The sequence below is a fragment of the Felis catus genome, chromosome C2, assembly GCF_018350175.1.
Source record: "Felis catus isolate Fca126 chromosome C2, F.catus_Fca126_mat1.0, whole genome shotgun sequence".
NCBI lineage: Eukaryota > Metazoa > Chordata > Mammalia > Carnivora > Felidae > Felis > Felis catus.
The window spans coordinates 110,466,776-110,538,864 of record NC_058376.1 but is presented as its reverse complement, the minus strand read 5'-3'; the positions used below and the strand labels follow the sequence as shown (position 1 = coordinate 110,538,864).

General features: G+C 36.4%; 2 pseudogenes; both read left to right on the top strand.

The window, feature by feature from the left end:
• The first annotated feature begins 30,800 nt into the window (after positions 1–30,800).
• LOC111556429 lies at positions 30,801–30,898 on the top strand (annotated as a pseudogene).
• A 13,274-nt stretch (positions 30,899–44,172) lies between these two features.
• On the top strand, positions 44,173–44,289 carry LOC111556500 (annotated as a pseudogene).
• The last annotated feature ends 27,800 nt before the right edge of the window (positions 44,290–72,089 follow it).

The window sequence follows — 72,089 nt, the reverse complement described above, 5'->3', positions numbered from 1 at the left end:
CTATTTCAAGGAGTTGAAATTTTATTCAGCTCATCTCAAAAAGCAAGAAATTCAATGTTTTATCTTGTGACACACCTTAGTTCAATATGTACAATACATCTGATGTAGATTGTCTTCCCACTCAAAATGAATTCTTTGGAAAAAGAGACTGCTAGACAATGAACCTGAGAATAGAATATATACAGGGGCACCTGAGTGGCTCAGTGGGTTAAGCAACTGACTTCATCTCAGGTCATGATCTCATGGTTTGTGAGTTTGAGCCCTGCATCTGGTTCTGTGCTCTCAGTACCTGCTTTGGATCCTCTGTCCCCTTTTCTCTATCCCTCCACTGCTCTCATTCACACACACTCTCTCTAAAATAACATAAAACAAACAAGAATAGAATATATACAGTCATTTTAATAAAAATAACATAACTAATATTCATTATAACTTCTTGAGCCATGGAACGCTTACTAATAGGTTGTTTAGTTTACAAGCAATTGAGGATTTCAAGTTGTCTCTTTGATATTGATCTCTAACTTAATTCTGCTTTACTCAGAACAAACTCACTGACGACAGTTTTCTGTAATTTTGAGGCTTTCTTTATGGTCTAGCATATGTTCAACTTTGGTAATCAGGAGACTACAGCTAAAACTATAGACATCAAAACATACTGTGTGGCTGTAGGATAGTCATCAAGAAACTGCTACTCCCACAAAGTCCTTTCAGCAAACAGCAAGCTAGGGAAATGGCATTGGAAGGCTCCTGAAGAAATACTCCTCATCTCCATGACCATGCAGACCAGGCACCGACAGCCAGGGCAACAGGAAGATGGCTTTCGTCTCATTTCCACCTTCCAAATTCTGCTCAAGAGCATTTAATTAGTGAAAAATACTTTGCACCCACAACTATAGATGCAAGAGAATCTTGGAAATAAAATAGACTTTTTAGTTTTCTAGCCTCTGTAGTGCAAAAAACAGTTCACATAGTCTCCACCCAGTACAATCTCCAAAGCTGATTTTTTTTTTCTCTGATTAGTGGAAAAATTCTGAAAAAAGGAGTACACAGATCCTGAAGTGATCCAAGAATAGAAGATATAATCATATCTGTTAATTTTCCTCTGCTTCCTGAGAAAATATTTTTCAAAAATATTTCCCTAAATACTATCAACAAGTTTTTAGTAACCTAATGGAATTTGACTAAAGTCATCAGTAATATAGATCAAGAACTTTAAAACAGGCATATATTTTGACCCATTAGTTCCACTGATAAAACCTGGAAAGAAAATAAATAAGTGTAAAGAATTCTTTATGTAGAAAATGTTTCAACTGCATTATTTTTAATAGTGAAAAAAATTAAACATTCAATTGTCTTAAATTGGGAAAATGGCTAGGTAAATTATAAGAAAAGCATATGGCAACATTATACAAATATTAAAATATTTATTATATAATTTTGAATAAAAAACAAAGTTACAAAATTTTATGCATAGAAGGATTTTAACTATATAAAAAATTCATGGAAGAAACATAAGAAGGAAACAAACCAAAATACTAGACAGTAGACTGTGGGTTGTTTAAAAAAAAATTCTTCTGCTTTTTTATACTTTTTCTACTTCCTAAATTTTCTACAAAAATCATGTTTATTCTGTAATTAAAATAAAATAAAATATAAAATAAAATAAAAGGAATTTTATTCTCCTTAATAAGAGAGCCTGATATTTGGAGGCAAAATGATTTTTTGAATAGTTGTAATTATGGGAATTAAAGTCAATTGGAAAGAACTGAGATCTGTTTCTACTGTCTATGCACACCTCTAAAGAGATATTTTTATAGACAGTTTAACAATTACAGGAGAAAGCAGAAAAACTACAGAGTGTACAATATCTGATTCAATTGATGCTTTGCTTGATTTTCTAGGAGTCTTATTTAACATTCTTTTGAAGTATGTAAACAATAGGAAAGGTCTAGCTATTCCTATTGAAAACAAGGAGAAACTTACCAAAAATTACCTAAATTTGTTTTGTTTGTTTTTAATTAAACATTTTATTTTGCGAAAATTATTAGTTTACATTCAGGGTAAAAAGTAATACAGAGCTATCCCATGCACTGTTATCCAATTTCCTCTCAAAGATAACATCTTACCAAATTATGATCAAAGATCATAAACAAGATGCTGACGTTTATGCACTTAAGAACGGTGTTCCTTTCTCTGATGTTTCTATCACTAGGATCCCTCATATTACCCTCCATAGCCATGCCCAATTCCTTCCCACCCTCACCATGGCTCTCTAATCTGGCAACCACTAATCTGTTCTCCATTTCTAAATCTTATTTCAGAAATCATATAAATGGAATCATACAGTATGTAACCTTTTGATATTTCTATTTTCCCTGAGCATGATTCTCCGGGGATTCATCTAGATGGTTACATATATCTATAGTTTATTCCTTTTATATTGCTGAGTAATATTCCACGATATGGATATGCCACAGTTTTTTAACCATTCATCCACTAAAGGACAATTAGGTTGTACCCAGGTTTTGACTATTATAAATAAAGCTGTTATAAACATTTGTGTATGGGCTTTTGTATGAACTTAAGTCTTAATTTCTCTGAAATAAATGCCTAGGAGTGTAATTGCTGTTTTATGGTATTTGCATGTTTAATTTTTTAAGAAACTGCCAAAGAGTTTTCCAGAGTAGATGTATCATTTTACGTTCCCATCATCAATGTGTGAGTGATCTAGTTTCTCTGCATCCTCAATAGCATTTGGTGAGTCACTATTTTTATTTCAGACATTCTGATCTGTATGTGATTTTACTTTTCACTTCCCAAATTGCTAATGAAGTCAGACAACTTTTCATGTGGTTTTTTCCACATGACTTTCTTCCATGAAATGTCTCTTCATATTTTTTGCTCATGCTCTAATTGAATTGTTTGCTTTTTTGCTGTTGAATTTTAAGATTTCTTTTTATATTCCAGATACTAGCCTTTTGTCAAATATGTGGTTTGCAAATATGTTCTCCAAGTTGGTAGCTTGTCTTTTCATTCTATTAACAGGGTCTTTCATTAAGCAATTTGAAAAATGTGTTGATGAAGCCCAATTTATCAATTTTTCCTTTAAGGGGTCATGTTTTCTTTGTAAAGTCTAAGAACTCTTTGTCTAGCTCTGACCCTGAAGATTTTTTTTCCCTTTTTTCTAAAAGTTTCATAGTTTTACATTTCACATTTAAGTCCATGATCCATTTTGAGTTATGTTTTGTAGAAAAAGTGATCTAAATTCAATTTAGATCAAGGTTTATTTTTTGGCTTATGTATGCCCAATTGCTCAAGTACTATCTGTTGAAAAAGCTGTCTCCTCCATTGAATTGTCTTTATACCTTTGTCAAAAATCATATGAACATTTGTGTGTGTGTGTCTATTTCTAGATTCTCTGCTCTGTTCTGTTGATCTATGTGTCTATACTTCTACCACCACCATACAGGCTTGATTACTGTAGCTATATAGTAGGAAACTTCAAATTGATTAGACTGATTCCTCTTACTTCATTTATGTTTTTCCAAACTGTTTTAGCTATTCTAGTTATTTTGCCTTTTCATATAAGTTTTATAATAACTTTGTTTATACATAGAAAAATATTTCTGAATTTTTATAGAAATTCTGTTAAACCTGTATCAATTTTATATTGTATGTCAACTAAAAATTGACACTTTGCTATTGAGTCTTCTAATCTGTGAATATGGTATGCCTCTCCATTTCTTTAATCTTCCTTGGTTTCTTTCACCAGCATTGTGTATTTCCATCACATTAAGTCTTACACGTTTTGTTAGATTTACGCCTAAATATTACCATTTTTTGTAAATGGTATTGTATTTTCAATTTCAGTGCCCATGGACTCATTGCTAGTAAATACAAATGTAACTGATTTTTATTTATGTATTATGTATCGTACATATTATTTAACTAACTTTTTAGTTCTGAGAGGTTTTTTATAGATTTTTTTGGAATTTTCTACATAGACAAATTATGTCATCTGCAAATAGGAATAATTTTTATTTCTTCATTTCTGATCTATATGCTTTTTATTTCATTTTATTGATTAATTATTCTGTCTAGAACCTCTAGTACTATTGAATAAGCATGGTCAGAGTGGACATTATTATTTTGTTTCTGGTCTTAGGGAGAAAGCATTGAGTCTTTTATCATTAAATATGAAGTTAATTGTAGGTTTTTTATAGATGTTTTTTATCAAGTTGAGTAACTTCCCCACCATTCCTATCTTTCTGAGTTTTTATCCTGAATGGATGTTGAATTCTGTTACATGCATTTTCTGCATTGATTGATATGATCATGTGATTTTTTTTCTTCTTTAGCATGTTAATATGATAGATTACATTAACTGATTTTTCAAATATTGACACAACCTTGCATGTCTGGAATTAACTCCACCCGGTCATGGTATATAATTCCTTTTTGTATATTGATATATTCTATTTGCTAACATTTTGTTAAGGATTTTTACATCTATAATTTTCCTTTTTTGTCCTGTCTTTTTTTGTCCTGTTCATCAGGTTTTCGTATCATGGTAACAATAGCTTCATATAATGATTTGAAAAGTGCTCCATCTTATTCTGTTTTTTGGACAAGACTGGGTAGAACTGATGTTAATTATTCATAAACCATTTGGTACAGTGTTCTCCAGAAACCAATTGGGCCTGGATATTTTGTTATGAGAAATTCTAAAATTATGAACTCAATTTCTCTATTAGTTATAGAATCATCCAAATTATCTATTTTATACTGAATGAGTTGTGGTAGTTTGTGTTTTTGAGGACTTGGTCCATTTTCATCTAAGTTGTCAAATCGATACACAGGTGCTTATTCTCTTATTATCCGGACATTCCATATTTCATTCCTAAATTGGTAAGTCGTATCTTCTCCCTTTCTGCTCCTTTACTTTCACCTCTCTTACTATTTCTACTTCCTGTACACACCACTAAAAAGATGCTGTTGTAGAAAATTTAACAATTAGTTTAAGAGGAAAACAGAACTATAGACTGTACAGCAGCTGGTCTGCTTAACTTCCTAGGAGTCTAGTTTAATATTCTTACTTTTAAAATATTTAAACAAAAGGAACTGGGCAGTTGCTCTTATTGAAAACAAGGACAGACTTATCAAAATTCCCTAAGATTTTGTTTTTGACTACCAAATTTAATTTTCTTTGGTCTCAGTCAGACATTCAGGGGATCCTGTGGAAAAGGACATAGAACACATGATGAGACTTTTGCTGTGACTCAACTTCTGTAATTTAAATTCTGTGGGGATGTTTAGTGTCTTAAGTTAATCCTAAATCATTGGAGAGGCCTATCTGGCCTTTCTTAAGAGCTTTGCAAGGCAACTTAGTTGTCCTAGGCCTCTAAGCAATTCACTCTCCTCCCTATAAACTGAAATTGGCAGACCAGATTGTTTCCCAGTATCTGATCTGTATTTTCAACTATACTAGATTTCCCACAAGCATATTACCTTTTCTCACAGAAATTCATAATGGGAAGGAGTCCTCCACCATACACACATACATTTATAATGCAAATTTTAAGGATGGCAAAGTATCTAAATATGGATGGGAAAAAATTAATAGATTGAGAAACACTGTGTCAAATTATAAATACTATTCTATCATTTGGACTTCAAGCAAATCCTTAAAATTCCCCAGTCTCCTGTTTGCTAGATTCAGACATACATTTATTTGTAGCCCTAAACCTTGGAGAGAGAAATTACCAAAAGAACATTTACCAAATATTGAGTCATATACAAGTAAATTGAAAGAAATATATGTCATTAATTAACCTTGATCTTCCTAGTAGTTGTGCAAGTTTTGGATAGTTGTACATGGCTAAGAATAGCCAAATTTATGTTTGTAGAATGTTTGTTGAATAAAATTATAGCATTTTAGAAATCTTGCCAGATTATCTCATTTGAAAAATGGGAAAACTAAAAATTGGAGTCATTTAATCACCTCAGTGATAGAGGTGGGGACAAGAAGACATTTGTCCTATACCTTTTCTAGTCCTCTTTTTACTTTTCCACCATTTTCCCTTCATTTAACAATCTGCAAATAACATCTTATATATTACTGAGAGCAATAATTTTATCATGTATGCGTGCATGACATGTATCCCTTTTCTTATGCCGGAATACTTACTGGAACATCAATATTTAAGGTAAGAGTATCAAATTAATAAAAATTTATAAATGCATATGAGCCAGTTAAATAGGATGGACCAAATAATCATTGTGAGTAGAGAGTTTGTACTTAAATAAAATCATGCTCTTTCAACATAGTTCCAAATGAAATTAGTAGAGGTTCTCTCCCTTCACCACTTAAAAGAGTAAATCCCATTTGGCCTCCTTTGTTTCAATTAGTTTGGCCATAAGAGTATGTATCTTTGTGGGTACAATTAAATGAGGCTCAGACACATATCCTGTCTGAAAGTTGAAAAAGAGGTTAGAAGTTGCTTTGTCTAACTTGACTAGTTACACAAATAATCTTTATTTAACTGACTTTAGTAAGGAATGACATATCTGACATAACAAACAGGGAAACCAAACTGATAATCTAGGGTCTTAGTAAGAGAGTCAGTAGGACTTGGATACAAGTGGAGTCAGGTTGGAGAGAAATCCAAGCAGATGGCAGATTTAAGAGATGATCTTTGGATAAGCCACTGCTAGAATCAGGTGTAGATAAAATCCGGAGGACAAGAAAGAAATCAGGTATAGTGAGTAAATGTTCTGGTTCACTAATCTAGAGAGACCTAGAACTGTGCCAATGTCCTCCAGTCAAAGACTCCAAGAGACAAGTTGAGTATATTACTTATTGCAGCAAGGGAGAATGAACACCATGAAAACAGTGGGAATCTCAGAAAGTGCTAGAAAGAATTTACTGTAGGATTTTGGCTTTATTTGCCTAACTCTGGGATATTCCAAGGCAGTGGGGATTCACTATTCATTGAGCTTTATCAAGAAGTAGAAACAATTTTACAATCAGGTATCTCTAATATTACATTGCTAATAAATTTTACCTCCCAGGAAGGCAAACTAAAGTGAGGCTAAAGTTATGATTAGTAAAAAAGCATCAACCACTCACTAGCCAGAAGAAGACGACATTTGGTCATTATTGTGGTTAGGACAGCATTAACATTTTGCCTGTGTTTCGACACAATTACAGAGTAATCTTGTTTTTTGTCTTCACCCATCATAGTCACAGAATGGCCTGCCTGATGTTGATGCCTTCTAGAATTGTTACATCCAACAAAAGAACAGCAAGACCTAGCTGTGAGCACTGGGTCAAGTCATAGCAACACCAAGGCCTAGCTAACAGTGCAAGGCCAGCTCCCAAAGACCAGGGGCTGCTTTTCTCTTTGCCATTTGGAAATGGTCCAGTAAACCAGGCAGCTCTGAAGGAAAGTAGGTCTAATAAAGAGAAATCACAGTCAAGTTTTTATTCCCTTTAAGTCTAGCTCATTATACTGAATTCAGCTTGATTTTAGAATTCAGATACTGTGAATAAGATTATAAAAAGTTTGCCATTTGGCTTACCCTGTTGATATGAGTGTGCCTTACCTAGTTGAAAGGGCTTTAGTACCATAAGTAAGCTATATGAGTGAGTGACTGAAAACTAGATCCATCACATGGCTAAAAAGAAGCTTCTGAAATTGGGCCACACATCATACTATACTGAGGCAAGTTTGGGCTTGTATGAAGAATACCAAGACGTTCTTCAAACCAATGCCAGCTCAGGGATATAGATAAAAACTTAGACACACAGAAGAATAAAGCAACACGTGGTGGTGGGGGGAAGTGAGGTTGAAAAGAAGAACCTACAAAATGCAGACTTAGAGGAAGTGTCTCCCTTAAATTAACTCTGGACCCATGGTTCCAGCCTCAGTTTTCATGGCCTGAGCCAGGGTTTTCCCAACTAATAAGTACATAACAGTCCTTTAGGACTTCCACATGCTTGTGATTCAATTTTTTTTTTATTTTTAGTTCATAGCAGTAGTTAAAAAAAAGGTATATACACACTTAATGGATTATATACTAAACGTAAACAATGAACAGAAATGGAAACGACCAACTTGTTACCTTGTGATAGAAATCTAATTCATAGTCTGAAGATCTCAGAATGAACAGAGATCTGTGTACATAAAATTTTGCCAATGTTGGAGAAGTGGATAAAGTACTCCAAAGATGGCTGATTGGACTAAAACAAACTCTGGTCTCTACCTTAGAGACCCCTCCTCCGGTTTCTTCTTCCTTTGCTGTGCGCATGAAAACCCCCAAAGATGTGGAGGCTGTCGGCTATAAATTACGCCCCCCCCCCCACTGGCCTTCCAGGTTCAGACATTTGGAGAGACAGTCTCTTCTGAGCCCACCAATGTTAAATAAATCTCCAATCCACCAAGATCTCCGAGTGCCGCTTGGTTTTTCCGCCAGCATTCCAGCCTGGTTCCAGCCTGGTTCTGTAACATACTTGGTTCCCTGACCCAACCGAGCTGGCCCATTGTTGCCACTGGTTTGGGAGAACAGCGATGCGGTGATGGAATGAGGGCTCACAAGGGAGAGTGCGCACCCTGCCTAAATTTCGGCAGTCTCTTTCTCTGTGCCCTTCAGACCGGCCCCACTCCACCGTTCCCGAGGAACTCAAGGAGACTTGGCAGGTGAGAACCTGGACCCAACGTTGGCCCAATCTAGTCAGGCCCACTCGCAAGAGTGGAAGGGGGACCTGATCACTCCCCAAGGCTTCAGAGGTCTCACAGGTAGGGATTCTATGGTAGGGAATATAATAACCTCTGGTGTGTATGTGAATGTGAATGTGTGACTCAGTCTAGCTTGCCTGCCGAGTTCGATTCTGTGGCTCCACAGGCAGGCCCTTTGGGGTCCCCAGGGGGCCACGGACTCTGACTGGGCCCATCTGCGATTCCATGATGGATGGCGCTCAGTCTGTGGCGATATCAGGATGTTTCTGATCATGGGTCGCAGGGCTGGGACCTGTGGGGCTGAGCACCGCCTGGGTTCCTTCAGGACACAGCCAGGCAGGCATCTGGCTTGTCCTCATTGGAGGGGGCGCCCTGTCCCTCTGTCTTTGTGACTCCACCTCACGGGAGCATTGTGGGGTCGGGACAGAGCCATGAGAGCCAGGCAAAGGTTTTAGCCACTTTATCCGGAGACTCCCCCAGGAAGTCAAAGAAGCAACCCATCGCTCCCCTTATGTTCCCCTCTTCATGACTCTTTAGGCTTCCTCCCCTCTTCCCTGAGCTTGAAACTCCTCCCCTGCAGAACTTGTTGCTGCCACCACCGCTGCCAAGGCAGCTGCCCATTTCTCCTCCCCTTCCAGGCCAGAAAACCCTCCCCCACAAGGCCCGGTGGGCAGGTAAGTAAAGAAGGTCACTTCCTGGCAGGTGCAGGAACCTCAGGATATCTTGGGGACCTCATGAGGAGGAATTCACCCAATTCTACAGGTATTGCAGGTCTGTCTGATGGCAAGTATTTGGCTTGGCTTCTGGCCTGGAGAGGCTACCAAAAGTTCAACCTGGAGATACCTTATAAAAGGTTCCAACAAAGCAACTTTAAAAGATCATCATGATCAATCGCTATTCTTGCTGAGCTTATGTAAATAATTAGGCCAGATTTGTGAAGACTGGATTTGTTCTACAAATGCATTTGTCTCAATCTGGCTATCCCTGGAAAGGGGGGGTTTTAGAAAGAATAACTATGTTTCAACAATGCACTGTTATGGATGTTAAATTCTAGTTATGATTGCCTTCAAACGTTTGTTGTTTGCCTAAACTAGACAACTTGAGATAAACTTCAGAAAATTGTCACAGTATTTCATATATAGGCAATCTTCTGTGCTTGTTATACTATGGGGATAATAATAAAACCTCGTGGACATATGATTAAACAACTGGAAAACAGGATGGATCTCTAAATATGCAAACCTACCTTCCCTAAACCTGATCTGACAGTTACCAGAAACCCACCCCTTTCGAAGACTTGGAGGTGGACTTTACAGACATACAACCAAACAGAGGATTCAGTTTCAGGTTATCACCCCATGGGTCCATCATTCCAGAGTTAATAAGGCCAACTCAGAGGACCCCTCAACCTGGTGAAGTGATTCAGATCCAGTCAACCCGCTTAAACTGACCCTCAAAATACACTGGCCCCTGAGATCTCCAGCCCTGCTCCAGCCACACCCCGGAAGCTGGCTGGCCTGCGCACAGCAGAAGCTTGAGAAATCAACACGTGGACCGAGTCCAGGGGTTTGGATGCAGCTCTGCCAGCCCTTGCCCCTTACTGGTGTCATAGCCCTGATCTTACTTCTTACTGTTGGGCTGATAGAGACTGCACCAACAAGCTGGACGTGGGACAAAAGATGCATGCTGGATCTCACATACCTCCTCTGGATGGGAGGACTATTAAGTATTGCCTGTATATTATGATAACCTCTCTCGCCCTCACAACTGCCGCTTACCCACTTTGCCCCCAGGATTGTTATATGACAATAAGGGGGTCAAGGGCATTCAGCGCCTTCACCTCTCTCCAGAAAGATTGCTACAAGGGAAAAATACCCACTCTCTGTCAGTCACCCGGTGCCCCAAGGACTAAGTACTGGACCATAGAGATAACCCAAAATGTCCGGAACCCATGTCACAACAAGGGCCTCTAGAGAGGGAAGCTTGCTACACTTACCTTCCTCAATGGGGGATCTAGGACGGGGAAGGGATGCAAGGCAGGGCCCTCGAAAAGATTACAAAGGATACCCAGGACAGGGTAATATAAGCCATAAAGGCGACCATTCCCCCGGCAGCCCACCAGGGTTTGAGGCTTTCAGCCTTCAATCAGATGCTTACCAATTCCCCACTTCAGCGTTGGACTAACACTACTCTCCAAGTCCTCCATAAAATAGATAATCACACCCAAATCTGCTGGATGTGCTTCTCCTCAGCCGGAGGGCTTACTTAGCCACTCCCATCCCTTTGACCTGGGAAGCTCCTGAAAATCTCAAAACCAACACTTCTGTCTTAATTGGACCCCTGGCCACTGGGATCCGTCTCACAAATGCCAACAATCTAATCTGTACAGTCCCTGAAGATATGAATGGTACCTCTCTATATGGAATAAATATAACCTTAAAGAGGAATACAACCCTGTGTTCAACCCCTGGGGTGTTCTATCTGTGTTCTAATCAGCCTACCGATGCTTAGAGGCCAACTGGACTCAGATATGTTATTCTGTCTTCCGAACCCCAGAGATATCCATATACACTGAAGATCAGCTTCTAAAAGCCTTTAGCCCCAAGTCCTGGACTAAACGGGCAATCCTGCTACCTGTTCTGATGGGAGCAGGAATTGCGACAGTAATAGGAACTGGAACAGGGGCGTAGGTTCACCTGTAGGACTATATCATAGACTATCTCAAGAGTTAAATGAAGACATGGAACAGGTGGCAGATTCTCTGGTAACCTGACAAAGCCAAATAAACTCTCTGGCAGCAGTGACCCTCCAAAATAGGCGAGCCCTCAACCCCCTCACTTCAGAAAAAGGAGAGACTTGCATCTTTCTGGGGGAGGAATGTTGCTATTTCATAAATCAGTCAGGAATAGTTACAACTAAGGTTAAGGAGCTCAAGGAAAGAATTCAACATAGACAATAGAAAAATATCAATCAATGGAAAGGATGGGATCTCACAGATTGGGCATCCTGGCTTCCTGCCCTGGTGGGACCCCTCCTCTCCAAAATTTTACTTTTATCCATTGGCCTCTGTATACTGAATGCCATGGTACGTTTTATTGAAAACACTGTTGCTTGCCAAACTACTGCACATGTCTTAGCCTTCTGAGAGTACCAACCTGTAAAACTGAAAGGTGATGCCTACTAAAAGTTTTTTTTTTAAAGGCATCAAAGCGGGGAGTGTTGGAGAAGTGGATAAAGTACTCCAAAGATGGCTGATTAGACTAAAACAAACTCTTGTCTCTATCTTAGCGATCCCTCCTCTGGTTTCTTCTTCCTTTTTTTGGTGTGCACACGAAAACCGCCATAGATATGGAGGCTGTCGGCTATAAATTACCCTCCCCACTGGCCTTCCAGGCTCAGACCTTTGGGGAAACAGTCTCCTCTGAGCCCGCCAATGTTAAATAAATCTCCAGTTCACCAAGATCTCCGAGTGCCGCTTGGTTTTTCTGCCAGCATTCCAGCCTGGTTCCGTGACACCAATACTTATATCTCCACTGTGTATTATACTGGGCTCAATCAATGACTAGGTAGGAATTAGTATTACGTGCCAATCCATGTCACCCAGTTGGGTGATATGGCATGACAGAGATATTTTAGACACAGTTTGAGTGTTGGATTTGGGGGGGTGTGTGTTATTTGTTCATAACTTTGATTTTTTATATTGTACTGAGTAGCTGTGTGTGTTGCCAAGGAGGTTGTGTGAGATGGGACTGTGACATCTATATTTATCACAGAGAGCCCTAGAGGTGGCAGAAACAAAGAATGAGCTCTTTGAATGCAAAAACAATACATAGAGCAGCTATCATAGCGCTTTGCACATTGTAATTACTCAAATATCAGTTCTTTCTCATTGTACTAATACTTTTTATGCTAAATTTGAGTCCATTTCCTACCGAAAACTGGATGCTCTCCATGGTCTTTTCCACTACTCAGGGGCCAGATCCTCATGAAAGCAGAGTCTGGGTTTTTGGAAAAACTGCCTCACACCATTTATGGCCTTTTGTGTATTCTCTAACACATCCAGAATACAACTATTGTGAAGGCAATAGGAGGAGGAATTTTACGTACAGATGTTTTAAAACAATTCTTATGGAACTCCTTGTGAAATATATTAGTTTTTCCTTTCCTTTAAGAGAATTTCCTTAGGTATAATTTACCTTCTTTGAATGACTCAGGGTCACCATGAGTGACACTGTTCTCTGCTCAAATTCAAGAACTTCCTCAGGTACCATATAGGGAGACAGATATGTTTGCTACAACATTATCTGATCCCAGACTGCTATGGTGGATGTTTGTTTACTCTGCATGCTCCTGAGCTTTCTAGGTTCAGACACACACATCTCCCATACTACTTACTGCCTATTTACCTGCTTCTAACTAGTTTTTGGGTTTTTTTTGTTTTTTTGCCTTTTCAACACTTTTTCATCAAATAAGGTTTCCTAAACTTGGTTAAATTTCAAAATCAGCCAAGGATCTTGTTAAAGGATACAGATTTCCAGGCTGCCCCCTTATGACTGTGATTCACCAGCTCTTGAGATGGAACCTGGTAATATGTATTTTTATCAAATTGCCTAACTAGTGGAAAAAACCCTGCACAACAAGATAATCTTGCTGTGTAAGCAAGTAGTCTTAACCATATAAGCAAGGTTCTTAAGTTTATTATTATTAAACATGAATAGAACCCAAGTGAAATTTTGCATTTTTCCCTGAAAAACATTTTAACTTTTTAAATTATCCTTTCAGGTATCCTGCATTTTCCTTCGGAAATAATTTTTAATATACAAAACCACAAAAAAGATAATATTAATAGATATTTGCGTATCCACCATCCGGTATTTAAACAGGTTAAAATTTGTCACATTTGTTTCAGAATTGTTAAAATAAATATTACTAGTAAATATATTTTTTTAATTTATTAACGTTTACTTATTTTTGAGAAAGAGAGACAGAGGGCAAGTGGGAGAAGGGCAGCAAGAGAGGGAGACACAGAATTCGAAGCACAGAGCCTGACGCAGGGCTCAAACTCACAGACCACGAGATCATGACCTGAGCCGAAGTTGGATGCTTAACCAACTGAGCTACCCAGGTGCCCCTAAATATTACTTTTACTTATTTACTCAGATTTAGTCCTTCAAAATCCTGTTCCCTGTTGTATTCTCAGACAGATATATATCTGTACGCAATTTTATTTGTAAACTCAACATTGTTTTCGAGATCTCTTAATCTGATCTATAGAAATCTAATTCATTTACTTCAACTGCAACATAGTATACAAATGTGTAAATATTTCACCATTTAACTTCCTATTCCCTGTTGTTGGAATCTTCTTGTTTCCAATATTTTGTTCATATATTCATATAATGCTGCCATGTACACCTTAGGTCCTTTCTCTTGTGCGTATGCCCAAGGGTCCCTAGCTTATACCTACAGGTGGCCATCTAGTTTGTACATTTTTCATCGTTTAGAAATTGCCCAAATACTCTCCAAAGTAATTACTTGCATATATATATTCTCACCAGAAATGTGAGTTACTTTCCTGCAAAAACTCAACTCACTGCAATAAAACATTCCAAACGATTTGAGAGGTATGAAATGCTATCTTGGTGTTTTAATTCGCATTTCTTTGATTATTGGTAAGAATGAACATCTTCTTAAATATTCCGTGGTTATTTGGGTTCTTGTTCAGGGAATTGGCTTTTCTAATTCTTTGCTCAATTTTAAAAAAGCTATTGGTTTTATTGCCTTTTCCTACTGATTACCTGTTGATTAGAATGTCTTTAAATATAATTTCTGGATACTGCCCACATTGTAGACATGGCAGGCAACGCACTTTGCTATTTTGCTCTTATAATTTTTATTACTATTTCTTCTAGTTTTCAGGGATATTACATATGGTTGAGACTGTCTGAAAACTTACAGCAGGTAAGTGTTCCTACAATTAGTTCTTTTCCCTGTTTATAAGCAAAACATTCAACTAGAGATGATTTAAAGCCTAAAGCAGATTTTCATCCTTTGTTATATGCAAAGTGGAACAAACATATTTTTTTAAAAGGCAATAAACTTACACTTGATCACCTTTAATTTGCATTTACTAAAGCAATCATCTTGGAAGTTCATGTAATAGTACCCTTCACATCTCTTCCTAAATTAGCTAATTTGGGAAAATTATTTTAGAGAGATTTCAAGTTAGGCTAAGTCTCTAAAACAAATGTATTCCTCTGTCAATGAAAATTAGAAAGAATTAAAGGGCACATTAACATACAAAATGTGAAGAAAAAAATGCTGAAAAGTCAAACCTTTGTGTTGATAATTCTATGGCAAAAGCAACTCTCTGGACTTAGCATATAGTGTGTGTTTTGCTAGCAGACAAAAGGTTAAATAAATTTAAATGGTTAGATTGAAGCTAGTCTCCCAAACTACTTTCAGCTTAATTTTTCTGCAAATCAAAAGAAAACAATGCTTGGCAGCTCTTTCTTTTAGTATGGATGTAGGTTTACATCTCTGGAAATGCTGATTTCTAAATATTTGTTATTTATTCATTGTTTTGCTCACCTTTTTTTCAATTTTTTTCTTTAATGTTTATTTTTGAGAGAGAGAGAGAGAGAGAGAGAGAGAGCAAGGGAGGGGCAGAGAGAGAGGGAGACACAATCTGAAGTAGGCTGCAGGCTCTGAGCTGACAGCACAGAGCCCAACGTGGAGCTGGAACCCACGAACCCTGAGATCATGACTTGAGCTGAAGTCGGACTTAACTGAGAGAGCCACCCAGGCGCCCCTGTTTTGTTCACCTGTAATATGCTGAAAATGCCAAAGCCTGCTCATTTTATATGATCTTTATTATTTGAAATGGGAAAACATTCAAAAATTTTCAAAGGAGGTTTTTAGAATTTGTACTCCTAGAATTTTAAAGACAGTGTTTTTAAATTTTTTAATGGAAACACTTGTTTTTAGAATCATATGTTGTTTTTTCCTCTCTGATCACATTTTACCGTATTTTTTAATACAATTGGTTATATATATATATATATATATATATATATATATATATATATATATTCCTTCCATTTTATCAGTACACACTGTCCATTGACCTAATTAATTAGAAGGACTGTTTTCTGAACTTTTGCCTCTTTATCTCATATGCTTCCTAGAAACTCAATTGGCATGCTAAGAGGATGGGGTATTGCCTGCAAAACCAAATGAGGCTTAAAACTTAGTAGAAGGGTCAACCTGAAGCAATATTGTAGGAGGAAAAGTCTGTCTCCAGCAACCTTTTCTCCCTTATCTCTTTTTCAAGCATTCCTGCCAAGGTCCCCCACACAAGGCCCCCACCTATTCACTCCACCCCTCCGCATATAAATAACGCGCGCACACACACACACACACACACACACACACGGAAACGACCTTATGACTTTACCATTCACCTCACCTCTTACCTCTTATGTTATATTAACCACTAAAATAGTGCAATATATGAAGCTCATTCCAAGTGAAATGTTACGTTTGATACAATATCCATTCCTGAAACAATTATGTTGTGATTAAGAAGCTGGGAACACCTTGCTTGGTTCCTTGCTCTAGCATCCATCTAGCCCTCTGTTAGGACTAAACTTTGATCTAACCCCCGCCCAGGCACAGAAAGTAAAATATCCTTGGGTGTCATTAGACATTTTCTGTACAGGCCAGATGGTAAATATTTTAGGCTTTACAAGCTATAAAATATTTGGTATAACTACTCAACTCTGTCATTACAGCCCCAAAGCAGACATAGACAACATGCAAATGAATTGGAATGGCTGTGTTCCAATAAAACTTTATTTAAAATAAAGACAATGGACCAGATATGACCCACAGCAACAGTTTGCCAACCCCTTCTCTGAACCTTTGGTCATATAATATCCAATTAGCTGTATTCATTCCTTCATTCACTTACACACTCCTTCACTCAATATATGAATATTTAGTACCTGTTATGTGCCAATTACTTGACAAGACTTATTACATATTAATAAAAAGATGACTGAGACACAATATTCCCTGTAAAAACAAAAGTATAAGGTGACAAAGTATGTGTCATTTTAGATTTGTTGTTGTCATGCAAGTAAGAGTAAACATTTCCCAAATTGGCTAAAGCGAAAGATAGCATTTTGGCTCATGAAAACTTAGGTGTTCAAGAGACACTTGATTCAGGAACCTAACCAGAATCTACTTCTTAGCTCTGCTTTTTTGAGTAGACTCCATCTTTTGGAATCTATTTGAAAATACCAAGAAGATTCAGGGTCATATCGGCATCACATTTAATGCCAAAAGAGATCAGATAGCTCCATGAGAGCATCAATTTCTAGGTGTAAGTCCTCTTGGCTCTCATAAGCTGATTTGGTGGCTGTGCCGCTCTTAAATCAATCACTGTGGCTAGGGGGATGCTGACTGATTTAGTTTAGGTCACTTTCTCCAACCCTGGAAACTATGGAAAGCTTCACCCAAAGCACATGGGCTGAGTGGAAAGATAGAATTCTCCTAAAGTGAAAGTGAGTCCCATTATCATAATGTACAGATAGAATGTGCCCCAAAAAACTACAGTTCACCACGAAGTAAAAATGCCTTATGGGCAAATAGCCATGAGAAGTTTTCTCTCATTTTTCTAGGATGGAGTATTGTCTTCTGTGTGACTAGGATACTGATTTGTACACTGTCCACCAATAATGAGATCTTGTCCCTTTATACCATTATCCATAACAGGATAGTTCACTTTTCCAGACTCTAAGTGAACAGGAGTTCACTTTTCCAGACTCTCTAAGAGTGGGACTGCTGCTCTTGACCCCTAGTCTCCATAATTAGGTTGCTATATCTGCTGCCGGACCTCCCTGACATCAGTTGCTTGCTGCCCAGGACCTACAAATGACCAAATCCCTTTACCCTATATTCTGTCTACCTACTGGGATGATTGGCTACCAGGCTGGATGGCCTAGAATGTCCAATCCAACTTTGCTATAAAACTGGCATAATTTCTGGCCATGCAAGGCCCTCTGTGGCTCTGCCCTACCTCCACAGTCCTAATAAGGGCAAGTTGCTAATGTATAATTTCAGACATCTCATAAAGGAGTATAGCTGGAGAGGAAAAAGGTAATTTTGGTAACCAAGAAATTATATCATGGATCCAACTCCCCATGTTATATATGCATAAATTCAATCTTAACCATGGAAATAAGACTAATAACAAAAGCAATACAATTTTAACAGTAGTAACATAATGTTAATCAAATGCTTTCTAGGTCCCAGCTTCAGTTACAAAGCATATGTATTAACTCTTAATCCTTACCACAACACTACCTGGTAGTGATGATGTTAATCTCAAATTATAGGTAAGAATCTTGGAGTAGAGAGTTTCAATACCTTGCTTATCCAGAACGGGATGCAGTCAGGATTTGAGCCCAGGCATCCTGGGTTCCACCACTATGTTAAAATTTGCTACTCTGATATATTGTAGGCCGCTATTCCCAGTCTGTTGCGGCACCAAAGCCTTAGAGCTTTGGCAACATGTATATTTTAAGAAACTCAGTATCACCAGCTTCAGAGTAAGAAGTAAGCCCCCTTTTATTCAAAGATAAGGGCCATTTCTAACTATTCTAAATTCTAACATAACATTTTAATAAAATGTGTTACATCACATCGGGACATTTCAATTCTCTCTTGTGTCTTTCTGGGTATTTACTAAATAAGAACAACTATTCATCTACCTTAAAAAGGACTTCTAACTGAAAACTAGAATGTGATATCTATATGAAATAAAATAATTTCATTAAAAAATTTCCATAGAAAGGCTGTTTTCAAAATCTGTATTTATAAACCCAGTGCCTAACAAAGGAGTATAGTGACTCTACAGTGGCTAAAATTCCAACTGGGATTTCCAAATCTAATTTTTCTTCTTATCCATATGGATTTTTTTTCAAAGGTGTAGTGGTTGTTCCTGGGGCTTTACAGTTGAAAGTAATTTGTGGCATGGCTTTTAAAAGTGTGTATGCATGCACACACATGTGCAATATTTTCTGTGGTTTGGAAATATGAGAAATTTTTGCTTTTTTTTTAAAATTAAAATAACAACTTAGCAGGACTGAAATATCCTTAATTCCCCTCTTTGGATCATAAAACAAGACTATTGAGTAATAATTTTACCAAGGCACACTTGGAAATTATTGCTAATAAATGAACTCATGTTGTTTTTAGTATTACTTTAATACAACATGCATGTCTTTTCACTATGAATTTAAATTCTAGAATCACTTGGTTGTATTTTACAGCTCTTTCACTCTTCAAAGGGGCATCCATATGCATATCAAATGACCATGGAACAGGAATGAGCCCACCATTCATCTCTAAATGTATGTAATTTCAGAGGATTCATTGGAGTATGAAAGAATTAGTAGTAGTATTGGCAAATGAGAGAAGCATTTCAGTTTTAGGACTGAATTGCTTTTTATGTGTATTGCTTTCTGTGTTTGTAATAAAAGAGATGATCGTAAAAAAAAAGTGAAACAATGCAAAAGAGAAAACTATTTTTTAAAAATCGATGATAATTTCCAGAAATGTTGGAAAAATAAGCAGATGTATCTTTTATTCGATTTCTGGTTGGGTGTATTATCAACAGCTCTCCTTCCCTCTTAATGCAGATTAATTGAGAATTACCCTATCTCATATGTTACGTTCAAAATATATATTGACATGAAATGGCTTAATAAGCTTTTTATTCGTAATACTGGTGAGCATTTCTTAAGTGTTTAGTATGTGTCAGACACTATTCAAAGTGACTAACAATGATTGTCTCATTTAATGCACACAATCCTCTCAAGAAGTTACTATTATTATGTCTGGTATATGGATATGGAATTTGAGACACACACTAAGTAATCTGCCCTATGGCACATAGGTAGTTAGTGGTGAAGATAAGCTGAGAACCCCAGCATTTGGATTCCAGAGACCTACATTTAGCTACACATTGTTTTGCACCCATCAGAAAGAGTTCTGCTGAAAAATTGAAATATTCTTGTTATAGGAGAATGTTTAAAAATTGACCATTTCAGGGGTGCCTGGGTGGCTCAGTCAGTTAAGCATCTGGCTCTTGATTTCAGCTCAGGTCATGATCTCACAGTTTGTGAGTTCGAGCCCCCCATCAGGCTCTGTGCTGACAGCGCAGGGCCTGCTTAGGATTCTCTGTCCCCCCCGCCCCTCTCTCTCTCTGCACCTCCCTGCTTTCTCTCTCTTTCTCTCAAAAATAATAAACATTAAAAAAAAAAAGAAAGAAGAAAATGTTGACCATTTGGGGTTCATACATCTACTTTATTCCTCTGCACTGGATACCACTGCATCAAATAGTAGTATCTACCAAGCATTAATCTTTTTCTAGTCCTTTCCTATGATGGCAATCGTTCCTTTTCTTATATGTGTCTCCTAGGATTTGTCCCTGCCCAATTAAAGATGACAGCAGTATAATGCCTTCTTGAAATGTATAGCTTGTATTAATAAATACACTCGTGGAACACTCCATCTATAATCATTATTGTTGTGCTGGAGAGGTCCCAGACATGTGACTCAGATCCCAGACAGAGATGAATAGACCAGGGGTAGTCAAATAATAGGTGAAACCATAGGTCACAAGCCGTCCTGGCAAAAAAAAAAAAAAAAAAAAAAAAAAAAAGCTCTGCCCAAATAGGTATAAAGGAAACTAAATGGACCAAATAAATTTCATTTCATGCATTTAAATTAGAGACACAGGTATATTTAATTTAAAAAAAATGGGAAAGCTATTGAATTAGCACCATATACAGCTTCTTAGGCAATGTTTTCAAAACTTTTTTTTTATACTAGTAGGCCTAAAATAATTTTGCCAAACTTTGTGTTCTATATTCCATTTTAAGTTGTAATGTACAGTTTTTATCATAAAGGTAAACAGCTGCAAAAGTTTTCTTCGTATTTGTAAATATTGGGATTTTAAAACAAAAATGGTGTGTCCTCTAAATGAAGTAGGATCCTTAGACCTAAGCGAGAAGGACCCACATATGAAAAGACAGCATATAAATTCATTTAAAAAAACCCAGCATCCTCTGTTGCTCAGGATCTGGCAGTGAACACTCACACAGAATGACACGTAACTCTAAACATCTGTTCTCAGTGTTAACACTGTTCAAGCCGCAGAGAAATGCTTTTGCACATCTCGTGGCCTAGCTACTCCACACAAACAGAGACTGCCTCTCAATGTCACGAAGGTTTGTAGAGTGTCCTGTCACTGATGTCTGAGTCAGACACTGTTTTGGAGAGCGGGGCGGATTTGCGTAGACAAAGTGCTTAAGTAAGAGAAGGCCACATTAATTAACTCATCAAATCCCCATGCCAGATGGCATGAATGCAACGTATTCTTGCAATAACAAAGTAATATTTCCCATAGGGTCAAATGCCCATTTTCTCGCCTCTCGTTAATTTCTGATTAAAGTGGTATTCACAAGCGTTGCACACAGTAACTGAGGGTTATTTACCAACAATAAGCAATTTATATTACTTTTGTATTTGTACATTATGTATCTAGATATGTTTATCTAGACCATTTTTGTTTTGCACTGCCAATTAGATGGAAATCAAATAGAATACAAATAATATTTTTATAAATGTATATAAATTGAAATTAGTTTTTATTACCATGACTATGAGGTTTTACATGTCAGAGACCCTCCTTTGTACTATATTTTATTACTATTATTATTAATATATAAATGAGAAAAACATATTAAAGTTCTGCTAAAAATTTAAATACAAAAACATATATCTTAATGATCTAGCTGAGACGTTTTGATTAGTTCATGTATCCATGGATACATACCATGTATCCTATTATTACTAAAATAAAGTTTCAGCATCACTTCTATTCTACATGTTCATTTTTTAGAGATGGAAGTACTGACAAAGCTTCTTCACATAAATCAGTAGAAGGAATGGAAAAAGATTTCAGTTCTCTATCAACAATGTCTGCTCTCAATTTTGTTGAAAAGAAAGAATTCTAATTTAATAACTTCTCTCCACTGATACTGCCCTGACCCAGGCACTATGCCTTCTTGCCTGGATTATCGTAACAGGATCTTAACTGGTGGGGTCTCTGCTTCCAACCTTGCTTCCTGTTGATTTACCCCACGTTATTCTCATCTACACCACGCTATACCACACTGTATTACACCAGCTGTAGCGAGTCTGTTAAAAGCAAAGTCAAATCATATCACTCCCTTGCTTAAAATCTCTGTTGGCTCTCCATGTCACTCAGAATAAAAGCCAGAAAGCTCACCACGACCTTTAAAGTTCTGCATGATCAGGTCTCCTTTTTCCTCTCTGACCTCAAATCCTAGGTCTTTGCCATTCCTCCCTGGACCATACATCATGTGTTCCACCTCCCACCACCCCTTGTCTCTGAGAGCACTGGTCTTTGCCTGGAAAAGCTCTCCTTCAACATTGCCAGTTACCTTCCCTCTTACGAGACCCTTCTCCTTCTATGTGAAACTCAGCTTTCAATACTTCCCACTCTCCAGCCCTGTCCCTCCCACAATTCATTTCCCTACTTCATTTCTTCTCTAACACCTCTCGTCGTCTAACATGCTAGATATTTTACGTTTAAACCTGTTTACAATTATCCTACCCACCAAAAGGTAAGTCTTGTGGAGGCAGAGATTATGGAAACTGTCATTAAAGACTGCCTCTCAGTGTCTGAAAGGCAGTATGTGCTCAGTAAATACTTTTTGAATGATTGCCTTGGTTTTCTGTACTGCGTAGCAAAACATCACAAACACAGCAGCTTAAAACCACAGGCATTTATTCTCTCATGGTTTCCTCGGGTCAAGAGCCCAACCTGGCCTAACTAAGGTCTCTGCTCAGGGTCTCACAACGCTGCTGTAATCTCATTCGATTTCAGCTGGGCCACATTGTTCTCTGAACTCCGTGATTCTCTTTCAAGGTGGTTTTTGGCAGGATTCAGTGTCTGGCAGCCTTAAAACTAGGCTGCTGGCTGTCAGCCAGGGGCCACTCTTAGTTCCTTGTTTCATGTTGCTTTTGCAAGCCTGCCCAGAAGAATCTCTCCCTCTGGTCTGTTAAGATAGTCTTATGCACTGGGATGTAATCTTGGGAGTGGCTATCCCAAAACACCCACCAGTTCTACTCCCTGCCCAGGAGGGAGGATTGTACAGAATGTTGTACATCAGGGGGTGGGAATCTTGGGGACCATCTGGAATTCTGCTTACAAAAATGGCTGAATAAAAAAGAGGAAAGATAAGCTTCATATTATGGTGACTTGATTTTAAAAGACTTAAAGATACCATTCTTTTAAGTTTTCTAATTAATTGGGATATGGAGGCTTTTACATTCTGGAAAAAGCTTCCGTGTGGGTGGGAGTAAAGGCAGGGGAAGGACAATTGTAAGAGTAAAAGGAGAACTGACATAACATCTTCACATTATTCAGGCAGATCTGTTTCAAGGAAGTATATCCCTCGAAGCTGAATTCCCTTAAAACTATCTTTCCCCTGGAAATTCTTCAGGTATCCTCCAGACAGATGTATTCTGTGGTGTGAAGGCTACTGACACAATCTATCTGAGGACTGTCACTTATATCAAACACTGACAGTCATCTGACATCATGACTTGCCTCCAGCCATCTCTTTTAGCTGCTGCAACAAGATGTCTTTGCTGAAATCAAGGGCTTCCACACCACACCCCTCCCATGCCAAATTATCTGTCCCTTCAGATTCCTCCCTCGAGGAATTTCCTTGAAGGCATCTCAGTCTCCAAACTCTCATTTTGTCAGCCAGCATACTTCCTTAATTTTTTTGCTTTAGTTCTTGTAAAAGATCCAGCATTATCATTTTCATACATCTTGCCAGGCATTAAAGGTCAAAATACATGACAGAAATAAAGACCAAGAGTTAGAAACTACATATTGCAGAATCCACTCATCTCTGATAGCGAGGGTAGCAGGGTAGACAAAGCTCATTGGCCAACTGTGCAAAGTCCCATCTGCAGAACTAGTTTTCATTGGCTGAAAACACACGAGTGTAGTCAAATCATGGGGAAAGATAAATACATACAAATGGTCTCAAAAGCAATCAGTCTCTTGTGCTGGAATGTTTTCATTAGGATTTATACACACACGTGTGTATGTGTGTGTGTTTGAGGAATACTTTTATATTAGCTTTATAGCAAGTCGGGCTGCATGGGTGGTCTTAAAGTAAGTAGGTGGGAGCATAGTGGAGGTGAGAGTGACAAGTGACATAAAAAGATACACAGTGGGGAAACTGAGCAAATGAGGCTGAGTTGCACTGGTGGAGCAGTAAGGGGAGATCCTAAAGAAGAGAACTTGAAGCCGAGGAAGTATCACAGTGAGCTGATCAATAAAATTAATCTGGAGCCTGAAAAATCTTCCAATTCCTAAACACTCATCCCATCTTTAAGAGGTCTGGTTGCTCTATGTTTTGAAAAGATGTCCAGTTCTCTTATTGCTACATGAATTCTTAAATTCTCAGTTTTGAATCTAACTGGGTCAATTTCTGTTTCTTCTGACAAGGATATTGCTTTAGAAGTTTTTCTTTTTACAATAGCTTGGTATGTTTTGTTTGCACCACAATACATTAATTTGATTACTACGCATTTTAAATTACAAATGTCTTAATCTACTTCATAAAAAACAAGATTTCATTTTCTAAAATCTGTGGTTATGTGTATGAAAAAATGTGTGGATGGGCGCCTGGATGGCTCAGTCAGTTAAGCATCTGAATTCGGCTCAGGTCATGATCTCACGGTTTGTGAGTTCATGCCCCACGTCGGGCTCTGTGCTGACAGCCCAGAGCTTGGAGCCTGCTTCAGATTCTGTGTGTCCCTCTCTCTCTGCCACACCTCTACTCATGCTCTGCCTCTCTCTTTCATAAATAAATAAACATTAAAAAAAAATTTTTTAAGAAAAAGAAAAGAAAAAAAAGTGTGGAATATAATCCACAGTTAAATCTGGGATTATGAGATTTTTTTCATCTAAATCTTTTCTCTTTTTGTTTTGTATTTTATTTATTTATTTTTGAACATCCTGAAAGAATGGCCAACTCTGCCTCAAAAACAAATTTGTGTTGTTTCAAAATAAAAAGCTATTTTAAAAAGTTACTCATTGGGGCGCCTGGGTGGCTCAGTCGGTTAAGCAGCTGACTTCGGCTCAGGTCATGATCTCGCGGTCCGTGAGTTCGAGCCCCGCGTCGGGCTCTGTGCTGACAGCTCAGAGCCTGGAGCCTGTTTCGGATTCTGCGTCTCCCTCTCTCTGACCCTCTCCCATTCGTGCTCTGTCTCTCTCAAAATAAATAAACGTTAAAAAAAATTAAATAAATGTTAAAAAATATTATAAAATATTATAATAAATAAATGTTAAAATAACGTTAAAAATAAATAAATAAATAAACGTTAAAAAATAAATAAACGTTAAAAAATAAACGTTAAAAAATAAATAAATGTTAAAAAAATTAAAAAAAAATGTTACTCATTAAAAAATTCCAAAAGAACTTCTTATAAAAATATGCTTCATAGAGAAAGTATGCATTTCTAAGCAAAACATTCTGACAAAACAGAATTACCCCATTAGATGGTAGACCTCGAACCAAAGGGTATCATCTGTGTTGCTCTGTGTGCTCCCAGTATCTAGAAAGATACTTGGCATGAAGCAGGTGCTCAACCAATATCTGTTACAAGAACAATTCTCTTCACATAAAATAACCAAAATATTCACATACCTGTTTATTATCATCACCACTGTACATCTATTATTAATTTCTAAATAACTTGAAAAGGAAGACTAAATACAGAAAATCTTTTCGTTTATGCCCTCATTTTCCTTCTTCAAGTATACAATGCAACATGGGAAACAATCTCAAATAAATGAAATATAATTAAAAGGCTACCCATTGTTTACCCATAAAAAATCATGAGCAAGAGCACTGTAGACATTCCATTTATAATACTTAATTGCCATTTTGAAGTCCTGAGTATTAAGGATGCCTGCTACCTCCTATGTTGATTAGGTTTGTCAAACACATTCTATTCTATTCTACTTCATATTAGCCCTCCTTGGAAAAAGCTTTTTTGCCTAGCTTTACTTGGAAATGAATATGAACACTTCCCCACTAGATGAGGGGTTCTCGACTCTGACTGGATATTACAATCAGAGGGGAGTACACAATGCTGATGCCTGGATCCGCCCCAGACCAATGAAACCATAATCCTGGGGATGCAGGCTGGAAACTGTGGTGGTGACTGGTGTTGTTTTAATCTCTGCTATAATTTAGTGTGCAGCCAGGATGGAGAAGCTTTCAGATTGTGAGCTTCTTGAATTTAAGAACCATGCCATATTTCCTTTTTTTCCCAGTGCTTACTGATACTTATATAGGGCCTCTTAAAAGCCATAGTGCAGTTTAAGCTTTATTATAATAACTTCAGAAGTGTAGGGGTGCCTGGGTGGCTCAGTCGGTTGAGCGTCCGACTTCAGCTCAGGTCATGATCTCGCATCGCAGTTTGTGAGTTTGAGTCTCACCTTGGGCCCGCTGCTGTCAGCACAGATCCTGCCTTGTTTCCTCTGTCCCCTTCTCTCTGCCCCTGCCCCACTTGTGTTCTCTCTCTCTCTCAAAAATAAATAAACATTTGAAAAAATTTAAAAAGTAACTTCAGAAGTGTAAATGATACAACAAGCCTCATGTGAAAGTTTAATTACATTTCAATTTCATGTATACTTATTTATTTCTCAGACTTTTGACCAACAGACTTCATTTTAGTTTATTGATTTAGTCTTTCTGAATAAAGGTGGCAAAAACTGCCTGAAAATTAATTAATTAAACAAACCATTCATTTATTTTATTAATAAAATTATTCATTGGTTTTCATTAAAATTATGAATCCTAATTAATTAAAATTTAAAAATACTATTCAAAATATACATTATTTATAATGTAAAATTATATAAATATACTTATTCAAAATACAAAATCAAAAAAGTGTAGAAAAGTAATGAACTTTTTCAGGTTTTCTTATTTACAGGTTTGTAGTATTTATACATGCGCAAACATTAAAATTCAAAACTACACTAAAACTTAAGGAACACGCTGAATGGTAAGGGATCAATGATCACATAGTTGAATATGTATCTGAATGTTGAAATCCACTGTCTATTAAAGGACTTGGTCCAGTTCCCTTCTCATGTAAAGCTAGGAATGCTTTTGGTTCCATGTGAAAGCAAACAAAGGTTTAAGAAATGAAATGTATTTTCACCTAACAAGAGGTCTGGAGTTGGGCAGCTGCTGACATTTATTCAGTGGCTCAGCAACATGAAGGCAGCACCTCTGCTTTTCCGCAGGACTTCAGAAAGGCTTCCTTAGTACCGGGCTACACATTCACATTTCTGGCAGAAAAGGTGGAGTCAGGATACTGCCAAGGGTGTAACTAATATTTTTGTCAGCAGAAAATATATATACTCCTTTCCAAATCCCCCCAGGAGACTTCCAGTTATGTTTTAGTAGTTAAAGAAAGCTATGGCATGTAGCCACCCTCTAGTTATAAGGGTTACTAGGCTATTAAGCATTTAACTTCTCCATCTTCTGTTTTGTTGGCAGGCAATGGAAGAGCACTGGACATGGGTTAGCTAGCCAAAATTTTCTGTCATCTCTTATCTTGTTATGTGTTTCTCACCGTTCTCTACTCTATTAGCTGTGAAGTCAACTGCTTCTAAAGGCAATGGATCTAGGTAATATTCTTTTTTTCTAAAAGAGTAAAAAAAATGAAAGAACCAAAACTTTTAAGATACTCTTTCCCAATAGTAAATGTTGCAGTCACAAATTTGCTCTTTCAATTGAGGAAGAAAATGTTATTTTACTCTAATGATGAAACCAATATGGTAAAAAAAAAAAAAAATTAATGAAAGTAGCTGGGTATCTCTGCAAAGTGCCATCAGTGAGAAGCATACAATAGGAAAATGTTAAGTTCCAGTTGATGTCTTATAGAGACATTTCATTTTTCTTTAGATTAAACTACATAATAGGCTATTGTACTTTTTAAAGTTCTACTCTTTAAAGTCTCATAGAATGCTTTACTTTGACCTTGACCTCATTCTTTGGTGTCTTCTTTTTAAACTTTATATTTTACTGTTTCCTCCTGAATGGGATTTCAGACACAATCCTAAATTTTAGCTGTCAGACTTTTTCTTTTTTCTTTTTTTCTGGCAAGACTATGGTTCTTACCCTCATCCATTAATCATTGTTTGGAATTGGATTTTTTTTTTCTTTTAGTCCTGTTTCTAAAGAAAGACATTCCAGAATGTACCAGTTTTATAAATATATTTTCTAAAAAGCAGCAAAAAATAAAACAAAGTTTTAAACATATAGTGCATTTTCTTCTAGAAAAAAAAAGTAAAGTTTAGGCTACTGGCATAATTTTATATGTATGTATATATATACATACATATTTTTTTTAGAGCTTTACTTTCAAATTTATTTGCTGCTGTTAGAAATGTAATTAGCATTGTTTTCTCCAACTTGAACCCAGGGGAGGAAAATGAGCCCAGAGTCTCAGGCTACTTCCTCCAGTTTGCCTCCGTGGTAAAAGGAGAACCAAGACTGAAGCAAGAGCTAACAAGTTCTACCAACTTTCCATTCATAGGTTGAAGGCTGGTTGCAAAAAATCCATCATGCCCCTCGTGAGTCCTCGGTGGTAGGAAGCCCTGACATTTCTCATCTGTCATCTTTCTCTTTCAAGATCTTCCAAAGGTGTCAGAGCTCTGTCCATAGCACAGAGACACCAGGCAATGAGTGCTTAGAAGAGGAATTACTTTATATATATATATATATATATATATATATATATATATATATATATATATATTTTTTTTTTTTTTTTTTTTTTTTTTTTCAGATAGGAACTAGGGACTCCTGGGTGGCTCAGTCAGTTAAACATCTAACTCTCGATTTTGGCTCAGGTCATGATCTCATAGTTGTGAGATGGAGTCCCACATTGGGCTCTACACTGACAGCTTGGAGCCTACTTAAGATTCTCTCTTTTTCCCTCTGCCCCTCCCCTGCTTGTGTGTGATCTCTCTCTCTCTCTCTCTCTCTCTCTCTCTCTCTCTCAAAAAAAAAAAAAAAAACCTACATAAGAACCACCAATATTCATAAACGTATCATTATTGATCAGATTAAAACATGTTACAAGATACTTTCAGTAGTTTAAGTCACTGTTATTGTAGATAATAAGTATTCATAAGTAGGAACAGAAAAGAGAGGCTTCCAAATTCAGAACCTACCAAAATTTTCAGAGTTTTGGTCCTATAAACACTAATGCCTAGGAAATATAAGTTTGCTTTTCTAAAAAAGGCTTTCCTAACTGTATTTGCTTGAGCTAATCATTAATTCATCAGAATCTTGTACTGCACAGCTCTTGTTAATTTGGGAGTCTAAATATACACTTATGGCATAATTGGGATTTTACTGACACTATAGATGTATTCAATCATGTGTTTAATCATTCAATAAATATTTACTGGGCACTATCTGATGTGTCTGAAACTGTGCTGAGTACTGGGGTACTGGGGACTGAGTATATCAATGAACCAGACAGAATGGTCTCTATTACCATGACATATATATAGACTCATGAGAAAGACAACAGACAGAAGACAATACACAAGTAAGCACACAAAGACAGATTTAATTGGGTTTTGTTGTTATTGTTTTTTTAATTTTTATTTATTGTGGGAAAGAGAGAACAAGTGGGGGAGGGGCAGAAAGAGAGGAAGAGACAGAATCCCAAGCAGGCTCTGCACTGTCAGCACAGAGCCCAACACAGGGCCCAAACTCACGAACCGTGAAATCATGACCTGAGCCAAAATCAAGAGTCAGACGCTTAACTGACTAAGCTATCCATATGCCCCAAAGACAGACTTAATTATAAACTGTAATTAAGTACAGCCCTTGCTGTTGACTGAATAACAAGTTAAATAACGTTCTTTTGACATGGGAATGTTGAAGAAGACATCTGACCAACAAGAAGTAAAAGGTGATACAAACGTAGGGGAATAGATTATTCTTAGCAGATGGAACAGGGCACCAGAGGTTCCTAAATAGGGAAGTATGAATGGGATTTGGTACCCTTAAGAAGCAGGGGGAACGCCAGTGTGTCTGAAACATTTTGAGTAAAAAAAAGTATGTATATATGACATAAGGTTAAAGAATAAACCTGGGGGTCAGATCATATAAATTCATATCAAGTCATTCTAAGGATCTGACATTTTATCCCATAGGGAATGGGAAGTTATTGAAGGACTTTGAGCAAGATAGACAAAATGATCAGGATTTATGTTTTTTTTTTTTAAGGTTATATAGAAAATGTTTTGGTGAGAAACAAGATAAATACAAAGATGAATTTCTCACAAGAATTGTGCAAATGTTACATATTCTTCTTTATTGGGAATAGGGAAATCCATTGAAATTACTGCAGTTATCTAAAGGAAAAGTGATGGGGCGCCTGGGTGGCTCAGTCAGTTAAGCACCCAACTTTGGCTCAGGTCATGATCTTGCGGTCCATGAGTTCAAGCCCCACATCGGGCTCTGTGCTGACAGCTCAGAGCCTGAAGCCTGCTTCGGATTCTGTGTCTCCCTCTCTCTCTGCCCCTCCCCTGCTCACACTCTGTCTCTCTCAAAAATAAATAAACGTTAAAATTTTTTTTTAAATAAAGGAAAAGTGACAGTTGCTTGGACTGGAGGGGTAACTATGATAACATGGAGAAGTGGCCAGGTATTTTAGACACAAAGAACAGGACTTACTGAAAGACTGGAAGTGGCTATAAGAAAAAATAGCAACGACAGCTGCCTCTCAGGATCTGGCTTAAGGAGAAGATCAGGAAAGAGAGATCATTCTAGAAGCTCTGGAAAGAGAGATCAAGAATTTAGTTTCTCAAAAGGGAACTAAAACACACTTGACCCATGCAACCTCTTGTAGTTTCTATATCAAAATTGGAATAATGCAAAGATTAGCATGACCCCTTCACATGGCTGGTTCATATTTGTGAAGTATTGCAAAAATTAAAAAAAAAACTCACTTCTAAAAGGAAAAGTATTTGGGGTGCCTGGGTGGTTCAGTCAGTTAAGTGTCTTCCTTTGGCTCACATCATGATCTCACAGTTCATGGGTTCGAGCCCTGCATCGGGCTCTGTGCTGACAGCTCAGAGCCTGGAGCCTGCTTCAATTCTATGTCTCCTTCTCTTTCTGCCCCTCCCTAACTTGTGCTCTCTCTGTCTCTCAAAAATAAACAGTAAATATTAAAAATTAAAAATAAATAAATAGATAAATGGAAAAGTATAAAGAAAAAAACAAATTAAAATAAATAACATTACTAAGAAACATTAAAGGAGTAACATCAAGTATACTACTTTATACCCTAAACACAAATTAATTCAAATCTCTTACGGAAAGACAAGATGTCAAATTTGGTTTAAAAAAAAACCAGATCTGTTATGTACAACAAACATAATGTGATAAACAGAGTTAGAAAATATAGGGATGATCAAAGAGATGCTAAGAAATTTGAATAAAGAATCAGGAGTGGCATATAATATTAGTCAAGATGAAATATAAGAATAAAAAAATAACTAGGACAGAGAGACAATATGTTATGATACAAGACATAATCATGTAGCAGTCATTAGCCTATGCATCAAACAATGTGGCAACTATACTCACATAAAAAAATAAATATTAGAAATATCTATCAAGAGCAACACCTGGGTGGCTCAGTTGGTTAAGCATCCAACTTCTGCTGGGGTCATGATCTCATGGTCTATGAGTTCGAGCTCCATGTGGGGCTCTGTGCTGACACCTCAGAGCCTGGAGCCTGTTTCAGATTCTCTCTCTCTCTCTCTCTCTCTCTCTCTCTCTCTCTCTCTCTCTCAAAAATGAATAAACATTAAAAAGAAAAGAAATATCTATCAAGACAATATGATAAAATTGACATTAGCAATTAATAATACTATCAAAAACCTTCATATTATCTATGTTAAGATTTAGATGTCTCCCCATGAAGACATCGGACAAGCAGTTCAGGGCTGAGAACAGCACTGTTGTGACACTTCTTCTACATGTAGTGCTTTCATGCCCATATATGCATTCACATGGTAGATGATGATTCTTTTAATGTTTCAGACCTACAGCAATTAGAGACTGACATTTGTCTCACCAGGTCTTGCTTGGGTTTAGTTCCAATACAATGGGAGAAAAGTTTTAGGACATAAAGAGGATTGTTTTACTCCTTCATTACTGCATCAAGAAAACCCTAAGCAATAACCAGATATTACATGCACTCTTTACAGTCCTCTGGCAAGGTAACATTTTTTCAAAGTCCATGTGGCTTGGACACCTAACCTTACCTAGCTTACTTGGTCCTTGGGCAAACACATAAAGACAGCTTTGCCTACAGCCCACAGACAGACTTGAGGACAATTACCAAGCAATGATTTGAATGGGATAATAGATTCTAACTTGTTTTATTACCTTTCCTGGAGCAGAAACCAAGGCCTCAAGTGACATCCAATTATAGTTCTTAATTCATGTGAGGCATGTTCAATGCTGACATCAAATCACAACATCCTTAACCTCACTTGGGTGCCAAAAGACAAGATTTTCTTCTATTCTCTAGAATAAACTTCAAGTAGCAAATATACATAATTGGCTAGGCAAAGAGGGATTTCTCACAGGAATCTGCAATATGTGTAATTTGTCTTCTCTCCTTGTTACAGTATGTATAATTTATCTTGTGAGAAATGAATGGGAAAAGGGCACAGGGGTCTTTCTGCAACTTGGTTATTAGTCACAACCTATTAATACCATATTCTTCCCAAGAGAGATGAGTAATGCCACAGCCCCATGATATCAGAGGCTTGGAAAGGACTCCTATAACATGGAGTATTGCAGGTAGAATTAGATGAGGATTCTGTTCATGGATTAAAGGGAAAGAGACTAATTAAAAACAACTCCAGGGGTGCCTGGGTGGCTCAGTCGGTTGAGTGTCCGACATCAGTTCAGGTCATGATCTCACAGTTGGTGGGTTTGAGCCCCGCATAGGGCTCTGTGCTGACAGCTCAGAGCCTGGAGCCTGCTTCGGATTCTGTCTGTCTCTCTCTCTCTCTCTCTCTCTCTCTCTCTCTCTCTGCCCCTCCCCCACTCACACTCTGGCTCTCTCTCCCTCAAGGATAAATAAACATTAAAAAAAATTTTTTTAAATAATAATTCCAAGATTTTCTGAGAAAGTCCAGAATAAGGGTCACATTTTGGAAGAGAAATTCAATTTAAAACAAATGAAATGTTTTTCCCAAATGTGAATATCCATCAAGTACCTGGAAGTGTGGGAGATGTTCAGAAGACAGATTAACAAGAATACTTATTGTTTGGGTTTAATTCACACAGAGGCAATGATGTGTATGAATGTTAACTGAGTGCATTTGTAGTGACTGTATTTTCTAGTTGTTGACATTATTTAACTGATACTTTATTGCCTAAGTTTGTGGCTTACATAAATTGTAATAATCTTAGTAAATACCAAAAACAAAAAGTGTAAATAATCATTCCTGGGGCGCCTGGGTGGCGCAGTCGGTTAAGCATCCGACTTCAGCCAGGTCACGATCTTGCGGTCCGTGAGTTCGAACCCCGCGTCAGGCTCTGGGCTGATGGCTCGGAGCCTGGAGCCTGTTTCCGATTCTGTGTCTCCCTCTCTCTCTGCCCCTCCCCCGTTCATGCTCTGTCTCTCTCTGTCCCAAAAATAAAATAAAAAAAGTTGAAAAAAAATTTTTTACAAAATAATCATTCCTGTTAGATGTTAGGTCTTGCAGCGGGTGAAAGAACCCTTGAAAATAAACCAAATTTTAAACTAAAACTTTACTTTTAGAGTATCTAAAATACTTTAGAGTATTAAACTAATTTTTTTTTATTTTTAGAGTATCTACCTTTAAAATAATGTACACACACACACACACACAAACACACACACACACATTTAGGTAGAAGTAACATAAAAGCCGTTGCAAATATTCCTTAGGTTAAAGAAAAGATAACATTGTGAATTATATGTGGAAGTGATGGTTTGTTTACTGACTGTTCAAGGAGTCTTGATCCCCCTTTCTGCCTCTATTCCTGCACACAGTATCCACATCCCCACACTCTGCCCAGGAACAGACAAGAGCCTAGAACCACAGCCAGGTGGTTGTTCCATGGGGATAACAAAGGGCCAGAAGTTCTCCCTGTCCTTGCAACTCCACCCTTTTCATTTCTCTTTCCATTTTTCCAGGTTCAGAATTCCTCCCTAGTCTCTGAAAGAAAAAAAGAAAAAAACTGAGTCTGCAAGTTTGCTTGTTCTTTTCTTTTTTTTTTTTTTTAATTGAAGTTAGTTAACATATAGTGTAATAATGGTTTCAGGAGTAGATTTTAGTGATTCATCACTTACATATAACCCCCAGTGCTCATCCCAACATTGTCCTCCTTAATGCCCATCACCCATCTAGCCCACCCTCATCCACTTCCCCTCCAGCAACTCTCAGTTTGTTCTCTGTTTTTAAGAGTCTCTCATGGGGTGCCTGGGTGGCTCAGTCGGTTAAGCGTCCGACTTCGGCTCAGGTCATGATCTCGCAGTCTGTGAGTTCAAGCCCCATGTCAGGCTCTGTGCTGATAGCTCAGAGCCTGGAGCCTGTTTCCGATTCTGTGTCTCCCTCTCTCTCTGACTCCCCCCCATTCATGCTCTGTCTCTGTCTCAAAAATAAACATTAAAAATAAATAAAAAAGAGTATCTTATGGTTTACCTCCCTGTTTTTATCTTATTTTCTCTTCCCTTCCCCTACATTCATCTGTTTGGTGTCTTAAATTCCACATATGAGTTAAATCATATATTTGTCTTTCTCTGACTGCCGTATTTTACTTAACATAATACACTCTAGTTACATCCACACTGTTGCAAATGGCAAGATTTCATTATTTTTGATTGCCAAGTAATATTCCATGGTACATACATACCACACGGGACTGGGGGAGTGGTGAGGGGAAGGAACACGTTTGTGCACAAATGATGGAGAATATGAGGAAAGAATGTTCATAATCCAATCAAGTCACACTCATAGCATGTCTTCTTTTTCTCTTACCATAAAAGATGTTATCAGGGTTTTTCTCCCTACTTAAAAGATCTTAAAAGTAAGAATCATGTCTTACCCAAGTCAATTAGTGTTTAGTGAGTGAGAACATGAGTGAATGAATAGATGAGTGAATGAATAGATGAGTTAATGAAATTTTCTTCTTCAGAGTGGGGGCTAAAGATGTTTGAATAGGGCTTTTTCAGTTTACAAGTTTCTCAATATACATTTTGTCATTTAATTCTTGATAGAGTTGCATAAAGTAATTTCAGAGATAAAAAAAACTAAGGTAATTTAAAATACTTTTTAATATTTACTTATTTTTGAGAGAGAGAGTGTGTGTATGTGTAAGCAGGGGAGAGGCAGAGAGAGAGGGAGACACAGAATCTGAAGCAGGCTCCAGGCTCTGAGTTGTTCGCACAGAGCCCGACACGGGGCTCGAACTCACGAACTGTGAGATCATGACCTGAGCTGAAGTTAGTTGCTTAACTGACTGAGTCACCTAGGCACCCCAAAACTAAGATAATTTTGAAATTACGACACGAATCCGGGTCTTCTGACTCCAACTAGTTGCCATTTTCATTCTATGAGTCTGTGTCTTTAGAAGAATGAGACAAATTAGAACAGTGATGTCTGAGGCTAGAGAAGGAGGATGTTTATTAAAGAATCCATGTAGAATAGGCCAATAAAGGGCAGCCTAGGCCCATGGAAGCAGGTACTCATTCACTTGGCCCCATTTGAGCTTCCTTCCTCTTACCGGTGGTTCTTGAGTTGCCTCAGGAGCTACATGACTCAGATGCCCAGTATCTTGACTGCCATGTCCTATTCTCCTCTCCATGTAGTAAGCGTTTTGCTTTTCTGATTGCCTGTGCCCTCACTCCCACCCCCCATAAAAAACTCTTTGGAAGACCAGTATAAACTCCTCTTATGGACTACAGCCACTCCCAATCCCACTTGAGAGTAAGAGTAATACCTGATCCCAGGTCCCCTAGGCCATTCCTTGGTTTTCACGTTCGTAATGTCAACTGCCAACTACTTACAACTTCCATTGCCGAATATAGTGCTGATCCCTTTGAGTGTTTAACTATTAACCCTCTAACATACCCATGGCATTTATATTATAATTATTATTTTCCTGTCAAAGGAATCAAGATCAGAAAAATAAGGTAACTTAGCTAAGGTCAGTGACACAGTTAATTAGTACAGGAGCTGCATGTCAACTTCAGGTCTGGCTAATGGCAAAGCCCAGGTTCTTCCGTAGCATCAGGTACATTGTGCAGGTACTCCATTTCCAGTGAGTCCTTCTTGACAGTCATATCTAAAACAACACCTGCCCCCAGTCACTCCTTGTTCTTTTACCCTGCCTTGTTTTTCTTCAGACCATTGACCCTCCTGTGTAAATTGATTTTTGTCCCCATGACTAAAATCTAAGCTTCCAGAGGGCGGGGACTTACCATTTTTGTTTGTTGCTGCCTTCTCCATTGCGTAAAGCAGAGCCTGGCAATAGTTTTATCTCCATAAATACTTTTTTAAATATATGGATGTATAATTCTAGAATACTTGTTATTTCAGTTTCTAAGTATAGTCCCCTCAATATTTTTCCTGTGAGAATGAGGGCAAAGTTATATATAGAAAAATTAAGAAAGGGTATGAGAGACAATCTAAGTAATGCTAAACAGCAGGAAGAGTAACTAATGTTTTTGACATTATACATTCATTTACATGTCAGGGTATTCCAGCCCCGTATTACTGACAGATTTCCTAATCAGCTTACAATGCTGCAACAAACATTCCCCAAATCTCAGTGGCTCACAATAGCAAGCCTGTATTTCCTGCTCGCTTTACATGAAGGCTGCAGGTTGGCTACAACTCTTCTGGGCTTGACTTAGCTCTACGTGTCTTCACATTCTTGGTCCCAAGCTGAAGGATAGTCACTACCTAGGCCATACTGTTCTCTTAACAGAAAGCAGACATTCGAGAAGAGACATGGCCAATCCACAGAAGTACTTTCAATATTATGTCTATTCACATTCCATTAGCCGAAACTAGTGATATGATCAAGCCAAAGTCAATGGAAAAAACAATGCATATAGGAACTCAAGGAAAGGGGTGCCTGGGTGGCTCAGTTGGTTAAGCATCCAACTTTAGCTTGGGTCATGATCTCATGGTTCATGCATTCAAATCCCACATAGGCTCTCTGCTGTTAGCACAGAGCCCACTTTGGATCCTCTGTTTCCTTCTCTCTCTCTCTCTCTCTCTCTCTCTCTCTCTCTCTCTCTCTCTCTCAAAAATAAATAAACATTAAAAAATTATAAAAACAATTCAAGGCAAGATCAAGGAATAAGACAATATACTATATAGATATTATATTTCTAGATCTCTCTAAGATCATTTCCTTCACTGACTGCACACATTTATAAATGACCCTTCTTATATTTTTCATCAAGTTTTTTCTTTCCTAAGTACACACTTGTGTCTACTGAATATTGGCCAGATTTTCATTATACGTTTTTCCCAACTTTGTACAGACTGACTTTTAATATGAATTTCTAACTTACTAACTCTCAAATTTGGCCTCATTGACAAATTTAATCTTATTCAGTCAAATATGACCGAAGTCCATGAAAACCAAGGTCATTGGAAAGACCTTTATTTTTTGAACATAGAAATCTCATGAAATGATTTGTCCATAACAAAATCAATAGAGCATTTGATTCTTCAGCTGTGAAATACCCAACATGCTTAGTCAGAGAAAATACAATCTTAGTTTTAAAGACTTCCTTAAGTATCATGACAATTTTGCTGTTCTTGGAACTTTATCAATATTTCATGATGATATTCTTCTCTGCAGGAGAACCTAAGAAAAATATTCTATTAATCATGGAGATATTAAAACTATCTGTCACTTGTAGCATGCATATGTAATAAAGTAATCAGATAAAATTGATATCAGGGACAAATGGTCCACATTAAAAATGTCTGCTCACACTTCTGAAATTACTCCTTTTATGATGATCTCAGTAACTAAACCTCTCAATTTGCAAATGAAGATAAATGAGAAGATAATTTTTTAAACTCTGAATTGTAGAACAGAATAAAGAGAGGCCTAAAGTGGCTAACAGTGTAATAGCTGAAAAAAATGCCTTCACACTTTTCAAGACAAATAAATAGACGAATTAACCTACTGGCTATTTTCTTGAACATTTATTTCAAATTCTCCAAAAATTTAATTTAAAATGAAACTAATGGAAGCATGTGAACTTAAGCAAATATTTATATATGTATGGGTTTTAGTTTTAAAATGTGTACATATAGAGTTAGACTGGGGGCTCCTGGGTGGCTCAGTTGGTTGAGTGTCCAACTCTTGATTTTGGCTCAAGTCATGATCCCAGGGTGGGTCATGGGATTGAGTCCCATGTTTGGCTCTATGCTAAGCGTGGAGCCTGCTTGAGGTTCTCTCTTTCTCTCCCTCTCCCTCTCTTGCCCACTGTGCACACTCTCTCTCCAAAATTAAAATTTAAAAAATTAACTAAAAATAAATAAAATGAAGACGTAAACTAGAATCAGTATGTCCCATATGCCCTAGAAGATAGTGAATTAAAAAAAAAAAAAAGGAGCTGAAATGAGGTCAATGAATATGCTAGATGACAAAAATTGTTATTTGCTTCCCAATATCTATTTTTCCCAACTTCCTCACCAGTGGAATCCTGATTTGGTTCAGAATGACAATGTTCCTGCCTTAAAAAGTCTCACTTTCATAGACTTCAGGCTTCCTAAGAACATATAACCTAGTTCTGACCATGATCTTTAAGCAAAAACCTATTGGGTGATTCCCCTAGGAAAGTAATTGCAACACAGCGCCTATAAAGGTTTCTGAGAACTTCAGGTGGAAAATCACCCGATAACACTAGCTGAGCAGAAAGGCTGAAGGAGTTCAGATCATGATGATATAATGAAGACACTGAACCAGCCCTGAGCTGCCTACCCCTGGATTTCTTTTTATTAAAAAGTGAAGTGAAGTGAAGTGAAGTGAAGTGAAGTGAAGTGAAGTAAAATAAAATAAAATAAAATAAAATAAAATAAAATAAAATAAAATAAAATAAAATAAAACAAAGTAAAGTAAAATAAAATACTAAAATAAGATAAAATAAAATAAAATAAAATAAAATAAAATAAAATAAAATAAAATAAAATACAAACCTCTCTTTAGTTAAACCGGTATAATTGGGTCTCTGTTAGATGCAGCTGTCTCAATTCTTGACTCAAAATCTCTCTCAGTCACTCAGATGTTCACTAGCTAATAAAAACCCTGAAAATCCCTGTGATAAAGAAATCTATTTAACTTTCTTTAACAGGGAATTTCTCAAACTTATTCATCAACAGATACCTGAAAATTTGCCTATAAACTATCATCCTAATGTCCACCTTTTAGTAAACATTTAACCAGAGGTCTTAAAAGGCATAGGAATTTAACATTCTGTGATTACATAATTAAAAATCTAAAAGCCTTTGTATTTCCATAGCCACAATTGCCCGGAATCCCATACTTCTTAGGAAGGGTTTTTTTACCAGTGGCAATTACTGACATAGCCATTACTCAAAGAGCATTCTCAGTCTCCATAGGTGTTGGGTGTGCCTGTGACCTTTACAGGGCTTAGTCAAAGAAGCCCTGAAAATTATCTTTCCTCCTTATTCTGATTCATCCAGGGATGACTGTTGAAACTTAAGGCAGATAATGTTCTATCTAATTCCTAAAGAAATGTAAGCAGGAGAAAATTACATAACCTTTCTCTGGATTTAGATTTACGTTGCCCAGCTTCTAGTACTATAAGCACTTGATCAGCATTCGCTGACTGGTATTTGACTTCCCTTTATTTTTTCTCTATGTTTCAACCACTGGAGAAAAAGTTCCTTAACTTAGCCATGGTTATGTCAAACTAATAGACAAAAGTACTGAATGTGTAAAAATGCTTTGTTCATACTAATGTTTTTCAAGTAAGTTTCTCATCTAATAATTAATTTCATCATCACCGTACATAACATAGTCCCTATTTTCAGAGCTCTATGTTAAGCACAGATGAGCCTCGAGGAAGGTAAATGCTTTGACTCTTATCCTATATTCTAAATGAAGAGGAGGTACACAGAGAAAAATAATTGGGGAAAATGATACTTTATCAATTTGTGTTTAGAACTAAAGGGTAAATTTCCAGGTTTTATAACTTCACATCTGCTTCATTAGTTTTTAAATGAGCAAATTACATTTAAGCCATTGGTCTTTACATTCTAACATGGCATCAGTCTGGAGATAGTGCAATTATTGGGGGTCGGGGGGTGGGGGTCTGAGCATAGCATGATGCTTCTTACCCACTTTTTTTTTTTTTGGCCAGACAAGATTGCAATAAAAGACAAAGTAAAACCTAAAAGGGTCAAAACCAAACTGCAAATGCTAGTCATTCACTATAATCATTCTAATTTCTACAGCAATGGAATATGGGACCAATCACTGTGGCAACAATAGGGAACTGCACAAATACCTCGTCAGGGATGCAATAGGGTGCCCTTGGTACACGCAGCAGCATCCTTGATGTGGAGCTTCAGTGATCGATACTAGAGACCTGGAGCAGCAGCAGCATCTTTAATGCACATGGTAGGCCAAGCTGTTCCTTTGGAGTTCGCCAAAAGAGGAGCTATCGCAACCATTAGTAGGGGAAAAAAAGGATGCGTGGATCATTCAAGCTAATCCACTGAGTACATGTGAGGAACCTGGAGGGAGCAAGAGTTCTTAGAAGAATATGGATTTGCAAACTTATTTTTACTCTAAGGCTGCCATAGTGCAGGAAAAAAAAGTGAAAATACCAGAAAAAGGAAGCAGCAGCATATCCAAAACTAATTGTTAAACAGATTTTGGTGGCCTAGGATCTTGTAGAATAAGATTCTAGGAGGGTGTGATGACATAAGTAGTCTAAAGGAGTTGGTTAGACAACAGAAAAATAATTTTAAGTGGAGAGGGATAAAAAGAAGAGCAATCCTATGTATAATAAAGTGGGGGATAGGGGATAGAAACATACCAAAAGCATGAACCTATTAAGGGTTTCCCATAACTAGAAAAGCTATGATTAAGGGAGCAAAGGCACACATATGTCCATAAAGCACTTTCTTTGAAACAGCCCTACACCAAACACAACAAGGTGCAAATAAATGACAGGTACTTTCAGCTCTAGTTTTGCGGGTGATGGCCGCGGCTGGCTATAGGCCCTGGGGAGCATACAGACAAGAACGCATGGTAAAGTAGGGCAGATTACAAAGAAGGAGTAAAAATAGAAAATAAAATCTTATCACAGTAAGGTCAGGAAACGTGAACTTCAAAAGATAGGAAAGATAAAGTGTTCTGGAAATATATAGACCTTACGTATGAATAGTTGGGACCTTTTTTTGTTGTTATTAAATATAAACATTCTTTTAGCCCCTTTTAATCCCTATCTGATCAAAAGCGTTATTGAGCTACTTTAAGGCCTAAAAATAGATACGTTTTTAGAATAAAGAGATTTCTGACAATTGGAGAAAAGTTATATTAGTAAATTTCTAAAATGTAAGTAACATATTAAATCTGAAAAACATAGACTGGCAAAATTTCATATGACATAAAAATTATGAAGGGCAAAAATAGGAAATCACAAAAAATCATTAATGTCCTCAAAGAAGACAGGATACTGGGTAAAAACTGAAAAGATTTATTTTGAAAATCCTCTCAGTCTAACTGAATCTTCTATAAACATGTCTTGGCTTTTTTAAAATATAAACTTAATCATTTATTTTAACTTCAGTAAATATACTTTGTAGTCCCTTTAATACTAGATTGGTTAAAACCAGACTGGTATGGTAAAATTGCTCCTGATTACAGGATGATGGAACTAAACAATAATTTCAAGTGTAATTATGGTATCATTCAAGGTTAAAGTACTTAATATATTTCAGATTTATGACCTCTTTTGAATGTACAATAAGCATTTACATACACATATCCATACTTCTTACTAGGAGAAGTAGAAATCTGAGCCAAACCAGAAACTGAACCACAGGAACCTAGAAGGCACAGTTCTAACCCTCATAAGGCTCACTCTAACAATATATCCCCATTTACTTGTGATGCAGACAAATCCTTCTTCTGAAAACATACGTTCATCTCTAAAAACTTTTCATTTTCTCTACATATACTTCTGCTTCAAATGCTCTTTTTTAAAATTATGTTTTATTTTAGAAAGAGAGAGTGCACACTAGCGGGGCACAGGGGCAGAGGGAGAGAGAGAGAGAGAGAGAGAACAATCTTAAGCAGGGCTGAATCTGATGCACGGCTCGATCCCATGACCCTGGGATCCTGACCTAAGCCAAAACAAGAGTTGGACATTCAACAGACTAAGCTACTGAGGTATCCCTCAAATGCTCTTTTAATAGGATTTTATTCATGGGCATGTTCCTGATGATGCTGAGGAAAAATCCACTCTGTTTCCCTCACTGCAAAAATTGAGTATTTATCATGATCCCATCATAAGAAATCTGTGGGAATTTTACAACATCAAAATAAAGCTCTTTGTAACTAAGAATCTTTATAAGCACTATGGAAGTCTTAAGTCCAGCATAGTTAATTACTGAGAAGTTTCTCCCACTGTCAGCTATTTTAGTCAACATAACATTAAATTCTTAAATTTTTTTCAATTTAATAATCCATTAAAAGTTTTCTAGATATAATTCTTCTTTATTAAATGAACAAATGGATCTGGGTTATCATGTGCAAGATTATGTAAGTATCCTTTATGACATTTTCTATCACAAAACTCTTAACTTTTCAATAATAGAAGTGTTATTTACACTGAAAAATTAATTCACATTTATAAGAGTTTTCCAATGCTTTTGGGAAATGTCTTTAAAATAGTTTTTTTTAATCATATTTTATGCCCCAATGTAAAAGGCAGTACTACTCTGAAAAAAAAAAGAGAATAAGAAACATTTTTAAAATTTACTTTTAATAAACATATAAAATGCATCTGTGAATCAGAACAACAATAATATGAGCAAGAATGTCCAAATTCAGAGAAGGAAAAATGGTGGAAGGCAAACAGGGAAGGATGGATACTTAATGGCTACAGAGCTCAGACTAACCCGCAGAATTTCCAAGGTGAGTATCACAAATCAGTATCTCTCAATTGAAACATCAGAATGTGTGAGGTTACTGAGGGAACTTCCATGAACTAATATGGCAACAAACATCAGGATCAGTAAGGCTGAACAAAGAATTCCACTGACATGCCATATTTTCAGGAAGCATTTAGTCAGTGAGCAGAGTGAAAGATAGTGACATAATTGGAGGCAGACCCACAGCTGTTCATTTACGTTAGACATAAAGAACAAACAAACAAAAAAAAAAACCAGCCCAACCACATTATAAACTGCCCAGTCCTATAATGAATCTCCTATAAATAACTGGTTCAGGATGAGAACCTCACTCAAAGGTAACACATGGTCAAAAACTAATCAGCATTGGTGCTTATCAAATACAATATCACATGAAGGAGGAAATAGGAAGAGCAAATGGCAAAGGACACTCACCAAAATAATCTTGCCACAGAGCAGATGACAAAAAAATAGCTCTTAAATTAAAATTTAAATGAAATGGTTTTACAAAGCGACTACTCAAAAGATACAAACAATTACAGTACATGAAACTATGTAACAAAGGAATGAAACAGGAACCAAAACAGCTTAGGAAAGAAGCCGAGTAGGAAGTAAAACCATTACAGAAATGGAGGCTAATCTGACAGAATTACATAGGACAAAATATGGCAAGGAACATGGAGCATCATACTGAGAATAGAAAGCGAAATGAAGTGGAAACGGAGTTAAGGAGGACTCCAGGAAAAAATGATCACTATGGAATCAAACATATACATAAATGGTTTCCCTGAAAGCAAGAATCAAAATAATGAAATATAACAATTATTTGACAAAATAAAACAAGAAAACTTTCCAGAAAATGAAAGGAATAATGGTAAATCCAGAGACAGAAAGAGTACAGCATGTACCAGGAAAAATTAGATATAGAATGACCAATTTTATTACAGAATAATAAAACCACTGGACTTCAAAGGTAATGAAAGAGCCCTCTAAATGTACAAAGACCAAGATATTTATAAATGCAGCTTGTGCGGTGGCAGTATCGTAGCCAATGAGGTTTATCCAAGGCATGATTATTGCTAATTGAAGATACTTATAAATGGTAAATAATCAGGCTAGTTTCCAAAAGTTCCACAGAACACTAGATGGTAAAATAATGCCTCAAAGATAGTGTGACTCAATAATTTTACTACCTCCCAAATTCTCACGTAAGAATAAAAACAATGAACTTTAGATATATAAAAACTCAGGGTATATAGTGCCTATAAATTCTTCCCAAAGAAACCATTCAAGACTAAATTTTAGCTACCCAAGAAATAAATGGAGATATAGTGGCATCCTGACAGGATTCTTTCATTTCCTGGCTCTCTTTCTATATTAAGAAATATGCAGGGGCGCCTGGGTGGCTCAGTCGGTTGAGCGTCTGACTTCAGCTCAGGTCACCATCTCGCAGTCCGTGAGTTTGAGCCCCGCGTCAGGCTCTGGGCTGATGGCTCAGAGCCTGGAGCCTGTTTCCGATTCTGTGTCTCCCTCTCTCTCTGCCCCTCCCCCGTTCATGCTCTGTCTCTCTCTGTCCCAAAAATAAATAAACGTTGAAAAAAAAATTATAAAAAAAAAAGTATGCAGAAAATCTTTGTGTGCACAGGTGCACATCAAAGATTAAGGAGCAGGGAGATAAACTGAGATAGAATTATAAGGAGGTCATATTCTGTTTAGATTACCAGGAAAGAAAAGAAGCCTGTAGGGCTCAAGTAGGAGGCCCTTACCAAAATCAAGCCTGTATATTTGTTGACGTGCCCCTTGTACTCCTCAGAAACAGCCTGATGACTAGTGTAGGAAGGTGAGGCACCCTCAATATAAAGGAATTTTCTAGAGTACAACTTGCTTAGGCACCAAACACACTCTCCTATTGGTTGTATCCAGGGCCTCAAAGAAGAGAAATTCCAATTTACCAGGGGTCCAAAATTGAGTGGACCACTAGTTTCATCAAATGCACTTAATGTAGTTAAATTCAACTGAATCTTTTATTACACCCATATGATTTTAAACATCAATTATTGGCCATCTCTGAAGAGATATTTATATAGAAGCCATGAGGATAAATACTTACTGATTCTAGACTAACTGGAAAATTTTCTTGGTTTTACAGATCAATTCACTCTCAGCACTTTTTTGTGAGGTAGGAGCTACTATTTGAGCAAGCTTTACAGATGAGACATATGAAGTACACCATACAGAAAAGAGTGGCATAACTAATAGTCCCCGAAATAGAGAGCCTAGAGTCATAATCCACCTGTGCCATTTAATGCTGTTATGAAGAAATTTGTTTGTAGTGAGGTTTCAGTCGTCTTAATCATAAAATAATGACGATAAAAACAATAACAGTGTTGTTTTGAGGATCAACTCATACAATGTACATAAAAATGCTTTAATTACAAAGCATTTCACCAATTTATCATTATTACTATTACTATAAACATTCTCCATCTGGTCGTCTCATTTATAATTAGCAACATTGCGCACGCTTTTATGTCTTTAAAACGCAACAGGGTTATCCTATTTTTCAGTAGAACTAAAAATCATTAGTTTCCTTCCACAAAGTGCATATAAAATACTGGTCTCTGAATGTGCCATGGAAAAAGAGTTTAGCTTAGCCTCTCAAGGGACCTTTATCTCAAAAACGTTAAGGACGGCTGATAGTGGAATGAATTGCCTAACCAGTTGTTGAAGGTAGTTTTTAAATCATGGGAGCTATGGATTTTAAAAGCATGCACTAGCAAATTCAGATTTATGTTATCTCTGTTATCTATTGGTCCCTTGAACTTTCTTCTTCCTAAAATAACTGCATGGGTCTAAGAAGAATCCCAAGAATAGATGATTCAGACCAATTAATAAGAAACTATCTCTCATGGTTACAATTTGAGTACAAAACATTCTGGCAGTCCAGACAGAGCTTTTCAAATATTCTACATGTTCACAGTTTATAAGAGATTTACAAGTTTTCTCCTTTGTTTTTATAGTAATTTATTTTTTCTCTTGTCTCTCAGAACACTCTTCTTTACAACAAAGTCATATTCCAGATAAATTCTGAATATGTCACCTTTCAGTACTTTTTTCCCACTTCTCTTTATTCTTTCTTAAGCTGGCATTAAGCAGGAAAGCATGCATTTCCAACGGGAAGCAACTTCAGCACATGAGGTTTCCAAAAGTATTACTAATGCAGAGTGGATTTAATAACTGGGAGAGATAATTGCAGCATTGCCTGTGAGGCCTACAAATATTTAACAATAACAAGCATTAGAGGGGTGAGACTCAAACTCCTTTGTTCGGAGAAACTAAGCCTGTATCTCTAATTTGATACCAGCTTCACTTCATTATAGTCCATCTCTGCAATTTCATGATTTAGATTATACAGCTTTGATCTATACTTTCCTTCTCCTCCTACTCTGGTATATCTTTATGGGCCTAAAATCCCCAGGCAAAAACCCTTGAAATGGCTGACTGCCAGGACTCGTTTCCAAACCCTTGAATTCTTTTCCCAGTCTCATGCTTTGAATTTGGAAGTGAAATACATTTGTTTTAGCTTGTTCATTTGTTTTCTTTGGCCTGATGCAACTTAAGTGCCATTAAGTGTTTCTGTGATGTCTGAACTTGAGGGAAGAAGAAAAGTACAAGATATGTTACAAGTGAAAAAGGAACTGTAATGTCACAGAATTCCAGAAAAGCCATCGCACACATCATGTTCAATATTTTCCTCTCTACCTTTTACCATTTACCTTTAAATCCTTTTAAGACTTACTCAATTCCATCTTCATTAATTGCATTTAGCAATTTATAATTAAAAGAAAATTTTCATATTAAAATATCTATCAAAGCAAAACTGTTTTCTTTATTTAACATTAGGGAAAATTTCAAGGCTTTTTTTTTCACACTAGATAGTCAATTATAAAACATCCTGAATCTATTCAGGTGAGTCTTATCTAAAAATCCAAATATAAATTTTCAGAAGAACAATTGAATTAATGCTTCCAATTCTCTACCTCTCCATTCACATTACTTGCCATATGACTCTGAATGTCATTCCTCAAAACATAATGTAATATATTTCCCTACCCCTTGATTTTGAATTCAACTATGTAATTTTGTTTTTCTCAGTAGGATGTTTGTAGTGTGGGTACATTTAGGGCTTGGAAAAAAAAAAGAGCACATAATTGTCTGCCATTGTTCTTGTGCCACTACCAGCTAAGAACACGGCCAGGCTAGTCTGCTGGTGGTTGAAAGACACATCAAGTAGAACCATATCACCCCAGTCATTCCAGCCAAGGCCAGCCTAACATCAGCCAACACCAGTTCATTCCCAATGTGTGAGCGAGCCAGCCATAATCAGGAGAACTACTTCATCACTCCAGCTGACTGCAGAACAAGCAAGCCCAGCCACCAGCACTTGGGCACATGAGTGTAGGATAAATAAATGCTTATTGTTCAATGTCTTTAAGGTATTGCAGTTGTTTCTTATGCAATATTTTCATAACAATATATAACTGATACACATGGGTCTAGACATAATATATGCACATGCATAAACATATGTATACATTATAGTATAAATAGAAACGTGTTGGAGGGTAAAAATGTTTCTGGATAGCTATGTGCAATATCTATATATATGTTAATAAATTTTATAGTAGATTTAGAAACTTTAAGATTACAGTCACAGAAATAGACCATTTTTCCTAAAGGTACTTTACTTAAAACCCTTTTGCCTACAGGTTTTCCAAATATTGAAACTCCCTTTAATATTATATTATATTAATATTATAATAAGTCTTATTTTTACTTTTTGTATTTCTGGAAAAATTTAGCATTTTAATCATTTAGTTCTTAGTCTATTTTTATCTTAATTTTGTATACCTGATAAATAAATATTATATTTGCAACACTTTGGAAAAGGTAGAAATGTTTTGTTTGTTTGCAGGCTTTATTTAATATTTTATTCATTTTTTAATGTGTTAACACCCAGTTAGTCAGGAAAAAAAAAAACAACAACCTTTCTTCAGTTAAGAAAAAAGAAGGTTAGCCATCAATTGTTGTCAATAATACTAATTTTTACAAGTAAGTTTAGTCAATTATAGGGATATGCAATCTTGATACAGTCCAATTATGGTTGTCCTATTTCTTATCCCAGTGTTCCTCCATGGGAATAAATATATTGAAACATTTTAATACCATGTGATGTGCTGTGAACCTGAAATATTTTAGTCTTTCAAAAATGAAATATCTCAAACTAGCTAGTCTTTTAAGTGTTCAAATATAGATAAAATGGGTAAAGAAATAAACAATGATCTAAAACACTCCCATCCTCATAAAAATGTTATAAATTTGATAACATGTACTATAAATATCTTTAAATATGTCAAATAAACTGGAAGTGAACGGAAACATGTAACTCCTTATCTCATCCTGCCACTATCCATGTGGTCAAGGGAACAACTTGGGAATTAGAAGTTATTATGGGTCTGGTACTATTTATTTTCAATTAATGCCAGGAAATACTAAAATATGATGCAAAACAGAAGGAGAATAAAGTGGATCTTTAACTTAAAACTAAGGTGATTAATTCACACACATGCACACAAACACACCTCCCACAGAATCAAAGTACATGTACCCCTCGAGAGAACACAAATTTCCAATGTATACTGGATAAGAAAATATATAAATTCATTTTTGTTTGTCAAAGTATATTTTATTTTAGAAACTGAGAAGAATGCCTACCAATTCCCATATTCAGTACCCTCCAATCTTTTTTTTCTTTCTGCCACTGTTTGCGGGGCAAGATTGTTTCCACAATGGAAAACTCTTCATAAACTATAAAATGCCATACAAGTATAACCTTTTTCAACTAGCTTTGCATTTATAGATTATGCAATTTAACCCAAGGTATGTTGAGTTTTGCTTATTCTAAAGGGATGGTACTATATTGAAAGCAACAGAAAAATTATCAACAATATTGGAAAAGCAATTCCAGTTAGATCCATTCTACATGGCAGTATGGTCTGAAACACTCTCATCAACTGATTTCATATACTCATGAAAAATATACCAAATGGCAAAAATGTCCAAGATTACACAAAATAAAGCTTAGAGAAGAGGGTATTGAGGGGGAGCGGTGGGGAATACCACTAGTCACAGCATCAATGAAATTGGATGGAAAAACACAGTTGAGCCACAAGCCGGGAAGCTACCCGAGACCACACCAATAAAGAGTGCTAAAGTTCCACTGCAGTAAATCTGACACTGGTGCCAATTTACCGGGCTTTCCATGTAGAATTCCTTACATAACTACCAGAATGTAATTTGGTTATACTTCCACTGAAGTAGACAGTGCCCTCAAGTGGATACAGGTTTCAAAACACTCCTCACTGATCACCCTATCTTGCTTGAGTGGTTCTGGGATTCCTGCAACAAGTTTGCCGGCCACATAGTGCAACTGTTGGCAAGCCCACCCTCAACTCTGAGACCAGCAGCTGAACACCAGCCAACACTGAGTAGTCATTGTCAGCAGAAGGTTCCAGCTAAAATCACACGTGCACAGGACAATGACCAGAGCCCTGCAGCAGGATTTATCATCTCAGTTTTAAACATTCAATGTGCCTTCTAGAAAGGCAACTTGTTCAGGAACTTTCAAAAGAAAGTAGGGAGATATTTAAGGATACAAACTTATAACCAGTAGATGAATAAGTCCTGGAGCTCTGGAGATCTATGCACAGTATGGTGATTGTAATTAACAATACTGTATTATGAAGTTGCTAAGAGACTAGATCTTAACTATTCTCACCACAAAAAAAAGAAATGGTAATCATGTGACTCGATGGAAGTGTTAATTAATGCTAGATGGTAGTGATATTACAATATATAAATTTACCAAATCAACACACTGTATACCTTAAATTTACTAAATGTTAAAAAGAAGGAGAAAAAGGAGTAGTTGGTTGAGCACTGGACTCTTGATTTCAGCTCAGGTCATGATCCCAGGGTTGTGGGATAGAGCATCACGTTGGGCTCTGCGTTGACAGCACAGAGCCTGCTTGAGATTCTCTGTCTCCCTCACTCTCTGCCCCTCCCCCCCCATACTCTTAAATATAAATAAATAAATAAATATTTAAAAAATAAAAAGAAGAAAAGTAGGGAATAATTATTAAAGTAGGGAACATTTTTTTCCACCATGAAAATAAGCAAAACAGGACATTTAAATTTGTACAAGACTATAACTACATGTATACTACCCCTCTCTCAGTGATTGAGAGTAACTAACATTCTATAAGCTATGAGTAACAGAAAGATTGTAAAAGATAATTCCAAATAAATTAAATCACACTATAATGCTTAGTACATAAGATAAATTACATGGTTTAAACACAAATGAATAGGTAGGCAACTCACTAGTTTAAAAGTTAGGCCCTTCCTGTACCCACTAAATAAATATTAAACAAATATTTAAAGAATATCTTTGAAATGGCAATAAATCATTAGCCTGTGCAGTGAAATGCCATATTGTAGGCAGACTCTGGGTAATCCCTGACTAAGCATATCCAAATCTTAACAGCTGAGCAGCTATGGCTGGAAATAAGATAAATGCATTTGACACCAGTAAAATACTAAGACCCAGTCTTCCTTTCAGTAACTGTCTATAGTTCAGGGAGCCTGTGGTTGTTCTAGTCACAAGTCCAATAAAACATCCTCTTTCCTACATGGGAAGTTTTTCTTATGTTGTTTTTGTTTTTGTTTTTGTTTTTGTTTTTTAACTTGCCATTCAAGGTCTATGAGCACCTGGGAAGTTAAATGATAAAGGTCTGGGACTGAGAAAGAAACTCAGTGCCAAGCCACTTGAGATTTTGGTTTTATTACATTAGCACAACAGCTTAACTCACTAACAGATATGAAGACTTAAATGTATGCTAAGGTATGATTAAGTCAGATCGTCTTCCCTTTCAGCAGATTTTGACATAAAGGATGTCACAGAGAAGCCAGAAAGGCATTTATGAGGATATTCAGTTAAGGGAAAAGAGAACCCTATAATCAGGACAAGGAAATCTGTAAAACCTTTACAAGTTTGTTCTGTGACGAACTTTCATTGATGTAGTTTATTAAAAGTATTTTTATAACATCATCATCATCCTCTCTCTCTCTCTCTCTCTCTCTCTCTCTCTCTCTCTCTCGTATAGATTTGATAGCAAAGAAACTGGAGCAGAGAAACCTTGAAGATTTAGCTGAAAGTCTTTAAAAAGTTTATAAAGGCTTACCACTAGTTTACAGAATATTATGAGATTTCTAACGTAAATATTAGTGTTCAACTTGCAACTATTGAAAAGTGGTTCATAATTCAGAAGTCCTTCCAAATACAAACAGAACATATCTAGGGTCACTTAAAGGTTTATTAGTTACTGGCTCCCATAGAGGAGAGCACACTTCAAGTGCAAGTTAAAATCTATATAGTTTTCAAAAATATAACCTTAATTTTGATTAGAATCTACAGGCTTACAACAACAACAACAAAAACTCTGCTGTGTATTCTACTTTGCCATCGCCACCTCTAGCTTCCACTTCTAAGAGTCAAACGCATTTAACTCTTTTACCCATTTTTATAACATTTACCTTCAAAATTCCTTACAACTGCTAATAGTTATCTTTCTCCATTTTCATTTTAGATATTACATATCGACTTACTACTAACAAAAATGAGCAATGAATTCCATTGAATTCCCATTGTCCCAAATACCATCCCCTTAAACACACTGCCCTCCCTTACCTTTTAAATATCATAACTTAGGTGAAATTAGTATTCACTGATAATGCTATGACTCTAAGTATTCACAACAGAACCATGCAGTGTATTATGAGACATTTTGTGTACATTTTTTTCTCTGTAATTATCTCATTTTTTCATTAGTTTAGTTTTCTGTATACTTTGCTTGAATTTACACCCAACCCCCAACAGAACTACAAAACAGTACCTGGGGTCCTCCATCCCCCTAAATTATTATGACTGTTTGCTCCTGAGGTCTGCTGCATAGGTGTCAAAATGCAGTCTCCCTTTACCATGTGTCTGTGTATGTTCTCTGCAATTATGAACATGCTTGAAACGAATGATAATTGGAAGCCTTAGCGAAGAAATGAAAACTCTCATCAAAGAAAAGGAAGATACAAAGAAGAAACAAGTGGAAATTTTAGAATGGAAAAATGTAGTAACCAAAAAGAAATCTCAGTGGATGGATTGAAGAGCAAAATGGAAGGGACAGAGGAAAGAATTTGGAAACTAGAAAGTAGAACAAAAGAAATTACCCAATGTGAATAATGGAGAAAAATTGACTGGAAACAAATATGAGCAGAATCTGCCTCAGGGACCTGTGGAATAATTTTAAAAGATCTTACATTCATGCCATCAGATTTCTCAAAGAAAAGGAAAAAGAAGGAGGGCCTGAAAAAGTAAAAAAGAAATAATGGTTGAAAACTTCCTAAATTTGGCAGGAGACATAAACCTGTAAGTTCAAGAAAATGAATGATCCTAAAACAGGATAAATCCAAAGAAATCCGTGCCAAGACACATCATAATTAAACACCTGAAAACTAAAGACAAAAAATCGAAAGGAGAGAGAAAAAAAATGACACCTTATCTATAAGAGAAAAGTAATTCTAATGACAGTGAATTTCTCATCAGAAATCATGGAGGCCAGAAGGAATCAGCACAGTATTGTCCCACTGCTGAAAGAAAAGGACTATCAATCTAGAACCCTTTGGTCAGTGAAAATATTCTTCAGTAATGAAGAGGAAATTAAGACCTTCTCAAAAAAAAAAAAAAAAAACTAAGAGAATCTGTTATTAGCAGAACAAAGCTAAAAGAATGGATAAAGGAAATTCAGAAATCAGTGAAATAGAAAACAGAAAACAATAGACAAAAATCAATGAGACAAAAAGATGGTCCTTTGCAAAGATCAACTGGCAAATCTCTAGGAAGACTGACAAAGGAAAAAAAAATTAGACCAATATCAGGTCTGAAGGAAATGACCAATGTCAGGACTGAAACAGTGTATCATTACAAAGACCATTCAGACTCAAAAGGATGATAAAGAAATGCTACAAATACCTTTGCACACATAAATTTAACAACTTAGCTAAAACGGGCCAATTCCTTGAAAAAAAAAATCTACCACAACTTCTTAATACGAAGTAGATAATCTGAATAGCCCTATAGCTATTAAAGAAATTGTATTTGTAATTTAAACACATCTTGCAGAAATCTCAAAACTCATATGCTTTCACTGGATTATTCTATCAAATGTTTATGTTTAAAGAATAAATGACACCAATTCTACACAAACTTTCAGAAGACAGAAGAGGAGGGAACACTTTCCAATTCATTTTATGAAACTTACTATATAGTTATAGTAACTGAAAGATGTGGTGTTGGCACTGGGATAGATATATAGATTGAAATAGAATAGAGAACCCAGAAATAGAATAAATATGCCCAACTTATTTTTGACAAAGGTGTAAAGGCAATTCAACGTAGGAAAGAACCATTTCAACAAATGGTCCTGAACCAATGAGATATCAAATAACTATCAAACAAACAGGAAAAGAGGAACTCAACATAAATCTCACAACTTTATGTAAAAATTAACTCAAAATGGGTCTTAGACTAAACTACAAAATGTAAAACTATAAATCTGTAAGAACAAAAAATAAAGGAAAATCTTCTAGTTCTACAGTATTCTTAGGCTTAATACCAAAAGAATAACCCATGAAAGGAAAAGTTGATAAATTGAACTTCATAAAAATTTTTTTAAAATTGCTCTTTGAAAGTTTCTGATAAGAGAATGGAAAAAGGAGCTACTGAATGGAGGGAAATATTTATAATCTATATAAAAAAAAGAATTGGTATCTCCAGCATATAAAATAGCTCTGAAAACTCAAGTGTAAAAATAGAAACAACCCAGTTATAAATGGGCAAAGGCATGAAGAGCCATTTTACTAGAGAACATACAGCACATAAAAGATGTACACCATCATCAGCCAATGAGATACAACCACATACAGGGAAACTAGATAACTCCTACATTGCTGGTGGGAATGTAAAATGATTCAGTCATTCTGAGAACATTTTAGTAGTTTCTTTACAAAACTAAACTTGCAACTAAGATATGACCCAGTAATTGTATTCATGGTCATTTATCATAGAGAAATTAAGATTTATGGTTATACAAAAACCTACACAACGATATTTATAGCCCTAAAATTGAAACAACTCAGATATCTCTCAGTGGATACCATGGGATATTTCTCAGCAATAAAAAGGAATGAGTTATCCATGCATGCAGTAACCCGGATGAATCTCCAGAGAAAATTAGGTTGAACGAGAAAAACCAATCCTAAAAGTTTTCATGGTATAGGCTGTCATTATTATAACATTCTTGAAATAGCGAAATTATAGGAAATGGAGAACAGACTCAAGGTTGCCAAAGATTAAGAAGGAGTTATGGATGGGAAGAAAGTGTGTATGGCTATAAAAGTGAAAATAAAGGGTCTTTCTAAGATAGAAATATCCAGTATCTTGATTGCATCAATATCAGTATTCTGGTTGTGGTATTGTATTATAGTTTGTAAGATGTTACCATTGGATAACACTGGGTAAAAATACCGGGATCTCTCCATATTATTTTTCACAATGCATGTGAATCTACAATTATCTCAGAATACAAAGTTTAATTTAACATACTATGATACAATATAAGAAAATAGCATTTTGAAATACTTGAAAAATGGTAGATAAATAAATGTATATTATATTTGTGCATATATTTGTACACTGTAATATATATATATTAAAATTTATATAAATTTATGTTTATATGAATAATCATAAAATATTTAATATTTGGACATTTACAAAAAAAACCTGTCAACCATAATACAGACACAACACATACACACACACACACACACACACACACACACACATAGTAAGTAGATTTTTAATACCTGAAGATTCAACATTCACAGTTTCCACTAGCACTTAAGAAATACAGGGCTTAGAGGAATTTATAGTTTTGCCAGTTCATGGATTTTATTTGCACATTGCAACTCTGGTGTGTGTTGGCAAAGTGTTTACTTTGCCAGTGAGCAATCACAACACAATTTTATGCTTTAGTTGTCATTCCATAGCCTTTCTATCACCCTATATGAAATAAACATATTATTTCTGAAAAATAGCCATTAAATAAGAATGATACTAATAAAAATGTAGTCAAATTTAGTGGTAGGATATGTCAGGGAAAAACAAAGTGTTAGTAAAAAATGAAGTCAGTTATACTTATGTTTTTAAAATTTGAGAGATTCATCAAGGTATTGGCATATATCCCTTGAGAACGTCAATGGCTCAAAAAAATATATATGCATTACCATTTTATTAGAGAAATTTAAGTAGAATGTGAAATAATTTAATAGCATGATATGTAGTATGGAGGTTTTCAGTAATATAAAAATAAATACAAATTCATAAGGATTCTTATAACTAAGAAGGCACCAATAATATTGAAATCATAAGAACATAGAGTTAATATTTTTAAAATACTACATCACTTGGGAAGATATTGTCTGAAGCATTATTTCCATACAGTTTCTTACAGTTTCTTACAATTTTCTCCCTTTTTCTTACTCCTTTGTATAGTGTGTGTGTGTGTGTGTGTGTGTGTGTGTGTGTGTGTGTGTGTTATAGTTTCTAATACAGATCATGGAATTTTTCTTTCAGCTGGATACAAACATCACAACATCACATCTTTGCTATCAGAAGTCCTTCCTCCCCTAGTTCATAATCAACAGTGTTCTAACACTGTGATTCAGTTTGGAGCAGGGAGTACTGATGTATCAATAACACCACCAAAAAAACTAAATATGCTTTCCTGTCCTTCAATTCCAGACATGAACAGTGTGCTTTAAACTATCACACAAATGATAAAGGAAGAACATGTAATTGTATTTTAACTTTTTTTAGTGTATTTAGTATGATAACCCTCTTCAAACATCTCTAGCTACCAGTTCCACTGAGTTTGGCCATTACATATATGCCATTTGGAAAATCATTTTTTCAAGAGGTTTTTTTCTTGCATGAAAGTTTTATACAATTTTCATTTCAAACTTAGTCTACTTATGTAACTTCATGTGGAAATTTATAGCCCAGTAATTTTGTTTCACATGCATTTTTAATAGCTCACAGTGATGCTGACATAAATTTTATAATGCTTTATAATGTTTTATAATGTTTGTGACCATATCAACATGAAGTCTTACACTCATATATAAATAATGTAAAATTTGTACTTAATTCTGACAGAACTTTGGCATGATTTGATTTATTCCCATGATCTGAGGACATACGAAGTTGGGAAAATCTTGAGCATGGTTTCTGGAACTTTCCAGTTCCCTCAGGCAATAATTAAATGATTTACTGAGAATTCCATAGGAAATTTCCCTGACCACAATCAACTTTTCATAATGTCTGTAAGTGGTGATTCCTTTTTCCTCAAAGTTTCTTTAATTTAACTTTATATTTAAGCAGGGAAGGATTACGGTTTTTGAGGAGCGTTGGAGAGACAAAGAAAGAGGAGTTTAATTATACAGTCTACAGCATTTATTTTACATTCATTGTTTAAATCTCAAAAAACCGGGCTGAAATTTTTCATCATTTGTTCTACAAAGATACAGAGTTTTTACCGAGGTGTTTAAAGTTGTGATACATTTATGCATCTTTCCCATATTCACTATAAATTAGAGTGGAAAAACCACTGCGTTTAGAATTTAAAAACAAATCCTAGGTTTAAATTTTGGCTCTAGGCAGTGTTCTTATACTCAATCAAATATGGAAAATCTTATTATTTCTGCAAAGCAGAAAGATACAGGTTTTTCCTACCTACCTCAGAGTCATAACTGTTTGTACAGTATTTCATATTGCTGTCATGTCATGGGGATAGAAGACAGCCTAATTTTCATTCCTTTCTCTTTATATATGATCAACCTTTTAAAACATATTATACAAATTATCCCCAGTTTACAGTTTTTATTTTACATTATATTAGTTTCAATATAGAGTTGAAACATAGTGATGGTGTACGACATAGTGATTTGACAATCATATGCATTAAGAATTGCTCACCACAATACCTGTAGCTACCATCTGTCCCTACACAAAGTAATTACAATATTATTGACTATATTCTCTATGCTGTACTTTTCATTCCCATGATTTATTTATTTTATAACTGGAAGTTTGTACCTTTTAATCCTGCCTTATTTGATCTACAGAATTTATCATTTCTTGTAAAAACTATTTGATGTTTTTTCCCTTTATATACTGGGTTTATACTGTCAGGTGCATATAGGTTCACAATAATTACATCATCAAGTAATGTCCATATTTATACATAATAATGATTTTTTAAATGTTTATTTTTATTTTTTTATTTTTGAGAGAAAAAGAGAGAGCGCTCAAACAGGGGAGAGGTGGGGGGGGGGGGGGACGGGGAAGGAGACAGAGGATCCAAAACAGGCTCCCTGCTGACAGCAAAGAGCCCATGCAGGGCTCAAAGTCAGGAACTTTGAGATCTTGACCTGAGCTGAAGTCAGCCTCTTAACCAAATGAACCACCCAGGTGCTCTCATAATAATGCTTTTAACTCTGAATTCTATTTACTTTAATGGTGATACTGTTTGCTATATTATCTTTCCCCTTGTCAATATCATTTTCCATCCTTCTATTTTAAAACTTCCTATGCCAGGTCATAGGGTAGATCTATTTTTAATTTTTTGAGGAACCTCCACACTGTTTTCCAGAGTGGCTGCACCAGTTTGCATTCCCACCAACAGAGCAAGAGGGTTCCTGTTTCTCCACATCCTCTCCAGCATCTATAGTCTCCTGATTTGTTCATTTTAGCCACTCTGACTGGAGTGAGGTGATATAAGTCATACAGAGAAAGACAGATACCACGTATTCACTCTTACGTGGATCCTGAGAAACTTAACAGAAGACCATGGGGGAGGGGAAGAAAAAAAAAAAGAGAGAGAGAGAGAGGAAGCCAAACTATAAGAAACTCTTAAAAACTGAGAGTAAACTGAGGTTGATGGGAGATGGGAGGGAAGTGATGGGCACTGAGGAGGGCACCTGTTGGGATGAGCACTGGGTGTTGTATGGAAACCAATTTGACAATCAATTTCATATTAAAAAAATAAAATTAAAGGAAATAAAACTTCCTATGCCATTAAGTTCTAAATGTGAATTTGTTAATAGCTGAATTTAATTTCTTTTTATTTAAGTTGAGAATATTTGCCCTTTAAGTAAGCTTATTTTGCTTATATTGACAATGATTACATTTCTATCATCGCGTTTCTTCATCATGTGAGTACTTTGATTCTTTGGAGTTCTTTAGACTTTTGATAACATCCTTAATTCACTTTTTCCTCTACTGGTTTCAAAGTTATACTTTCTGTTCTACTTATTTGAATCTGGATTTCTCAATAGTGGCACAAATGACCTTTTGGGCTGTATAATTCTTTGTTTTAAGGGCCTGTCCTGTGCATTGTAAGATGCTTCTTAGCAGCATGACTGACCTCTGCCCACTAGAGGACAGTAGCACACCCCCTCCTTATGACAACCAAAAATGTCTCCAGTCATTGCCAAATGTACCAGACATGGGAAACACACTCCCAGTTGTGAAGCTCTATTTTATTTTTTTTTTAACGTTTATTTATTTTTGAGACAGAGAGAGACAGAGCATGAACAGGGGAGGGGCAGAGAGAGAGGGAGACACAGAATCCGAAACAAGCTCCAGGCTCTGAGCTGTCAGCACACAGCCCAACGCGGGGCTTGAACCCACAGACCGTGATACCATGACCTGAGCCGAAGTCGGACGCTCAACCGACTAAGCCACCCAGGCGCCCCTGAAGCTCTATTTTAAAGACTATCTATAAATTGCTATGTGCATGTATGTCTTAACAAAGCTTAATATTAATATACATCCTATTTTCTGCCAAGAGGAGATGAAGACCTTAAAATGTTATGTCTGTACTCCTTCCTTGTAGATTCAATTTCCTTAGTGGTAAAGTACTTCCTTCTGAAATGGCACTTTCTGTAAGTATAAAGTCTCTTACTAGGTGTGTATCTGAAAATATGTTTATTTTAGGTGAGGCTGAGTTGGAAAGATGATATTACTTCTCTTCAGCAATTAGAAGATATTACTCTATTTGGGTATGGCATGTATCCTTGCTCATGAGAAGTCTACGGACAGTCTAGCGGTCATTACTTGGCAGTGATCCGTATTCTGTAAGTTTTCATTATTTTGTCATCATTTTTGATGTTTTGCAGTTTTATGATATGTTATTCTATATGTGGATTTGTTTTCAAATTATTCTACTTGGGATTTCATACATATTTTTAAACTGAGTATTCATGCTTTCTTCAATTCTGGAACTTTCTCCAACATCATCTCTTCAGAAAATGCTTTTCCCTTATTTTCTAGAATCTCTCCTAGAAATACAGTAGGAATAAGCTGAAATACCCATTTCATATTTCCATCCCTTTACCTGGTTTTGCTTCAGTCCCAGTGATTTCTTTATATTTGTATATCATTTTATCAGCCTTCTCTTTCGCATGTGTGTACAACATAACTGTTTAAACATTTGAGTTTTTAATGTTAATCACTACAATATTTAGTTCTATAATTTACATTTCCTTCTTCATACCTGACTGCTCTTTTTCCCCATTATGTTAGTTCTTGAGTTTTGGTTATATTACTTTGATCTCTGAATATTTTAAACCTCTTTTATAACAACTCTTTTAGATTTGTCTAAAAGGATTCATGGGATGTGAATTCTCCTGTTTTTGTAGCTGCCAATTCTGATTTGGGCAATTTATTTTATTTCTGTGTGCTGAAATTTGTACAAATGAGCTCATTGTCAGTGGAAGCTATTTGCCTGTCAGAGGACTGAGTGATCTAAGTTGCAAGGGTGTCCTTCTAGTTTCTAGGTAAATGTCTAGGCTTTGTGCTTCTCTCTGTGCACTGGGTAAATGTGCACATTCAGACATCACAACCACAAGTTTGTATTTTCTCCTTCCCTCAGGTTACATCTATTCTTTCAGTGACCCATGAAGATTTGATGCCCTCTGCTATAACCCAAGGCCAGCGTGCAGTGTCTCTAGTCCTTTGAAATGGACAAAAAACTCATGTAGATTCTTCTATTCAGGAGGCTCAGCTCTGTCTCCCAGACACCAGGCCTATGAATACCACAAGCATCTTGGTGAAGTTGTTAAAATCCAGCCATTTAGGTGTAGATTAAATCCAGATACTCCACTCACTGTTTCCTCTTCTTTTCTGGCATCAGGGATTTCTTGTTTTTACTTGTAAGCTTGGCCTTGAACTTAAATATTATTGGCTATGTTTCATCAATGTATTGTTTATAATTTCTATGTTTAAGGTTTTACATATCAGCTGAGTTTTCTGTATTAACTAAAACTTGTTTGATTTTCTAACATATAAATTTTTCTCATTATCTCTTTTACTTCTATATCTTTAATTTTTTAAATAATTACTTTATTGAGCTTTACTTAGATCTTAACCTTTTATTTCCTTATAAGTGTTCTGCTTCTGTTTCATAGAGATCGTTTCATTTCATATCCTACCGAAAATGCCAAACCTATTTCTTAAATGCTCTGTTAGTTCTTATAGTTCTTAATGGTTGTCAGATGTCTGCACTTCATTTTTGCTTTAGGATGACATTCTTTCTCCCATCATCTGCAGTAAATTTTCCTAAGTTCTGTGCTGGGGTATTTTTCTGATTTACCCTCCAGGTCCACCCTTCACCCCCCTTCACCCTGTGTGCCCTCATCATGTGCCCTGTGAAGCTCATATGTATGGACAACATCAATAGGGTAGAGAATCTTCTGGCTTCCAGTTGAGTTTAGCCAATGAAAGCACCTGCAGGAGACTGAAGGACAGGAGTAGAATGAGACCAGAATAATTACTTCCCTGCCTTCATTCCTTCCAGGTTGTGCAGACTTAGCACAGCATCTGGGAGGGACTCTCTCAGGTGTTCTCTGAACTTGCTCCTTCAGACTTAGGGTAGAAATGGTTCCCTGTGCTTGTTGCACCCTGGGAATCTGCTCCATCCATCTTTGGTTTCCCTAAACACTTCCCACACCTTAATAAACATTCTTTTTATTAAACTATTTTCTGGTACTCGGGTTTTTGTTTTGTTTTCTGAGTCCTAATCAATAAAGGTTTCACTTTGTAGTTTAAATTTTGCTATTATTTTTCTTCATTCTTTATAGGGAGATGATCTATCTAAAGCAGCCAAAGGGTAGGTGGAGTTTCCTTGGCCATTGTCTTCAAACATGTTAGTCAATTATGATTTTCATATCTGTAACTTGAATTTGCTGCTTTCATATGGTATGGTTCTGTTAGAATCAAATAGAAATTTCTCCTATCTCATTGCCTATCTCTCCAATATTCTGCTCTGCAATATTCAGTACAGTTGTGACACATACTTAGCTAGCCAAGCGGCTTTTCTTGTAGAAGGGAAATAGAATGCCACTTTCTGCCATATATGGATTTAGAAAAAACATACCTATGTATATTTGAAGCAGTTCTGCCTCTGGCTAAGAGGTTAAAACAAAGAGAGGGAGTTAATACTAGAAAAGCTGGATTCTAAATAGACTTGCAGAAGCATTCTGCTTCCACTGGGGCCAAGTAGCTCTTATCAGACCAGCCACCTTAGGTTGATAAAAAAACTTTCAACTTTGATAAAAAGATAAATAAAACAACTATCTGATGGCACTGGAGAGTGAACAAAAGCAGGCAGAAGTTAGAGGTGAGATGCTACTTGGAAGAAAGGAAAGGAATCTGGTGAGTTTCCTGTTATATAAAACATTTAGCCTGGGGTCAGGCCCCAATCTGCACCTCTAGAGATTGCTGAAACACATGGAAAATCACAGTGTGACGTGATTGAAGGACCAAAAGACAGGGTCAGTAGGCAACTGCAGGCACTGGAATATGAGGAGGAAAATGTTAGAAAAGGAGAAAGAAAGCTAGGGAGAGGGAGTCACAGATTCTGTGTAAAACTCCGACCAAAGCTCTGACAGCTCATCTAAGGCTGAAAGTCCTGAATTGAATTTTGAGATGCTGGCCAGATCAGGGAGACAGTTTCGCACTTCGTCTTCAACAAAACTGCTTGTTTAAAAACAACAACAAAACACAATACAACACACACACACACACACACACACACACACACACACACAAACTTGTAAGTATTTCCTTACTGAACTTATCAGTCTAGAGCAAAACTTGTCTATGTGGAGAGGGTTTCCTTCCATTGGGTTCTCTTTTTTTTTTTTTGTCTCCCCTATGCAACCCTTCCCTCTACTGAGTCCTTGAGATGTTTTCTTAAACCTCCGTTCATCTTTCTACAATCCAGGCAGAATCTCTTATCCGTTTTCCTAGGGATTGTCATTCAGTCATAACTTACAAGGAATGAAACAAAACGAAAAGAGCTCAACAACAACAAAAAAGAGGTGAATGCTATACAAAGCATAGAAATACAAGACAAAAAGAGAGAGAGAGAGAGAGAGAGAGACGCACTGTATGCAGAATGGGCCTTGTATCAGAAAGTCATCAGGTGTAGAAAAATGAAGACATTTCTTTTTCTAAGGCTGCATGGCCTTTTGTCATTGCTCGTCTCTATGTGTGGTCCAGTATTGCAACACTAAGTAGAGACCTCTGCCCTTGAGTCGACATGACTACTTGGCTTCCACTCTGATGTAAGTCATTCCCTGAGTCTGATTTCCAGGAACAATCAAACACCAAGGACAAGAAAGCCACTTTAAGTAGGGACTGGCTTTGAGTTCTGGTGCTGACAACTGGCCCCATCAGCAGGGGGTGGTGAGATAAATGAGAGTAAGTGTTGAAGGGAACTGGGTAGGTGGGTTGCATGACCCCCACAGACAGCCTGTGGGATACAGAACACTTTCTTCTAGGAAGAAGCAGACAAACTGTCTGTCAGGTATACTGCAACCTCTGAAATCAGTACTTGTTGATATCCTGGTATAGCACTTATTAACAACAGAAAACTGTTTTCACAATGGGGACACTGCTAGGACACTTTTTAAGCCCAAAGTATTTCATTTGCTGTTCTCAAAAACAGAGTTGAATAGATCAAGATAATGGTCATTTTGACTGCCAAAGACCTTAGGTGGTAAGTTTTTCATCCTCCAAATTCAAATACCATGATTTGATGTTCTACCTTATTTTCTAATCATGGTAACAGGCTAATAGTGGTAAATACAGGCAAATGCATTCCCTCTATGTGTTATTTTCCATTTAGGACTTCTGGATATTCTTTTGTTGGTTATCATATATATAATCCACTTTCTATTGAGAGGGGAGGGTATAAGACCCACTAAAAGACTATAAGGAAATATGGGGAATATATAAAAATGTTAACAATGTTTATCTTTGGGAGTAAGATTTTTGAGTGATTTTAATTTAAAAATATGTTCAAAATGCTCTCTACTTAACTGTATTGCTTTAATAGAAAAACTAATGTTAGAAAATAATGAATTCTAAGTGCACAAGGGAAAATATTATAAATAAGAACTGTGTGTAGAAATAGTGATTAAAGTTATATAAGCATCTAAATATAGCTGAGAAAAGCACAGAAGTAAAAACCAGGCCAACTTAGAGAAAAAGAATGCTAGAAAACAGTAAATAAATTTAGAGTTACAATAAGAAAGAAAAAAAGAAATAAAAGCCAACATCAGAAACAATAAAATAAAAGTTAGAAGTAGACGCTGACCTTCACCTTTAGCTACTACATGTAGTAAAGCTACAAATGAAAACTGCTTCTGCAACAAAGAGATACAGCAAACTTCCAGTTAAAAAATTCTGAAAGACAAATTTCTGTTTGCACTGGTAACCCATATGTTCAAAAAACTCTCAATGACCTAACTGGGGATGAGGGGTGAGGAATGGAAACATGATCCATGGTAAAAAAATAAGAAAATGTGAGAAAATAAAGAAAATTCAGATTTGATTACTTAATCTAATCATTCAAAGATTTATTTATCTTTCCTTGGCCATAAATCCAGCAGTAGGAAAAGGGGAATCAACACAACAGCAGAGCCCTGATTTCTAAATTCTTGCCTAGAAGCAGCTGGGACTGTCATCGATCAATATTTTATTTGTTATTTTTAGTAAAGAGAGAAAAATGAGAACAATATAGTGAGCTTCATATTAAGGTAAATTTATTAAATTTTGCATGAGATTATGGCCTTATTAGATTTTAATTGCTAAAATGTCCTTTCTCTTATGAAATCACATAGATAGTAGATGATGATTTTTAATGTATTTTCAGCAAAAAGAAGAGCTGGGAGTTTTATATTTCCCCCAAATTTTATGAATCTGTTAGATCCAAGTGTTAGAGAACTACAGCTTTAAACCATTGTCATTATATGTGTCCTTTTGACATAACACTTCACATGAGCATGGAGACACACAGCCATAAATAGAAGCAATGTCAGCCACTATGCAATTGTGTGATATAGTGAGTACCATAGATGGAGGCTGGCATGATTGGGGAAGGTCTCAAGGTGGAGGCGAGACCATGGGTAAGACTTCAAGTGATGATCACAAAGAGCAAGCACTCAGGAAGAAGACAAATGAGAAGACTGAGTTCAGAATGCACATGACATACAAAGGTCTGTAAACTAAGTAGATGTACTTATTGGGCATGGCAAAATAAATAAATAAGCACAGATAGACAGGACTGATTTCATTTGAGAGAAATCATGTATCTCAGGAGTGTCCAATCATTACCATTAAGTGGTGGCAACTGTCTGTTGGTTTTAAAGGAAAATTATTATTTTCCTTGCAAATTATTATTGTTAAAAGTTTTCCCTATGTATATCATGATCTGCTGTTTTAGCTATGTATCTAGCTTTGAATTTTTTATTATTTATTTATTCAGTTCAAGATCCATTAAAGTTCCTGAACCTATGGTTTTATGTCTTTAATCCATTTGGGGAAATTCTTGGCCAAATATAATCTTTTCCCATTTTCTCTATATTTTCAATCATCAGTTCCTAAGAGACCTATGTTACAACACTTCATTGTGTTTCATGTCTCTGAATAGGACAAAATCTGGCCCAGCAGAAGAGCTCAAATTAATGGCCAAATGGGTCTTGCTCCTTGAGAAGATGTTTCCTGCTAAGCAGTTTTGTCATGACAATACTAAGCTGAAACCTAAAGTCTGATGTCTGAGGTCTGCTTTTTCTGTGGGCCTGGTGTCACTAACTTCTATGGTTTCTCTGTTTCCTCAGTATTGCTGTCACATAGACCGGTGACTTGTTTTACCTCTGAGAGCCCAAAGTAAAGCAACATACCATGAAATGGGAAAAGTGCACTGAGGATGACCCAGTCTTCAGTCACTTCAGGCTCTAGCCTCACTCAGGGGACTGAGTTCTTGGTTCTCTCTACTTTTCACATTTTTCTCCAGGTATCACATGGCTTCATTCCTCACTTCTTTCAAGTCTTTGTTAAAATGTCATTCAATAAAATCTTTGATGAACAAGGTTTAAAATGGTAACAAGTTTTATGTTAATTTTTTGGTTTGCGGGGAGTTAAAAAATTGTAATGTTTATTTATTTTTTGAGAGAGACAGAGCACGAGGGGCAAACACACACACACACACACACACACACACACACACACACACACACACACACACACACAGAATCTGAAGCGGTTCCAGGCTCTGAGCTGTCAGCACAGAGCCCTACATGGGGCTCAAATTCACGGACTGTGAGATCATGACCTGAGCTGAAATCAGACACTTGGTTTGCAGGTAGTTTAAAGCTGAATCTCAAAACTGAATGAAGTACAGCACTGTGGTTATAAGGTCTTTAGGGAGACTTTCTCCTTTAACCTTGTTGACACAAAGTTCCCTAACATCTCTCTTTAATGGTAGTTGGATTTTCTCCCTTCTCTTCTTTACCTGAGGTCATACCCTTTAGGGAGAGTGGAGTCTCAGCTTTATTTGGAATCTGTTTTCTAACTCTGTCTTGAGTGGACCCATTGCTTTATTTCTAGTTCTAATATGGACTTAAAAAGTTCAAACTCTTTGCTATAACTAATAAAACTTGCAAAGATACATACAACTTCAGCTCACTGCTTATCACTCTGGCTTATACTTACCTCTTCATTATAGGCTTTTGGGGATTTCCCATCACATTCCTATGATTTCAGCTATACATTGATAAAGATATTCATTATATTTTTTTCTCTCACATTTCTAGGTGTCTTATAGGATAATCTTTTTCTTTGATTTTTTTCTAATCTACCCTGCTGCTGGAAATAAAAAATAATAATAAAGCTAGGTGCTAAAAATATTAATTGAAAATAGTGTAAGTCAAGATCAGAAAGATGAAAATTCAGTAGCATACCAGGTAGAAGCCTAGTACAGTGCACCTTTTTTAAGCCTTTTTTTTTTTAAGCAATTTCAGGTATACAACGTGAGCGGAAAGTACAGAGATTTTTCCATATACACCCTACCAGTACATATGCATAGTTTCCCCCATTATCAACATCACTCACTTTAATGGTACTTAAACCAAACCAAAACAAAACAAAACAAAAAACAAGGATGAACCGACATTGACACATACAATCACCCAAAGTCTATATTACCTTAGGGTTCACTCTTGGTTTTGCACATTGTGTGTATTTGGACAAATGTATAATGACATCTATCCATCATTATAATATTATCCAAAGTATTTCCACTGCTCTAAAATCCTCTGTGCTCTGCCTATTCATTCCCTTCCAATCCCTCAACACTCTGTCAATTAATTACCTTTTTACTGTCTCTATAATTTCGCCTTTTCAAGAATTTCATATAGTTGGAATCATATAGTACGTCATCTTCTCAGATTGGTTTTGCTTAGTAGAATGCATTTAAATACCCCTATGTCTTTTTGTGCCTTGATAACTCACTTCTTTTTAACTCTGAACAATATCCCATTGTCTGGATGTACCAGAGTTTATTTATGCATTCATCTGAAAGAGATCTTAGTTGCTTCCAAGTTTTGCTAATTATGGATAAAGCTGCTATAAAAATCTATGGAAAGGTTTTTATGTGGACTTAATTTTTAAACTCTTTTGGATAAATACAAAGGAGTGTTGACAAGAGTATGTTTAGTTTTGTAAGAAATTACCAAACAGTCTTCCAAAGTAGTTGTACCATTTTGCATTCCTGCCAGCAATGTACAGGAGCTTCTGTTGCTCCATAACGTCACAGTATTTGGTATTCTCAGTGTTCTGGACATTGGCCACCTTAATAGGTGTGCAGTGGTTACAATCAATTTTTGACCCAACAGTTTTACATGTTCAGTCATAAATTAATATAGGGATTTAAAATTTTTAGAACTGTTGTATACATACTCAGTGAGTATGAGAGAAAATGGTAGAAGAAACACTTTCTCTTTGTTGGAAGAAGAAGCTGAAGCTGGAGCAAATATTTTAAGGTAGGGGCATGGGTGGAGGAAGGGGGAGTAAGCAGTTGAATAGAGAATATTATTCTATTACCTGACAAAGCAAAGAAACAACTTTGACTTTCACAGAGGGCAAAGGGTAGACATCTTACCAAGTTTAAAACACCAATAGCTGATTTTTATCTCCTATTAAGACTCCATTCCATAGGATATTTCTACTTCTAGAAATGTTAAATGAAAATATAGAAAAATTCAACAATTTATGATATCAAAAAATATACATGTATCCCAGTAAGATATGACTTCCAGCAAAGGCTAGCCTAAAGAAAAGTGAGGCACTCCTGATAGTTTAGTCCCTGAACAGTGATAAAACCTATAAGCAATTTTACATTTTCACAAATACAATTTCATGTCCATGTTTGTAGCTTTATTAATCATTCTATTGGCTAGGTGACTTTATGCTTTAAGTCACTAAAGAGTAACAGATTACTTAGTGAAAAGTGTTTCCAAAGTGTTGAATGCATGAAGCAATTCTGAATCTAGATTATGTGACAGATGTTTGAGGAACAGCTTTATAATTTCATCACAAAATTGCAAAATGGAAGCAATTTTGTCTTTTTAAAATGTGGTTCCTCTATGCCTTATTTGAAAACAGAAGTTGCTTTCATGAAAAAAAAATAAACACCCTCATTGCATTGTCAGAGCTTAGAGACAATTTCCTCTCATATGAATGAAGTGTTAAGAGTCAAGAGGACAGGTGGGATTTTTCTCTTGACTTTTCTTTATTGCTACATGAATTTACCAACAAGACTTTTAAATTGTTAGTATATAGCATGTGAATAAACTACTAGGTCTATTAAATAGCCACCAATTAGTTAATACATTATGGAGCTGTAAGGGAGTTTAAGAGATTTTGTGTTCAGGCCATTTATTTAGGCAGATGAATATCTAAATCAAAAATATCCAACCAGTTGGTGAGATCAACTTATCAATTAATTAGCTAATATGGGACAATGTAGCAGCGTCAAAGATTACAGCCATCACCAATCGGTGGGGGATTTCACTAGAAATTGCTACCATACCTCTTTTATTCCTTTACACAGTTTTTGGGTAGCCATCAACTTTCTCTTTGGTTTCTCATTTGTGGTAAAAGTACCTCCCACAAGTAACTGGGGACTTCAGCTTTTGGCTATGATGGAGGAACTTATAGCAGATGAACACGCCATTAAGAATCTGAAAATGGATACAATGCATACATGCATAGCCATGAACACAACCTGTTTGAAGAGTTCAGAGCTGTAGAGCTTCTGAGAAGCCAGAAATTGGCCCAAGATCTTCAGATGAAAAGTTCATTGACACCACCCCACCATTCTGCACATTGTGACACACTTGGGGTATGCACCATTTTTTAACGTGGTGGAGTGAGAGTATGAGGGAAAATGCTAAGAGGCCACAAAACCAGCAGAACTTTCAGCAATTCCATAAGGTTTAGGAAACAAAATTAGAAATATGGATCTGTGAAGGGCGCCAGGACTCGAGGGTTCAAGATAAGGTACAGGGCAGTGTTCTGGAAGTGGTAAAAAAAAAAGTGGGCTATTTTTCCTTCAAGTATTTGTTGACTTGTAAGTTACATAGAGCAGAAGACCCAAAACTAACCAAAAAGTAAAAATCAACCTAGGATTTCAGTAGTCTTGATTCTTTGCTAGGGAGACAAAAATTGGAGTAAAGAACATCCCATATGGAAAGGCCTTGGTAAACATCCCTGGCTCTCAGCAAGGAAACTCTGGGGAGAGGAAAGATTGTTCTATATGCTAGGAAATAAAGTTCAAGCTTTATAGTGTCTGAAGTCACCTAGTTTGAATAGACTCCAGTTGTCTCTGCCAGAAAATGAGATAATGGTCTCTGGAGGTAGGTATCATCATCCAGAACTAATGGAATTTTTCATGTACGATGACTGTATTTCATTTAAAAAAATTCTTGGCATACAAAGAAATATGTCCAAGAAAAAAAATATAGACAATAGAATTAGCCCTATAGCTGATGCAGACTATTGCAGTAGAAAACCAAGACTTTAAATTTATGGTAATTAATATGTTCGAGATAATAGAGGGTGAGATGGGCAATTTACCCAGTTGATCTGAAATCTATAAAAGGAAATTATAAAACTAAACTTATAATTTAAAATAAAAACTCCATAGATGTGTTTAACAGCAGATTGACACATTTGGAAAAAGGCATCTATATCAAGAAAGACAAGAAAGACTGAAGCACAGAAATTTTAAAAATACGAAATACAAAAAGATCATAAAAGACACATGGACATAATAAAAAGGTCATATATATCTAATTTTTATAACAGAATGAGAGTGAATGGAGCAGAAGTAATATTTGACAACTAAATAATTGAGACATTTAAAAAGTAATGACAGTAATTGGGGCACCTGGGTGGCTCAGTCGGTTACGGTCCTGATTTCAGGTCAGGTCACGATCTCACAGTTCATGAGTTCAAGCCCTGCATTAGGCTCCTCGCTGGCAGCATGAAGTCTGCTTGGGATTCTCTCTCTCCCTCTCTGTCTCTTTCTCTCTCAAAATAAATAAATAAACATTAAAAAAAAAGCAAAGAGAGTAATCAAACTAAAGACTCATGAAGAACTATTACTCTAAGCACAAACACATTGGAAAAATAAACAAAAAACCATGCAACTGCATCATAATAAAACTTCCATGAACTAAAAATATTTTTAAAAGAGAAAGAAAGGAAGAACCAAGAAGGCTGAGACAAAAAGGTATCTTAACCTTCACAAGATCAAAAATCAAATGAATGCCTGCAGAGTGTGGACACTTCTCCAGGGTGGCCAGCCTCCATGTGGCAGCTCTGGAGTGCAGGCCCCTTCAAACTATTGGCATCTCTACATCAACGCATGCTTCTACAATTACTACAAGAGGGAAAGAGACCAGAGAAAATCACACACCAGCTCGTAAATACTCCTGCATGGAAATAATTGCACTCACATTTCATTGAGCAAATCAAGCCGTGTCTTACTTCAAAGTATGTTTGCAAGGAGAGAATTTCTAAAAATCATGATCAGTGATAATAATGTCCACTACATAATGTTTCTGTTTATAAGGCCATTTAAATTTGAGCATTAATACTCATGATGAAATGCAAGGTTTTGTTCCCATTCAGAGAATTGCAAACACTAGTGAGGGTGGAGAAAAAGGTACTTTTAGGAAAAAGGCTTTACCAGAATACACAGTGGAAAAAAGAATCTCTTTAACAAATGATGTTGGGAAAACTGGACAGCTACATACAAAAGAATGTAACCACTTTCTTATACCATACACAAAAAATAAACTCAAAATGGATTAAAGACCTAAATGTGAGATCTGAAACCATAAAATAATTAGAAGAAAACATAAGTAATATTTCTTTGACATCAGCCATAGAAATATTTTTCTAGATATGTCTCCTCTGGCAAGGGAAACAAAAGCAAAATTAAACCAGTGAGACTACACAAATAAAAAGTTTTGGCACAGAAAAGGAAACCATCAACAAAACAAAAAGGCAACTTAACTGAATGGGAGACGGTATTTTCAAATGATATATCCAATAAAGGGTTAATATCTAAAATATATGAAAAACTTAATACAACTCAACACCAAAAACAAAAACAAAAAATGAAATTAACCAATTAAACAATGGGCAGAGGACTTACATAGACATTTTTCTAAAGACCTACAGATGGCCAACAGACACACGAAAAGATGCTCAACATCACTCATCATTGGAGAAATGCAATTAAAGCCACAATGAGAGATCACCTTACACCTATCAGAATAGCTAAGATATAAAACATAAGAAACAACAGGTGTGGTGAGGATGTGGAGAAAAAGGAACCCTCAGTCACTGTTGGTGGGAATGCAAATTGGGGCCAGCCATTGCACAAAAAAATGTACAGAGGTTCCTCAAAAAATTAAAAACAGAATTACCATAAGATCCAGTAATTCCTAGGGCATTTACCCAAATAAAGCAAAACATGAATGCAAAAAGATGTATGCACCCCTTTGCTTATTGCAGCATTATTTACCATAGCCAAGATACAGAAATAACCAAGTGGCCAGCCACAGATGAATGGAAAAAGAATTTATGGTGTCTATGTATGTGTGTGTGTGTATATATACATATATATATATATATATATAGAGAGAGAGAGAGAGAGAGAGAGAGAGAGAGAGCGAGCGCAATATTACCCAGCCATAAAAAAGAATGCAGTCTTGCCATTTGCAACAACATGGATAGATCTAGAGAGTATATAATGCTAAGTAAGTTAGAGAAAGACAAATACCATATG